The sequence below is a fragment of the Juglans microcarpa x Juglans regia genome, chromosome 6D (genome assembly GCF_004785595.1).
Source record: "Juglans microcarpa x Juglans regia isolate MS1-56 chromosome 6D, Jm3101_v1.0, whole genome shotgun sequence".
NCBI lineage: Eukaryota > Viridiplantae > Streptophyta > Magnoliopsida > Fagales > Juglandaceae > Juglans > Juglans microcarpa x Juglans regia.
Window position 1 is genome coordinate 23,051,702 of NC_054604.1, and position 52,554 is coordinate 23,104,255.

The following is a 52,554-nucleotide window of genomic DNA, read 5'->3' on the forward strand; positions in this document are numbered from 1 at the left end:
CTTATTAGCTAAAAAGGCTTGGAGATTCCTCACAACCCCAAATTCCCTACCTAGCAGAATTTTTAAGGCTAAGTATTTTCCCTCATCTTCAGTGTTCCAAGCAAACTTAGGGTCAAGATCTTCTTATATGTGGAGAAGCATCTGGCAAGCTATAAGGCTTCTTAAGGATGGCCTCATTTGGAGGGTGGGGAATGGTAGACAGATTCACATCTGGTAGGACAGATGGATTCCAGGGAAAAATTCATGTATAATTCAATCTCCAATTTAGACTTTGGGGCCTAATGCTTTGGTTGAGGAATTAATTGATAGACAAATTACTTGGTGGAATGTTCATTTGGTCCAGTCTGTTTTTAATGAAGCTAAGGCTACTGCAATTTTACAGATTCATGTTAGTGTGTTGGGCAATCCAAATAGACTGATATGGAAAGGGACTCATAATGGATTATTTTTTGTTAGAACTGCTTATCATATATATATGGAGACAACTTGGAGTCTTAATGGCGAGACATCTACACGAGTTGAGTCTGATTCTTGTTGGAAAGAATTGTAGGCTCTACCTGTTGCTAACTCTATCGAGAATTTCATGTGGAGAACTGTTTCAGATTCACTCCCAACCAAATTAAATCTTTACAAAAGAAAGGTGACTGATAATAATTTAAGTCTTATGTAACACCCCGCTCCCAATAAAGACATTTTAGAATTTTCGGAGAGCCAGTGTGCTACTACACTTGAATTTAAAAACTTTTCTTTTTAACAACGCACTAGATGCGAAAGATTCCATAAATAAAATGAAATTTAATAAATACTTAAAATCCAAAATAAAGTTTGCGGAAGCACTTATTAAAAAATTCAAAAGTCTCATGTGCTTATCAGAATAATTCATTTAATCCTTAAGCCATAAAACTAATCACAGCATAATCTGTCTAGGCCTCTGCCTCGCCTCCTGGGATTAAGTCCTATCCTGTAGTCTTATCCTCATAAATGTCATCACCTGTGGTGATTTAAAAACAGAAAAATGTACAAAAGAATGAGTCGAATACTCAATAAGTAACACATTATACAGTAAATATAATAAATATGAGGTTTCTTGAAAAATGTGCATAGTCATAAATACATACGTAAATAACATGAATATGAACATGAACTTATCTTTCACTTATCATAGACTATTACCCATTGTTGACCCCCGTGAGTTAGGATTAGCGAATCTAAGTAGATTCTGATTTCGTCCATGGCCACAGGTTATGGAATCCATATATAAGGAAGACATACTAGGTACACTACCAGCATGCACGACCTGACAATGCAATATGCCCATAACATAGGTACTGTCTTCATATCATAAGATAGGCAGTTACATATTTTATAATTCATATTTCATCATAATCATACTTGCATACTCGTCATATCATACATTTCAAAACAAATCGCATACATACTTGTCATATCATATTATAGATTTATAATAAAATCACATTCCTTCATATCTGTCGTGATACATATTTTCTCACATAAAATCATGATTTTTCATAAATATTTTGATCCAAAAATTTTCACATAAAATCATGCATGGCTTTTTGCAAATTATTTTCATGCATAACTCTCATATAAAATCATGACTTTTCATAAATCTTTTAATGCATAACTTCTTTAATAAAATCATGAATTTAATGCATAAATCTTCACATAAATCATAGATTTTCATAAATATATCATGATTGTGGTACGTAAAAAAGGACTTCCAATGAAGGGCATACATGTAAAATACTTTTATAAAAGACATACTGTTTACCGTATATACGTGTAAGGATATGATCATGCTACTTACCTTGCAATGCTAATCCACTATTTTCAGCACGTAATCGGTCGCCTATAAAATAAACACGTAATTTGCATAAATTTCTAAATAAACATGTGATTTTATTTAAAATCTAAACTACTAAAATAATCTATATTTCCTAAAACTAAAACCCTCAAAAACTCTAAAATATCGCCACTCTCCAATTATTTTACCATTCGCATAATTTCACAATTTATCAGATGATTAACTTTAAAATACTATCAAGCCCAAGTATCTTATTTATCCCGATGTATGCCATCGACATGTCACTTAGAAATAATACTCAAAAACTTCTTGTCGTCCAACATTTATTTTCTCTTGGTTTTTACTATAGGAACCCATCACACTAATAAATAGACCCTTCTATCAACACTAATTGAGCAGGGGTACTCGAGAGGTAGAGACAGTGGGCAGTGGCTTACCGTGATAAACAACTAGCGGCAGCTCGTGGCTGGGCACGGTGGCAACTCCGGCGAGTGGGCAACTAGGCAACTGAAAGAGAGAGAGAGAGTTATGAGAGAGACAGAGACAGAGAGTGAGAGTGAGAGTGAGAGATTACGGGAGAAACTACATGCCGTGAGTGATAGAGGGAGAACAGAGAGTAAGAGTCATGGCGTGACGGCGATGGACTTACATGTGGTGGTCCGGGGCGTAGAGTAAACGAGCTGCAATCGTGTGGTGTGGACGTTTCTGGTGATATGTGGTGGCTGACAAGGGAGAACGCACACTTTGTTTTTGGTGAGGAAAAACAGAGGCTTTTGGTGTTGGTGCAAGGAGGTTTGCAGTGTTGGTGTTGGGCGCTACTAGGGCAGCACAGGGGTGGTTCCATCTTCCTTGAGGTGGCATTGGCGTGTTCTGGGCAGTGGTGTCACCGTGGGTGATGGTTGGTGCCGTGTGGGTGCATGAGTTTGGTTTATGTGGTAGTTCACGGTAGAGGAAGGAGTGGCTTGGAGGAAGAGTCTCACGGTGGAGGGAGGCTGTGTGCTCGTGGCTTACAGGGTGTGGTGGTTCCGTCGAGGTAAGTGGTCTGGTGGATGGGCTGAGCGTTCAGTGAGTTTTTGAAAGGGTGCTTTGGGTGCGTGAGTTTATTTTGACGTTGGGCGGCAGTTTATGGAGGTGTAGGCCAGGTTCATTGGGAAGGAAGCTGGGTTGTTTTCCAGTGGATGCAACGCTGGTCTAGCTTGGAGAAGCTTGGCAGTGGTGTGAAGCTTAGCAGCACAAGAGGGTCAACGGCAACCCTAGATTGATGAGGAGAAATTCTGCTTGCATAGGACGTGCGCATGAGGGAGTTGAGGTGGAAAGAGACGACAACCTATTCTTGAGTTTTCTTCACGCACAAAGGATTATATATATAGGCGAATGAGGAACAAAAACAAACCCTAGAGTGATGAGGGTGACGTGTATGTGCATGTGAGTGGATAAATACATTAGAGACATGCATGGTTGCAATTCATATAAGGAAATCTGGTAATTAGGAGTTTTATTATGAAAAGGAAAAAAAAATGGTAATAGTGTTTGGACTCTAACTCACGAGCTTGAAGTTTTTTCTTAAAAAAAAAAAATAATGTAAGCTTAACTCTAGGTTAAAATAAATATAACTTATCCGATAAACTCTTTTATGGACTTTAACCTATTTATTGAACATAATAAAATTATCCATATCTATCCATAAAAATATAGGATTGGGTCATTACATCCTATCTATTTACTTGAACTTGAATCTACTGGGCATATTCTATGGTCATGTCTTGTTGTTATGGATGTTTGGATGATGGGGGATAAGACTGTGCAAAAAATGGCAATAACTGATATTGATTTTGCTTAGATTTTTAAACAGATGGTTGACAAATTGCAAGGGAGGGATTTAGCTTGTTTTGCTTATGTGGCTCGTTCCTTATGGCACAAGAGGAATTCCTTAATTCATGAATAATAGTTTACTCATCCCTCTTATCTGTTTCAGCATGCTATATTAATGAATATGATTTATATCAGCAAGCTAAGGAGGCCACTTCTTGTCAGCAAGTTTTAGATTCAGATGTTGTTGTTGGATGGGAGAGACCACCAAAGGGAACTATAAAGATCAATTGGGATATTGTTGTTCAATAACAAGCAAATAGGATTGGAATTGGCATTGTGCTTCGAGACTGGGAAGGGGCTGTGTTATTGAGTTTGATGAAAACCATGTTCTTTTGCTCAAATGTTGATAGGCTGAAGCAAGGGGATTGTTCGAAGCTGTTAAGTTGTGCAAAGATCTTGGCCTGATTAATTGCTTGTTTGAAGGAGACTCTTCAAATGTTGTGTCTACCTTACATAATAAGAGGGAATTTGATTATAGTAACAATCCTATCATTGCAGACATCAACTAGATGATGAATGGAACTGATTGGAAGGTGAGACATGTCAAGAGGAATGCCAACCGAGTTGTTCATGAACTTGCAAGGGTAGTAGTGCTATTAGATGAAGAAAGAATTGACATTGCTTCTATTTGTTCTTGTATTACAGATCTTGTAATGGCTAATTGCCAACATTATCCTTAATAGATCATGAGTATCTCTATTTTAAAAAAAAAAAAAAAAATCCAGACTTCATTCCTGTGGACAAGTGTAGCGCTATATGATCTAATGGTTAAGATATGCTTATAATGCTATCTTTCAGACATCCAGCTATTGAATGGTCGACAGATGGTTTGTGTTGAACAAGTAAAGAAATGAAGAGAAGGCTGAAGAGGAGGAAGATGAGTCAAACATGTGTCTCAAGCTTCATCAAGTTATCATCCAAGTGATGCTAGATGGAACTTTCAAAGTCGATGAGGTGGCAAGTCCTCATGCCATGTGTCACCCTGACCTAATAATCACTACAAGAAATCTAATCTTTAGAGATAAAATTTTTGGGAACGAGTTAAATTTCCTTCCTAAAAGTACTTATTTGCAATGAAAATTAAATTTCGTATAAAAAAATGGAAGCTGTTTTTTATGTATTTGAACAGACAAATATCTGTACGAACTAGACTTTTTGGGATGAAATATAGCGTCTAAAAAAAACCGTTTGAACGTTCACAAGCACATTCAAATAGTATTCTAATTCACGTTTGAATGTTTACATGACTGATTGAATAATAGTCGTGGCGAGAAAGTATAGACGATTGTGCTGGAGGAAAGGTAGAAACTGTTCGAACGCGATATTTAATCATTTGAATGAAATTTTTGGTGGGAAGTTATAAATAAATCTAGTGAGGATGGTTCCTATATTGTTTGAATAGTATTGTAAGTATTGTAATTAATGTTCGAATGTTGACATAATTGTTCGAATAATAATTGTGGCAGGAACGTATACACAATTGTGTCCAACAAAAGTTGGAAATCGTTCAAACGCTATATTTAATCATTCAAACTAATTTTTTGGTAGGAAGTAATAGATAAATTTGGCGGAGATGGTTGTTATAGCGTTCGAATAGTACTTTTATGTGCAAATGGAGTTATATACCATTCGAATTCTCGTAAGAGTCGTTCGAACATTGGCATAGATAATCGAAATAAGTTTTAAGTATAGAAATTTATTGAAAGTCATTCAAATATTTTAAAAATAAATATTATTTGAGTATATTAATTATTATTTTCAAAAAATGAAAAATCTACCTATACATATTTATAATTATTTATGGCATATTAAAATATATCAAATATGTCATCCTAGGAATTTTATATAATTAATTTAAAAATTAATTAATGACTTTTGTTATGGAAAATAAGAACTTAAAATTAAAAAACAAATTACCTTCTAAGGAATGTCATTTTTTATATTATTATGAACTGGTAAGTAAAATAAGGAAAATGATTTTTGATAAAAAAACAAGCTAGCTACTATATGTAACAAATAAAAACGATATAATAATTAAAATGACAATGTTCGATACAAAACAAAAAGTCAGATCCAAAACTCAAAATTGTTGTGTAAGACAATCCAGGTCCTCTTGGATTAGAGTAACGTGTCCCTTAATCTCTTGCAATTGAACCTTGATGGGTGCAGTGATCCTCTCCACGATCCTCTCCATGTCTTGGATCAAAAGTGTGCGATACTCCTTAAGCAAAGATTGCATTTCCGTGGTAGTAGCCCCTACAGCCTGTCTATCAACACTGACATTAATAGAAGCTGGATTACGCTCCATGCTACTATCTTGTGCCGCTGGAACATTAATGGGAGCCTTCTGTAAATGGCACTCGCTCTTGCTAAAAGTGACCTTGTTAAGGGGATAGATCTGTGATTGCCTCTGCTCTATCATTAGCACATCAACCTCCAATTGGACTAGGAGGTTAGAGATCATCAACGCATACTGTAGACTACCTTCACTCAAATACTGTGACTCAAATCAGATGCGGATGAGGAAGTATAAAGGCAGATTAATCGGCTCTCCTCGTGCTATCCGTAACATAAATTGAGCCCATATGATGCCAAAGTCAGTCTTGTTTTTCCTTGAATCAATATTATGGGAGACAATTAAATTCAGCATTTGAAAAAATGCAATACAGTCAACCTGTTTGATCACCTTGCTACCATCATATAGAGGAGCTGAATTGTCATGCATCAACTGATGAATCTCATCGTGCATGCGTCATCTATTGAAGCCTCATCCTCGATGGCATCTTCACCATCTATTCCTGCAGCCGGTTGTTGTGCAGGGTATGCACCTAGCTCATGGGGGATCCCACGATACTCAGTGATAATGTATGTTGAGATAATAATACCCATTCTCCGAATAATGAACGAGAAGGACTTCTCATTAGCATCCATCTGACCCATGGCCTGATAAAACTCATTAACCATGTTAGGATGGGCCACCCCCTCTACTGGCAAATTGGACTCCATCCTTTATCGTTGATAATAGAAACTAGGCTCCGTCCATCCCAGAAAAAATCGCAGAAGTCTTCTATAATGATCTCTCGCTCTACCAATATTGGCCTCCTCGTTTCACTAGCTTCACCGTTAGGTTGGCCCTTTCTCCCACGTTTTCTTCCAATGTATACTATGAGTTCACTGTTCATAAAATAAATACACAACGAATATAAATAAAATGGAAAGTTCTAATTATATAATATTGATGTTTGAATAGAAACTACTACGTTTGAACATCAACTATTTTGTTCGAACTACCAGGTATTGAATTTGAATGCTAAATAATATCGTTCGAACAATATCAATCCATGTTCAAATGGTTTATACCCATTCAAACAAAATCAGGACATGTTCGAATGGTTAATACAGATTCGAACGAATAAATATGCAATTCAAATAGTATAAATCCTACGGTCGTTGAACAACATAAATGTTCCGTTCGAAAGAAAAGCAAAAACAATTCGAACAGTTTGTCAGCTCAATTTTAACGTTCGAATGTGTTGTTTCACGTTCGAAGAAAAAAATGTCTATTTGGCAAATGCTCATTCGAACATCTTTGAAGCCGTTTGAACGAGATCATCCATGAAGATCCATGGCTGAGTTGACTTAGAACCAAACTTGGAAACCAACGATTCATCAAGCATTTTTGGTTTTAAGCAAAAAAACTAACATTCTCTCCATCATTTTTAAGGCCAAATGTCGTGTGTGGTGGCTAGAAATGTGATACCCCAGATTTATGTATATTTTTCATTAACTAATTATTATATTTCTTATGATTATGGACTATCTTGTTTTAAATTTTAGATTATCTACATGGTATTATTTTATGACTTTTAACTGTGAAATTTAAATTCAATGTGTTTTATTGTTATTAATTATTGTTTATTATATAAAATGATCTTTATTTTAGATTAATTTATTGTTGAATTTTATTATTATTTTATTTATGCTATTCACTGCGTTTAAATTATTTTATTTAACTTACTGTTTTGCAATCTTTTTCGTTTGATCATTTTTTTGAACCAAGATGTAAGGATTGGATCTTATTTCTTTCCCTCACTTTTTCTTTTTCCCTTTTTCTTTTTCTCCTCTTTTTCTTTTTCTTCTTATTTCTCTTTCTTCCTTCTTTTTTTCCCTACTTCTCTTCCAGCCTGTGTGACCTCCCTCCCTCTCCTTTCTCTCCGTGCATCTCTTTCCCCCAGCCCACCGTGGTGCGCCACCCTCCAGCGACACCGCCTAGCCCACGGCCTTCCCCACCCTCCGATGTCCACACCGACCCCAGCCACCACCCCCCCTCCCTGCCCCACTCTCCCTCTTTCTCTCTCTTGGCCGTGTAGAACCCATTCGGGTTGTGTAATTTCTGCGCCACCCACCGGTGCCACCACCACCACCACAGCTTCCTCTCCCATTGACCATCATCCTCACCAAACTCGGCCCCTAACTCGCCGCCGTTTGCTCCCACGAAGCTCACCAAGCCCCACGGTTTTCTCTTGTTTTTGCCGCCCTCGCCTGACCACGACACCACCACCATTAGCTTCCCCTCTCCTCGACGAGTCTCCCCTAGCCTCCCCACCCCCAACGGAGGCTCCACCTTCCCTCACTCTCCCACGGCCTATTTTACTCAAGTTGGCCGATCTCCACCGTGCGCCGCCACCCACGGCCAATGACCACCACCACTAGTTTTACCGACACCTCTAAGCCATTCCTTAGTAATCTCAAGTCTTCGTTTGTCTTCGTTCAAAAGTGAGTTTTTGAGAACCACGACCTAGTACATTTTGCATTGTTCTGTTGCTATGCCGCCACTTCTAGCACCTTCGTGATCTTTTAAAAGTTATATTATAGCACCGTAAATATTTTCTCAAAAAACTTTCGTGATTTAAATGTATTTTTTTGCACTAACTCATTTTTATGTGAACTGGTTTGGTTGTACCGAACTGAGTCTGAAGAGTAAAGGGGTCGATTGGATTGGTTGATGGAGTTGTTTGTGTGATTGGTTTATGCTGGGATTTGTTGGCTATTTTGGGTTTAAATATTAGTGTTTTAGAATTTGACGTCAGTTATGGTAGATATTGATGAATTTAGAAAGGGATGATATTTAGAGTTGAGAGAATTTTAAGTTTTTTTTAGGAATTAAAATAGGTGCTTCAGGTGTAATATGAGATTTATCTGTTCACTAGAGATTTATTTAAGCTATATGAATTTTTTTTATAGGTGACGATTGACAATTGTTCAGTATTGTTGTGGAGAATCTTCTGAATAAGCTAAGAGACCCAGGTAAGTGGAGTTCCTATGCTAGATTTGCATAAAAAAAAAAAAAAAAATGAACTGAGATTAGTTTGTAAAATTGTGCATGTTATTTTAAAAAGAAAAAGTAAAAAACAACCTTAGTAGATGTTTTGCATTCACTCATGAAATATGTATGAAAGATTAAAGAAATGTTTTTGACATGAAAAATGTAGACATGAGCAATATTTGACATGTTTCTGAAATGTACAAAAGAACAAATATGAAATTTGAGATTTTTATACATGTGATATGAAATATTTTGGAACTGTTATTGATCATTTGAAAATGATATGAATGTGTTCAGTACGTGGTTTGATATGATATGGATATGAAAAACTTTGGCATACTTATCTGTTTTGATTCTGATTCTGAATATGGTTCTGATATGATATTGGTTCTCGTCATATGGTTGTACCAACATGACATGATATGATATAAGTGCACCCATTTTGGAAACAAAGTGGTCTTTTATGTGTTCTTTCCTGTGTGCACACTCGGGGCTCCGAGATTGAAAAAGGGGAAGTTTCACAATATGATACTACCTGGTTTGGCCACCAGAGATAGCACAACCTTACCACAGAGGTTAAACATGGTATATGATATGACATGATACGATACGATATGATATAATAAGATAAAGATGTTCAGTTATGTTATGCCAAAGCATTTTTTAATATGAAAAACGTTTTTGAATATGAAAATAGTTTTTGAATATGAAAATGGTTTTTGAATATAAAAAGGGTCTTTGATTATGAAACGAATCTTTGAATATGAATAGTTGGTTTCTTTTAATATGAAAATGGTCTTTGAATATGAAAAGTGTCTTTAAATTTGAGCAATTGATTTTTGAGTATGAAAAGTGGCCCAAATCTTCTGATAACACGTTTTTGAGATCTGCATATAAAAAAAAAACATTTTGTTTCCGCATACTGAACTTTCTGAAAATGCTCCTATTTACATGCTAGTGTATGTTTTGTGCTTATTGAGTTGTTGATAACTCACTCCTTATCTCCACAATTATTTTTTTTTTCAGATGAGTTGAAAGTTCCTGTTGAGGATCAAGAATATGGAGCATGGGTGAGAGGAGTTCAGAATGATGGTTTAAGCATAGAAGATTTATATGAGTATTGATGATTTTTATTTAGTAAGTTTGTTGTGCTTTGATGATGTGATTTGTTGGGAGGTTGATGTTTATATTGAGACTTTGTATTGTCTTAGAATAATTATACTGGAGTATTTGATTTGAATTAATGAGTATTTTGTATGATAGAGAAAAATTAGAGTATGTACTATGTGGATGGAAAATGGTTTTTAGATGACATGAGTTAACTTTCCGGACCCTCAGGGACGGGGCGTTACAAGAAAACAAAAAAAGGGGTTAGATTGGACTCGAAATCTGACCTCTATTTCAACTCATTTTATCCAAACTTCAAGCACATAGAGACATTGTAAGATGGACCATACCTTTTAGACGGCAGTAAACGGTCGATATACAGCAGAGTTGGTAGCGTGTGGTGGTGTACGATGAATAAGGGGATTTGGATGGCTGTTTGTATGAATGTGAACCGTTCAACATTGAAACTGAGTATTTTGTATCGAGCAGTCACGTTTGAACTCGTGTTTTCCATTTCGAACGAGATATCTATTTTAATTTACTTGTTTGGACGTTTGAATAGAGGCTTTAGTTGTTTGAACTATGTACGATCTTGTTCGAACACGTGGATTCGTGAAACTTCCAGAATAAAATATGATGATTCATTTGTGTCGATGATCCCGGTCCATTCGAACAAGCCTGTACTCGGTTCAAATGACTATATAAGTATACTATATAATATAATACTTAACTATATACTACACTACTAGAAACTACTAAATACTATACTATATATTATTCTACCATTAAACATATATATATATATTAGTATACTATATATGTAGTATAATATTTAACTATATATTATACTACTATATACTACTATATATATGTAGTATAATATTCAACTATAAGATGTCAACTTATATGTTACTAGTGCTTATACTAGTGTTATCATACTATAGTAAATAAAATACTAGTTATATTTTAGTACTATAGTACCAGTTATAATATTATATTATAATTAGTACGAGTCATTTTATACTAGCTATAGTATAGTTATATTATACTAGTTATATTGTACTTGTGTTATCAGACTAAAACACTAGTACTAGTTACATGTTACCAGTTAATTATATGATACTAATATTGATTATACTATAATATAATAATACTAGTTAGAATATTATACTAGCTATAGTATAGTATAGTACTAGTTATATACTAACACATAATATTTTATAACACTTACACAAACTAATTATATGATACTAACGTCCATTATAATATAATATAATAGTACTACTTATAATAATTTATTTCAAAATTATTATTAGTCATATTATACTACTACTACTATTATACTATACTGTTAGTAGTATTCTAGTCAAAATAATAATATCGTATATAGTGCATATAGGTGCACAAGTTATTTATTGCAAGGAAAAATATTCAATTCGAATAGAATATTATCAAACGGTCTGGAATTGTGTTCGAATAGAGACCGTATTGCATGATAAGTGCATTCAAACGAAAAGAATTTGGGGCCCTTTTTGCAGGAAAGTTACCGCCAAATCCATCGAATCGATTCCCATTCGAATGCAATTTTACGGCATTCGAACGACATTCGAATGGAATTGGATAGGCGATGTCACATACGCAAACCAAAGTTTGAGGGAATATGCTGACTATATTCTTCTCACTCTGTTCGAACAGAGTATAACTCATTCGAACGATTCTCTGTTGAAATTAAGCTCGCGGAATATACGGCGTCATTCTTAAAATCTCACGTTCATACGCATAAATAATGTTCGAACGAGAACATTAAACTTAAATCGCCTAGACTTCCTTTGACTTCAGAATTAGACATAGGGGTTTTTGGGGGCGCCGAACAAAGTTTTGGGGGGGGGGGGGAGATTTTTGCCTCTTAGTGTGTGTTTCAATCTTAGTGAGAGTGAGAGGTAGAGAGAGAGAGAGATTTGATTCTAGAGAGGGAGTTTGATACAGAGTTTGATTGAGCCCAATTGTATGTATCGAATAACTACGGAGAGATTAACAACTCTTAAGGTTAGTGATATGTGTGTATAAAATAAATTAAAAGTTCTGGAATATAATATAACTGATATAAATTAATTGTTAACTTGAACATGTGCAAGAAGAGTTCAGCTCGTGGTTTGAACAGACGGTATTAGTAAATAATGTCCTACTATCTACGAATTTCATACCACCAAAATAGATTTTTTTTTTCTATCTAATACTGATATAATTGGAATAAAATTTATCGTTGTAAGTTGTATCAAAACATGGTGATAATTCAAAAGAAATTGTATGTTTTGGCATTTGGTCTGTCTAGGTGGGTCATTCAATACTCAGCATGTTTGGTGTCCGGATATAGATTTTACACGGCTGATAGAGAACAATATAGAAAATCTCAAAATTAAAGGATCATAGTCGAAAGAAGCCACGGGGAGGAGAACATTTACTTCTATAGAGTTGTCGAATATATCGTTGGGTTAAAAGTACATGGGGGACATATGGTCTGGTTGTTTAAATGTAATTGGTGGAATGTCCCAAATCCTAGATTGTGAGTGTATAATGATGAATATTTTGTGAATGTCAATATTTCTCGCACATGGTATAAGGAGGATCATTTCGTTCTCGCTTACCAAGCAAAGCGAGTTTTTTATTTAGATGATCCAGAGTACGAAGGGGAGTAGTACAAAAGTTCTCACCAAGAAATATATATGATTACATTCTAGAGGCAGATGGACAACATAAAGAATTTGATGGCTCAACAAATGAAGAAGCGTATCAGGAAAACGAATCAGGCATCAATTTATTTGTTGATCTCAACCAATATGACATGGTTCCATTGCGTAGAGAAGATGTTGAATCAGAAGTAATTGAGGGCAGCGTGTCAGAAGAACATGAGTCAACTGAAGTGACTGGTGTGGATGAGGGCGTCTGGTCCAGCAAAACTGATAGTGAATGATAGTTGTTTCTATAAAAATATCGTTGTTTTAAAAATAGTAACATTTTTCTGAATAATAATTTACTACGGTTTAAAACAGATATGCCTCCCAAACGCAAAACAAATCGTGTGCCATCTCCATCCATTATCGACTCCCTAATTGGTTTGTCTGCCACCAATTGTGGGCAAACATCACTAGACCCAGAAAAATGTATGTTACATAGAAACTTGATTTTATATGATGATTTAAGTAATAGTATTTTAAAAATAAAATTATTTTTTTTATGTTCTGTACTTTAATTACTGTATAGTTGTTGTAAGCCATCGTCAAGGTCAATGTGCTACTAGAGGTGTATGCATTGAGAAAGTAAGGAAAACGAGAAAAATTAAAATTGATATTCTTGATGATCACAGTGTTGGCTCTGGAGATTTTCCTTTTCAGGAACAAGACTAGAGATTTTCCATTTCAGGAACAAGATAGTCTAGTTACTGACTATAATCTGACCTAATTGTATGCTAAATCACTTACAAATCTTGATGGTGTTTGGACCAGTTGCAAAGTAGAAGCAAATTATGTAAGTTTAGTTTTTTTTCATTTGTACTGTCCAATAATATTTTTGTTATTTATACTATCTCTAATATTTTTTATAGGACAAGATGGTATCACTTCGGGAAAATGCTACGGCTCCATTTCATGAATCATCTATGAACGATGTTCAGATCTTTTCTCAAGTTTTTGGATCACGTTTTGGATATTTGAGGCGCATAGGATGTTGCTTGAATCCTTTCGAAACATCATCCTCTTCTCAAGTCAGATCGAATAATAACTCTCAAGAATTAGAAGAAGCAAGGCTTGAGATTGAACATTTGAGGTCCAAGGAACAAAAGTTGCAAACTCAATTAGATCATGTAGCAAATATAGAGGCAAAATTAGAACAAAACATGTTGAAGAAGCTGGAGATTCAATCCTAGAAAATGTTAGAACACTGGCAATTAATGATGTCCTATATTATTAACGACTAATCAAAAACAGTTTCAATGAACTGAGAACCGTCAATCCTGTTCGAATATATTAATTGTCTATTTGAACAAACTGCATGTTTAAACATTCGAACAAATAATAATTTGTCCGAATAGATTTGTCATCTTTCGAATGTACCATACAATGTTCAAACAAAAATATCAAAGCGTTTGAACAAATTTTTTTAATTCGAACGTTTAACAATGGTGTTCGATCAAATTCTGTTTGTTCAAACATAAATATATCTGTTCAAACATAACTAAACTATTCAAACACTCGCTCCATTCTAACATGATCAAATAAATTTTCGTCGTTCGAATCAAATTTCGATAATGTCCGAACAAATTCTCTACCTTCAGAGCAATACTTGTGCCATTCGAATGATTTTTGGGATAAAACTTTTCATCCCCAAAAAAATTCTCGTTCGACATCGTTCCATCCATTGTTTCAGTCAGATTTCACCCCAAAAAGTATTTTTGGAGATGAAAAATAAATTTTATCTCCAAAAACCTTTTGAGACAAAATGGAGATGAAATTTTTTTATCTCTAAAAGTGCATTCTCTTCTAGTGAATTGATCATTAGGCACCGCATCGTCACAACAATCTTTATTACTCTATAAATCTCTAAAACTTCCAACTAAATCAATAGTATCAATTAAAATTTTGTCTAATTATGATCAAAATAGCTCAATTAAATCCAAAGAGTTTCGGTTCTTCTAAGGATCATAAGATGACATGCATAACTAGCTTAATCCATAAAGTACCAATATCTTCTTACTAGATCGCTATGCCAAGATTTTCAAGTGATTCCTTGACTTATATATTGTTGTGGTGCATCACAAAATTACACTTGCCCAGAAAATAATGTTCACGAAAACAAAACTAGAGTAATTAATGATGATCAGGTCGTATAGCTTGAATGCCTTAGTCCAGGTAACCATTCTAGCTAGCTAGCTGGTTAAATGTCACCAATTAAGAACTTTTAATTTGGTCTCCTTGAATCAGGATTTATCAAATGCAAAGCAAGAATATAGGAAAAGTAAGGGAAAAGATCACCAAGGCCAAAAGATTTATTTTTTTATTTAAAAAGTAAAACTAACTGAAAAGGTTGCTGAAGCAAAGAAGAATATTGCATTACTTGGCCTTGCCTCTCATCAATTTGCATTTATCCCAGTTTTGTAATTGACGTTAGAATCTTAAATTTCTTAATGGTCATGTACGTGAGTAAACCTAGGAGATTTACGATGGAATATTGTACGTAGCATATATATATATAGAGAGAGAGAGAGAGAGAGAGAGAGAGAGAGAGTAGAGCAACAAGAACGACAGGGTTCACCTCTTTCGATCGCAAAGGAACACCCAAAAGCAGATTTTCAGATTAACGTTAAAAGCTCCTCATCAACATGGCGGCCAACATCTACCGGCCTGGTATGCCCTCTCTCTCACAAAAGAAGATCACCCAAGCAGATTTATGATGGCCGGGGTTTTTTTTTTAAGTTCTATTTTGTAATTTTTGAGTATCTTTTGCCGTAGGTACGTGCAGGGTTGTGCATGCATATATGTCGAGTATATTTTTTATTAAGTATAGCTGAAGGCCGGAAGCTGAAAGAATATAATTATCAACATGCTTAAAGACTTGTAAGATATTAATATGCGGTTCGTGATTATCAAATAAGATTATTATTTCCAATAATTACTTTCCTTCTCTAATCAAAGTTCACAAGTTCTTTTGAAATTGTGGGTGTGAAATAAAAACTCGGATCGGAGATCAGTAAAGAGGAGCTAGCTAAAGGGATTCAAATTAAAGATCATGATATGCTAATATTTTCTTTAGCATTTTGAAACTTGTTGGGCTAAACTGATATTCTAAGGCGTTTGCACCATGCACATATTACTTATATGACATAATTTGATTTAGAAGATAAATTTTAAAATATGAATCTTACAAATCAAATTTTATTATTTAAGTCATGCTGTGAATGGATGGTGTGCTCTATACACTGGCTTATTGTAAAACATGTTAAATGCACTATGATGATATTATCTAAATATTTCTACCATCAACAGAAGTCATGAAAAGATTAATTACGAGAGATATGCCACCAGCTCACTACACATTTAAGATTGAATCATTCTCAAAAATCATAAAGATATTTCCAGCGGACAAAGAGCCAAAGTATGACTCAGAGGTTTTCGAAAGTGGTGGCTATAAATGGTATGCATATATGAATCCCTTAATTTGTTCTTGCGAACATATAGTACCATTGATATTGCGTTCCTTTCTGGTTTTAATGGCCTTTTGGTTCTGATCTAAATCGTTAATTAGGAAATTATCTTTCTACCCAAGTGGAAGGAAAGAATGCGACGGCGATGGATATATTTCACTCTACTTGGTGATTGAAGATACAGATTCTTTACCTCTTGGTTGGGAGGTTAATGCAATATTCAAATTGTTTGTGTTGGATCAGATTCGGGGCGAGTACTTTACCCTCCAAGGTAGCTCATGTTTGTCTGATATGAGAAATATTATTTTTCATTTTATCATTTCCAATCATGATATTAATGTATGAATAAACTATGTGCAATTTAAGAATTCTCTTGCCCTTTGTGTTTTTTTCTTGTTCTTTCAATTAATTTGTTTTAATATAATTAAACTTTTTTCCTCATATAGACGATAATGAGAAAATAAGGCGTTTTCATGCAATGAAAACTGAATGGGGATTTGCTCAATTTCTCCGCCTTAATATGTTTGACTATGCCCGAAATGGATTCCTTCTTGATGACTCCTGCGTATTTGGTGCTGAGGTTTTTGTCATAAAATGTACTGGTAAGGGAGAGCGTATGTCCATTTTGAGTTCTCCAATCACAGGTTACTGCCGTTGGGACATTGGAAGGTTTTCAGCATTAAATGTGGAATATTTGACAAAAGAGTTCAGAGTTGGGGAACGTAAATGGTATGTGTACTTATTCTAGCTGATATATATTTGCATGTATTAACTGTTCCCTAATTTTTCTACCTCTATTTCCATTGATGAACACAGGGAGTTGAAGCTATATCCGAAAGCAGTTTCAACTGACGATGGTGAGAGCTATATCAAGTTGTTTTTATCATTGTCTGATTGGGAAACTCCTCCCCCAAAAGGAAAATTGTATGCTGAATATACTCTACGTGTAAGGGACCGAAGGGTGGATGGAGAACATGTTGACGTAACAGGTGAGCTCCCATTTTGGTATCTTGTTATATAAATATCAAAAGGTACTCTTGGTACAATTAGTAGATAGATTGTGATTAGCAAAACTCTAGATGATCTTCTAATGGTTGAAAGTAGTACTTCCATTGAGGAAAAATGATGTATGTTTTGGTTATTCATTGAATGCTCTTTTGCAGATTGTAATTGGTTTTCTACCACAACAAGGGGATATGATTACCCAAAGTTCCTGTCGCTACGTATGCTCAAGGATTCATCGAGGAGCCTTCTTGCAAATGACCTCTTGGTGGTTGAAGCACATATTGATATAATATCTGTGGTCAAGAAATTTTAATAAAAAGAATGAAGTAGGCTACAGCTTTAATGGTTGAACTTGTAATAATACATGGAAAAACTACTCTACACTTGTATATCAGGGGCTTTAGTCACATTCAAGTCGTAACTTCTAGCCTCGGGCTTGCATTTCACATTCAAGTCACATTCAAGTCGCAACTCTGCAAAAGTGTTGGTGCCCAAACTAAAATAACAGAAAAAACCAGCAATAAAAGAATTGGAAAATACCTTCACAACTAGCTGACTCGAGATTACCTTTGGAAGCACATCAAAATTTAACTTTAGCATACCAATGGGAGGAGGAAGCTACTTGACTAGAAATTACCTGATATCCTGTATTTTAGTGTAATTATTTTAATTGAAGGATTATTTTAATTATTTTAAATGTTGGTCCTCTTGTTTTAAATTTATCAGACTCCTCGTTGGTTTTATTTTATGATTTTTAAGTTGTGAAATTTTTTATGATGTGCATTTAAATTGCTCTTTACTTTAAATTAGTTCAATATTGGACTTTAAAATTATTGTATTGTTGAATTTTTATTATTATTTTATTTAACTAGTCTCTGCATTTAAATTATTGTATTCAACTTACTGTTTTGAAATTCTTTTCGTTGGATCATTTTTGTGACCCAAGTTGTGAGGATTGGACCTCATTTCTTTCTGTCACTTTTTCTTTTCCTTTTTTTTCTTTTTTCCTCTTTTTCTTTTCCTTCTTCTCTTTCTTTTTCTCCTCATTTTTCCTCTACTTCTTTCCTCCAGCGTGCGACCCCCCCCTCCCCTCTCCCCTATCTATTTCTTCATCCGCCCAGTGCACCGCCCATTGCCGTCACCGCCCCTCTCATTCTCCTCCCCACCTGCCGACGACCACCCCCCTCTATTTTCAGCCCCTCACGTGCCGCCAATCTCCCCCACGCATGGCTTCAAGCCGCGGCTTCATTTTGCTCCCGCGCCGCCATGCCTTCATCGTTCACCGTCAGCTCTTCACCACACCACCGTCGACCCATCAACTACCTAAACCACCTTTTCTCAGCTCCGATCAGCCACCCTCGAAGCCTCTTCATCCCCATTTCTGATTTGGGTGTTTTAGCCTCCAATCGTCACCCTCATCGCCACCCACGCCCAACAACCACCACCCGTAGCTTCACCAACACTCCTAAGCCCTTCCCAAGCCATCCCAAGTCTTCGTTTGTCCCTGTTCAAAAGTTAAGTTTTTTATACCCACGACCCTTGTCCATTTTTGCATTGCTGTGACGCCACTTCTAGTACCTCCTTGATCCTCCGAAAATTATGTTTTGTCACTGTAAGTAATTTTTCAAAGAATTTCTTGAGATTTAAATATATTTGTGGCGCCCCCAATCCCCCTTATAAAAATACACAGGGATCGAGACGCCAGGATGGTGACAACACGGTCACACATCCCAACGAAGTGCCAGTGTGTGTAAATGCAACAGTGTTCAAATAAAATAACGCAGCGGATAGTCAACTAAGTACCAGAATTTAATTACAATCAAACATCAGTAAAGATTTAAATAGCAGTTATACAGTCATCCCTGAAAATATTTTACAATAGTTCTAAATGTACAAACGAGTGATCCTAGATCACTCCTCAGGTGGAGCCGTCTCCTCCGGCTCGCCCTCCTCCTCCTCAGCATCAAAATCTGCGACACCACAAAATGGTCTCGCAGGTAAGTATAACCCAAACAACAATATAATACAAAATGCATTAAATGCAACTAACATGCATGCACATGAAAACATGCATTTTTCCACAAAACATCATTTTCCCCGAAAATGATAAATTTCCAACACACACCAAAATCCCATTTGGTCCAAATTATTCGTAAAACATTTTCCCAGAAAATGATTTACCCAAAAAATCAACTCGCACTATTTTCCCAGAAAATAGTGCATTAATCCCAAATGCACCATGCATTATTTCCATATGCACCATGGTCTCCCCTATGGACCATCCGCACGTCCTGGCTTCGCAGCGGTGCTCAGTTCCGCGCCCAGCACGTACGTGGCCAAGCACTCACACTACGCAACGAGCGATGCCCAGTTCCGCGCCCAGCGCGTACGTGGCCAGACATCCTCTAGTCCCCGCCAGCAGAAGGACCACGGAGTCGGCACGAGACCATCTCGTCCGATCCCATTGTCGCCCGGCGACAACCCAGGGGACGTTACTCAGTATATTCCGCTCCCGAGTAACCAGAGGAGCTCCACCGAGTTAATGCCCCATCTCGGCTTGGGGTCGTGATACACACGCACCAAAAATATCATCACATAAAATCATAGCTTTTCAAAGCACATGAACATGAATGCAATACACGAAACCCAGTTTTCTTTTACAAACATGATCATGCATGAAATGATGAAATGCACATGTACCAACACAATATCCAAACAACCCATCAACAACAAATATCAAATCAACCAAATCAACCAAACAACTCTAATCACAAATCCATCCGACCCCCGAACTCCTCGGACTCAGTCCGGCATGCCAAAAACACAGTGAAATGGGTTAGTGCAAAAATACATTTAAATTACGAAAGTTCTTTGGAGAAATACTTACAGTGCAATATAATAATTTTCCGAGGATCGCGAAGTTGAAAAAGGCGACGTTTGAGCAACACCACAGTGTAAAATACACTGTGGCCGTGGGTCACAAATACCAACTTTTCAACGAGGACAAACGAAGACCCAAGATTGATAGGGTAGGGCCTAGGGAGGTCGGTGAAGCTAGTGGTGATGGTGGTTTGCCGTGGGTGGCGGCGCAAGGGGTGGTTTTAGGCCAAAAAAGTACAAATCGGAGATGGACTTGGTGGGGCTTCACCGGTGACGGATCGGAGCTGGGGTTGGGTCCAATGGGTTGCCAAGAGGCCGGGGATGAAGTGGTAGGAAGATGGTGGCCGGAGGTGGCGCGACGGCGGCGCAGTGGTGCATGGAACGCCGCGGCTTCAATGGGTTCGTGGTGGTTAACGGCGACGATGGAGGAGCTGGAAATGGAGGGAGGTGATCGCCGGCGGCAGGGGAGCGGTGGAGCCGGGCGGTGTCGACCACCGCCGGCGCACGGTGGCGGGCTGGGGAGGAAGCCACGCACGGCGAGAGAGAGAGAGAGAGAGAGAACTCGCGCACCCCGAGGAGGAAACCGGGAGAAGAAAAAGAAAAAGAAAAAGAAAAAAAGAAAAGAAGAAAAGAAAAAGAAAAGGAAAAGAAAAATAGAGGGAAAAGAAATGAGGTTCAATCCTCATAACTTGGGTGACGAAAATGATCCAACGGAAACGATTTTAAAACCACAAGTTAAATGAAATAATTTAAACGTAATGGTAAAGTCAAATTGAAATAATTAAATTCCACGGTAATTAATTAAATATGAAAAACAATTTAAATGCACAACAATAAATAAATATTAAGAAAGCACATAAAAATTAATTTCCACCAATTAAAATCATAGAAATAAACTCACTAAAAATCCAACCAATTTAAAATAAGAGAAATTATTTTAATTACATAAAAATAATTCCTTCAGTAAAAATACACTAAAATACGGGGTGTTACAATATTTTTGTACTAACAAATCATCTGTAGTCTGGTTGGCTGTTACGGGTTTAAATATTGATGTTTTGAGTTTGACGCTAGTTATGGTAGATATTGATGATTTTAGAAAGTGATGACATATTTTGAAATTATGAGGATTTTAGGTTTTGAGGAATTAAAATAAGTTATTTTAAAAGTTTAAGCTTAAATATCGAAATACGTGATTGATTGAAAATTTATGAAAATTACATGATTTTTTTTTTATAGGTGACGGTTTATAGTTTACTCAACATTTTTGAGAAAAATTCTGAAAAGCTAAGAAGTTCAGGTAAGCGGGATTCATATACTAGTTTTGCACAAAAGAAATGAAACGAGGTTGACTTTGAAATTATGCATGTTTATCTTTGAAAAGAAATTTGAAAAATGACATCAGATGTTTGTTCTGCATATGCATAAATCATATATAAGAGAAAGTATTTTTTTTCATGACTGGTGTAGACGTGAGCAGATTTTAGCATTCGATTGAAATGTGAAACAGAGCGAATATAAGATCCCAAAAGTTTTGCTTTGATTAACTGAAAAAGTTGTGTCTATTATTCTTGGATATGTGAAATGTTCTAAAAGTATTTAGTATTCAATTTTGATATGATGTGTCAACTGAAAATCTTGGTATGAATTTTTGCTTTTGTATTCTGATTAATTCTGATTCTGATGTTCTGCTCGATTTTTGTTACAGCTCAACCAAGGGTTATAATAGTGGATACAGCCCCACCACGGGTTATAATAGTGGATATGACCCAACCACGGGTAATAATAGTGGATACGGCCCAACCACGGGTTATAATAGTGGATACGGCCCAGCCACGGGTATAATGATGGTTTATAAGCTTACCACGAGGGTTAAACATGGTATATGCCCCGATGTGATGCTCCAATATGATGAAGACGAGATCTCAGATTTTGACATGCCAAAAGATTTTGAATAAGAAATTTATTTGAAAGCTTCGCTATGAAATTTTTGGTAACATGCTTTGATTATGCATTCTGAAAGTAAATATTTTGTACTATATTCTAAATTCTGAAAATGCTCATGTTTACATACCAGTATGTATTCTCTGCTTACTGAGTTATTGATAACTTATCCCCTTATCTCCAATATTTTTAGATGATTTTGGATATTTCAACTGAGGATCAAGGCTATGAAGTATTAAGTGAGATGACTTAAGAATAGTAGATTAAGAATAGAAAGTCTTGATGAGTATTGGCGATTTTTGTTAAGAAATTTCATTGTGTTCTGATGACGTGGCATTTGAAGAATTGATTATATTGAGGAAATTAGTTTGAATCAAAATTTCTTTATGATATTGGAAATTTAGAGCCTATAATTATATTGTTGAAATGTGAGTTAAGTGACTTGTAGAGAAGTTGATTTTTTTTTTTTTGGTTACTGTATCAAGGATTTGATAAATGAGTTTGTGTGATTATTTAAATTGGAAGTGTTTACGTTTGATTTGGAGAGCTTCAAGAACAGGAATATTAGCATTTCAATCTAAAGCCTTGGGCTTTAGAATGGAATTAATTCTCATAATTATTTCTTAATCTTCCAAATGATAGTCATGTTAGTGACAGACGTATCTTCTAATCGAGTTTTGTCCTTGTCAGTCAAATCTTCTAGAGAGAGAGAGAGAGAGAGAGAGAGAGAGAGAGAAAGAGATTATGGTAAGGGAGCAAACATGTGAAATTGGTATGAGCCCCTAAAAAAGGACTACAATTGAATGTCGTAAAAAATTGATGAAAACTAATCTCAAAAATTATACTTGGAAGCCAAATTAGGTATCCCACCTTGTTGACTTTTATCATCTAATTAGGAGATTCTATTCACGTACTAAAACTTAAAAACAAAGTCTGAAGTTTTGAGAGGGATCAGGACCTGGTTTCAAGTAAAAGAAACAGAAGGAAGAGAAGGGGAATGATTTGGCCTAAATACATTCCAAGTTGACGCGGATGAAAAGTTGCCATCCCAAGTCAGGTATTCCCATGCTCTAGCATCGGGAGTCGAGACTTGGTTTTAGAGCCATAACGAATCTATTTCTTGAAGAATAGAGTTATCACCAGCAGCCATGAGCAAAGGAATGTTCCAGCATGTGGAAGAGCAAATGTCTTTGATTCTCAAGTGATGGCTGCAGACAATGAAACTATTTTGGGCTAAGAAATCGTTTCCACTTCAATTGTCGTACCAAAAATTTAAGGCATCTTCATAAATTTTCCATTGACTTTCAGTGTTGATGATTGAAAGAAAAATGAAAATGACTTTCTAAGAATTAGAATGAAAAACCTTAGACATGATAAGATTCAATGAGGGAAATTTGCTTATATCTTTTTTATGCAAGAAATGCCCAAGGAAAGCTAGAAGTAAGAAATCTCCAAGCTAACTTACTGTGAAGAGCCCAAATATAATCATATTGTGCAAGTTTTTAATAACCAACCTTCTTCAATAGACCTCCTTGAGAGGTGGGTCAACAAATATGAATTCAAGAAATTAATCTACTTTTTCTTATAATGATCGCGCACCTGTCTCCCTTGAGAAAAATTATAGCTAAAGCTTTATGAGTGGAATTAATGATACTTTTTTTAAAATTAAGAACCAAGAGAATATGAGCAGGGAGGAACGGGGATGGAAGTAAGAAGACTCGGAACAAATTGAATAAAGATAAGCTTACTCCAATAGATAAAAGGCGGTCTTTTCATCCAAAAAATTTCTTCCTAATGGTTAGAACGGTATCAAAAGCACAGAATTAGGGAGTTTGCCATATGTAAGAGGAATATGAGTCTGTCACTTCTTTGCAATTTTCTTCCTATATAATAAGTTCCCCATTACGCTAAGGAAAATGATAGGTCCACAGAAATATTTTACCGAAACCCTCCACCAAATGACTTGGCTGCTGCTAGGTGGATTTAAAAATAAAACAAGAAAATAAAAACCCTACATCATCTGCGTCATCTCCAAACTCCACCTATGAGCCCCCATCCCCCTCATCTCCCTCATCGAAAGCTACGAGCCCCCATCTCTCTCATCTCCCTCATCTCCACCTACAAAGCCTGTCTCTCTGAAAATCTCGAGCACATCTCCTTGAACCACATGATCCCTCATCTCCCTCATCTCCTTGAACCACACAAACCCATCTCCCTGAATTACGAACCCTTGCTTGTGGCCTCCATCTGCCCGAGTCATCTCATCTCCCTCACGACATCCTCTCAACATCTCATCCCCTGAACCACAAACCCTGGCGTGTCCTGAGCTAGAACCCTTTGCTTCCAAAGCCCGTCGTCCCTCACCTGGAACGAACCCCCACCCAAAACCCACGCTTGCCTCAATCCCTCTCCCCCCTCTAATTTTAAACCCCCCGAACCCTCTATCTCCCTAAGCCCGAACCCTCCATCTCCCTGAACTCGTCGCTTGCCTCCATCCTAATTGGCAGAGCTCAAACCCTCCATCTCCTTGAGCCAGTCGCCTGCCTCCAACTAGATTGGCAGAGCTCCATTTACAACAACAGAGTCTCTGTTGTTACTCAGTATGCTTCGCTGCTTGTCTCTAATTTTCACTTCTCTATTTTATGTTTTCTGGCATTATTTATGTTCAACCCCTCTAACTTTTTTCCATTATTGATGGGTTATAAATTGTAATTATTAATTGTTTGAATTACCATTGTTGTAAATGTTTTCTGTAGTGATTTATGGTTATTGATTTAGCATTATTGTAACAATTAATATGCTTAATTGGAAAAAAAAAATTAAAGGAGAGTTGCAGCTTGGGTTGCATACATGGTTTGAAACTCAGAAAGAAAATAGGAATTTAATTTAATTTGCAAAGTTGAGATTAGTGGGAATTTCGTATCGAAATGTGATTGTTGCATAACGGGTGAATATGAGGACTTGAATCATGTCCTTGCATCTGGGATGTTCGCAAGGGAGTTGTGGAATAAAGCAGCGGGACAGGTGGGGCTGGGAAGTATAACTACCTCATCGTGGAGGAACCTTGTTGAGATATGGTTTCAGAAAGCTACGAAGGGAACGCAGATGGGCAGCTACTGGGTTTATTTCCTGCTATCATCACATGGGCTCTTTGGGTAAGACGTTGTCGTGCTCAAGTAGAAGGGAAGAAAGAGTCCATTAATCAGGTTTGGATGTAACTAAAATATTGGATTGGAAAAATTGGTGAAAAGCTAAAAACATTTAAAAAGCAGCTGGTGAGAGATATTCAAATTCTTCAGGAGCTTCAGGTTCCAGTGAGTGTCTTGAAGGAGCGAAGGCCTCGTATTGTTTGTTGGGCTCGACCAACTACTAGACGCTTGAAGTTGAATATTGACGGAGCATCATGCAGAAACCCAGGGCCAATGGGAGCATGGGGAGTATTGAGGGATGAGGAGGACAATATTAAGATGGCGTTTTCTGTGTGTTTGGGGCATGGAACCAACAATTTTGCAGAACTATTGGGTCTGTTGCATGGTATTCGGATAGTGAAGGAGCAAGGAGTAGTGGACTTTGATGTTGAACTTGATTCTTGGTTGGTGGTTCATTGGGTTAAAGAAAAGAGATGTAATACCTGGTACCTTGAAGACTTTTGGGAGGAGGTAATGGAGGAATTGCAAGGTCTAAATGTTCAGATATACCATATTTTTCGAGAAGGGAATAAAGCCGCAGCTTTTCTAGCTCGAATGGGGGTGGAAGGAGGAGTGGGAAGTGGTGGTCGGTTCATGATCTTCCTCCACTGCTTAGAGGTATTTTACGTCTTGAAAAAAGTGGGTTTCCTTATATACGGCTGTAGTAGGCTGGGCAGTGGGTTTATGTGTTTCTTGGGTGTTTTTTTAGTTTTTGTTGATATTGGTGTTTGGGTGGGATTTTTTGTACTTTTGTCCTCAAGTATTTGCTCGGTTTTACTCCACCATAAGTGAAGGATAATAAAAGTGGGAGGGGATCACTCATGGACATGTGATTCCTTCTCTTTTTTTCTTTTTTAAAAAAAAATCTGCTCAAGCTAGGTGAGTTGACGTACAGATTACATAATATATAGTAAGAGATAAACGGACGAGGTCGTGGATTCAAGATTGGAACTCTTAGAAGTACAAACTTTTAAATTGAACCTTTGATATTCATATATATATAAATATATATATATATATAAATAGATGGGTAGAAAAAAAATCATCAAGCTTAACACAGAGTAATTCTATTTAAATGGCAGAAAAAAGGACCCCAATTAATTGAGCTCCTTTTTACATGCAGCAATATCAGATATTTTGATTTAGGCAATGAAGTTCTTTGCAAAAAAGGGCACCTAAATTATAGACTTTGATTACCTTTTCTTATGGGTTATGCTTTACCTTCCTCTGCTAATTGAAGGACATGAATACAACAGACTGTTCACAAACTTGAAGCTGTACATTTCATTGATGATAACAATTATTGAAGTTGTGCCAAATGTATAGATGATAACAAGCAGTTCAAAGAAGAGCAGAAACCAATTATAGAAAAGCCCAAAGGTCCTGTTATAACCTGCATCCCTTTAAAAGTAGTCTTCAGTAGAATAAATGAAGTAGTGAATGGATTGGCACGGCCAATGCATCGTGTGTTAACATCATTTGTTCCATGAATTTGGTGCTGGAGGAGGAGTTGCAGTTGCTGGGTTCTACCCAACTTTGGTTTGGTATTTTTGGGGTTTGGGCAGTTCTGAGATGTACTTTAATATTGACATGTAATGGATAGGCATTTTTATGTTTTGGGCATTTCGTGTTGTAAATTTGTAAGTATTTTTGCTTTTGAGAATAAATGGACAGTTTCATATTTGTGTATATCTCCGCATGGAAATTTTAGCTTCAGTTTTTACAGGATATCTTGTAAACTTATTATGGTTGTGAATTTGTAAATATTTTGCTTTTAAGAATGAATGGATAGTTTCATATTTTTGTATATCTTCACATGACAATTTCAACTCAACTTTAGTTTTTACAGGATACCTTATAAACTCATTCTGGTTTTGAATTTGTAAATATTTTGCTTTTGAGAATGAATGGACAGCTTCAAATTTCTGTATATCTTCGCATGACAATTTCAACTTCATTTTTTACAGGATACCTTGTAATCGCATTTCATCACAAAATCGTGCATTACAGGATATTGCACTAATTCCATTAATACAAAAATGCATTACAGGAAATCGCACTAAGCCTATTACAGGAAGTACGTTTGAATATTACATTACAACAACTTAATAGATCAAAACACCACCACATAATCCAATAATTTCCACCAAAATCGCACCACCTAATTTAATCTTAAATTAGGATATATCAAAGCCTTGCATATAGGTGCTTTCATATTTTTTTAATATTAGATTATTGCATAACGTAAGATTTATTCTTGCTTCCATGCCCAATTCCATACTTCCATTGTGTTGAAACTTTCACCTTTTCAGATGACATTATTTAATTTCTTCAATCTTGCTTGAAGGAAAATCTATATGTTTAATTATTTTAAGAATTGATCATGACACAAAAATTCAATGTACTTCTTAATATATGGCTATTAAACCCCTTCTTCTCAAACTGACTGGAAGCATAGATGTCAAAGTTTAGTTGCAGTTGAAAATGCATGACATGAAATTCATTTTACTTTTAGTTATTAGTGCTTACAAGTCCATATTCTCATTGATTAAAGCTATCTTTTTTTTAACCTAGTCAACCAAGCTTGATGACTTTTGAAGCAAGTCAACTCATGCAACTGTACTAGAGGAAACGACGTCATGATTATTGTTCACTGATTAATCATCTAGAAATGTAGGAGTAAACTGCTTGCCAGATGTCATTGTGCAATTGCAATCAAAATCATGTTTTGTTGTTTTGAATGCCAGTACAATATTTAAATTATGTTTGTATCAAAGTGAGAATCAATAAGACAGAAGGAAGAAAGGTAAAAGATGTGTCAGTAACATGATAATAAATGCTGCACATAACTTACTGTGCTAGCTTCATATTGGGAGAATGATTTATAGATATATTTTCATTGTTTTAATATGATAATTGATGTCTTGCAGGCTGGGCAAGAAACAGACTTTGTCCTAGCTTCATGCACAAGATGAGGAATAGAACCTACCAGAAGGGAGCAAGTTTTTAAAGCTAAGAGGGTTAGTTCATTCTTTTCTTTTATTTCTTTTGCTACTTTAACATAATCTTTTAATATTTATCTTTGTTTACATGATTTCCCCAGGCTGGAGAAGAGTCATTGGTTTTTAGATTATTTGTAAGTCTGGTTTTGTACTTCTCACTTGTACAATTATTTTTTTGAGCAAGAACATATAATTTGGATGTGTATTATATCTTTTCTGTATTTTGTTTTCTGCATTTTTTTTTTATTTTCTAAAACACCTTTTCCGTTGAGCAAACTTTGCCAGAAATAAGTTTTTTCGTAGAATAAACATATTTGCCACAATCTAATATTGCCGTAAAAAGTTTTTATCAGCGAAACTTACATGCTAGAAATAAGTAATGGTTATCTGGAAAAAATATTGATCTATTCGCGGCCTTTTTTTAACATTTTGCGACGAACTATATCCCAACAATTTACTTTTCTCAGAGATTTTAATGGTAAACGGAAATACCATTTCTGTCGATTTTTTAGACATTTGCGACAGAAAAAAGTCACTGGAAATAGTATTTTTTGCGATAATTTTTTCTAATCACTAAAATTTCTCAGAAATGGCATTTTAATTTAATAAAAAATGCAATGAATTAAAAATCCCCGCTAATGATCAAATGCAGCGATTATTGGAGGTATTTGCGATGATTTTGAGCATTAGAAAAGGCTTGATTTCTTGTCGTCGTAAATGTCCACATTTGCATTATGTAATCCTTGTGGAGTTTATTATCCTGCTAATGTTAATTCTCAAACTTTGGCATATTATCCTCATGTCACTTTGTGTATAATGTATGCTTTTTCACAAATTATATAATATTTGGCATCAATTATATATAGAAGCTATATATATATATATATATATGCATACTAGGAAACAGCCCCGTGTGCGTTAGCCCTGAGATGCACTTGACATAATAATTTAAAAAAAAAAGTGAAAAAGTCAGTAACTTATTTGCTTAGGAAAAGAAAATACAAGATTAAAGAAAGACAAAAAATTCAGATTAAAAAAAAATTCTAAACTTTAGCAAAGTATGAGTATTGGTCTGCATCCATATTGTATGAATACATTGTCGGAACAAAAAAGACATGAAAAAGAAACGTCAATTCATGTGCGCCGTGGGACTATTAAGAATTTTTTTATAAAACATGATCCTTCATTAAATTCTACAAGGGAGCTACATATCAAATGGTCAAGGGTTTTAAAGACGTTTTGATAAAACAGGATCCTTCATTAAATTCTATAAGGGAGCTACAAGTCAAATGATCAAGAATTTTAAGGGCCTTTTTCTAAAGCAGAACTTAACGGACTTAATGAAAAAATATGAAAAGTTAACAAAAAAGATTACTATTCACAGTTAAATAACCATTTATTATAATAGAGTATATATATATGAAGCGAAAGATTTTTTTTTTTAAAAGAATAACCTATATGTTATATTCATGAATCAACAGAATTACAAAATTTATCAATTTCCACAAGTTTCTTAATCTCTTGAGGATAGTCCTCCATCCACACTATCTCTTCATTTACATGTAAAGCACTTTTAGCAAGATTATGTGCAACACTATTACATATCCTATTCACATACCCAACCCTCCAATGTCTTCTATTAGTCAAAACCACATTCAATTCTTCTATCAGTTGACCATGCCACACCCACGAGGCTTCAGCCTTGTTGACTGCTTGAATCACAGTTAAGGCATCCCCTTCCAACTGCACCATTTCAAAATTTAATTCATTACACAACTTCATAGCCCTCCAAAGGGCATAGATTTCTGCCATAACAAGATCTACAACATTTAGCTTCAGACAGCACAAAGTAACTAATACTTCTCCACACTTATCCCTAATAATCACCCCAATCCCACCTTTGTTCTCATCAATCTTCAGAGCTGCATCCCAATTGATCTTGATTGTCTCCCCAACAGATGGTTTCCAACAGGTAATCCTACTGCCTTAAGTCCTAAACCTCTGGCCACTTCCTTGCTTACTCTGAGCTTGTTGGAAATCACTCAACATCTCTGCTGCTAGATTAAAAACTTCATTTGGACCCTCAAACTTGTTCTCAAAAACCACTCCATTCCTTCTTAGCCACACCCTTCTCAGAACCACAGCTATCACCTCCAATTGATCATGAGAAAGCTTTGAGGTTCATTCTGTCCATAGGTCAAACATATCCTTCTCACAACTAGACCACTTCTGCACTGGACTCCTCTCACAAGCCCACACATCACTAGCCCCACTGCAACTCCACAAGGCATGACAAACTGATTCCTCAGCCAGCTTGCACACTAGGCATAAGGCTTCTCTTAGAACCTTCCTCCTCATCAGATTTCTTTTTGTTGGAAGGCAATTGATAATGGTCTTCCAAACAAAAACTTTTGCAACCCCTGGAATATTTAGCCTCCATAATTTCCTCCAAGCCTTCTCTACCTCTTCTGATGCCTCCCTTTAACCCCTTCTTCTTTTGCTCATTTCAGCATGATAGGCAGATTTAACATTAAACAAACCATCCTTTGAATAAGCCCATATTTGCTTATTTGGGAGCCCAGCAATACTAACAGGTAATCTGCAAATTATATTTGCTTCATCAACATTAAAAACTTGCCTCACTAAATCTTCATTCCACCCTTTCTTCTCAATAATCAGATCCTCCACTCTTGCCTTAGCATTTAGGATGTTCACAGGAGATTGAACTTTAAAAGTTACTGCCTTAGGAATCCACCTATCTTCCCAAATTTTGATATTCTTCCCATTCCCTACTCTCCAAACCAAACCATCCTTCAGTAATTCCATAGCACCCCATAAGCTTCTCCAAATAGCAGAAGGCTTAGACCCCAAAGAAGCTTGCAAGATCATAGAATTTCGAAAGTACTTATCCTTTAGAACTACTACAGCCATAGATTAAGGGTTTGACACCACCCTCCAGCACTGCTTAGCAAGTAGAGCCTTATTAAAAGCATCTAATTCCCTAAACCCCAAACCTCCAACAGCTTTTGACATTCCCATTTTTGCCCAACTCCTCCACTGGATTCTATTTTCCCTTTGCTTAAATCCCCACCACAACTTAGCCATTTGCGATGCTATCTCTTGACATAGCTTCAAAGGCAACTTAAAAACACTCATGTAATACGTGGGAATAGCTTGGATGATTGCCTTGAGAAGAACTTCTTTTCCAGAGGGTGACAAAAACTTATTTTTCCAGTTACTCAACTTTTTTCATACTCTATCTTTTATGTTACTAAAAGATTGATATTTAGATCTACCAACCATAATTGGCAACCCTAAATATTTCTCACAATTGCTTTGCACTTTTGCCCCACAATCCTTCACAATATCTGCTCTCACCTCAGAAGCAGCAGTATGACTAAAAAGGATAGTTGTCTTATGCTTATTCAAGCTTTACATACATCATCCCCTACTATATGCCACAAAGATTTAAAGAAACATGCCCCATAACCATCAGGTCCTGGGGCCTTCAAAGCACCCATCATTTTCAAAGCCTCCTCTACCTCTTCCCTTTGAAATTCTTTCTCTAGAAACTCATTCATAGACATTGTTACCCTTGGCTCCACAGCCTCAATACACTCCTAAATGGCTTGACAAGAAGGATTGGCACTAATGTAAATCCTAGAAAAATGATCTCTGAAAGCAGCAGCAACATCTTCCCCATTTTCCTTTAGTACTCCCTGCCCATCCCTAATAGACACAATCTTATTCATTTTCTTCCTCTGATTTGCACACTCATGAAAATATCTAGTATTTTTATCCCCAGAGTTATACCAGTTTCTCTTTGCACGTTGCTTCCACATCACATCTTCTTGCTCCAATAACACCCCAACCTTGTCTTGCAAAGTCTTCAACTCTCCATATTTTCCTAACATAGATTTTCTTAAATTTTTTTTATTCTGCATGTTATCTGCTCAATCTCTCTCCCTCTCCCCTTATCCCTACCTTTAAAAAATGAAGACAAAAAACCACTGCAAATCTTGAGTTTGGACTGAACACTTTGAAAAGGTTCTGCAATAGGCTGCCTCTTCCCCCATCCTCTTCTAATGACATCTTCACAATCCTCCTGTTTAATCCAACAAGCTTCAATCTAAAAGGAAAATGTTTTTTCAACCTGCTTTGCTCACCTTCATCCATAGATAACAGTATGGTCAAATGGTCTGAACACCTTCCACTCAAAGCCTCTACTCTCATTCTTTGAAAAGAGACCTACATTTGTCATTAACCACAAACCTATCCAACCTCTCTTTTGTAAAAGACTAGTCAGAATGCTTATTAGACCAAGTAAAACCATTGCCAGAACATCCAAGGTCCTCAAGGCCACAATCCTCCAACACCTCTCTAAACAATTTATTTGACTCTCAGCCCTTGTCTTACCCCCCATCTTTTCCTCCTGCCACAATATTTCGTTAAAATCCCCCCCTACACACTAAGTAGCATCATTTAAGGGCTTTAACTTCCTTAATAAATCCCAAGAAAGATATCTCCTACTTGTCTCAGGATTACCATAAAAATCAGTAAAAGTCCAATCTCTTTCCCTTTTATCCCCTTTAACAAGAACACTAATATGCCAATTCGAGTAATTAATCACCTCCACTCCACCCCCTCTTTCCAGAGCATCACAAGACCTCATTTCCTCCCAACAGAATCCACAACCAGACAACCCTTCATACCTAGTCTTCTCTGCAATCTTGCAATTTTATGAACTCTAGCCTTTATTTCACAAACAAAAACCAGAGCAGGCCTCTTCTCCTTAACCATATGCCTAAGGTCTTGAACTCTCCGAGGGTTGCCAAGCCCTCAGCAGTTCCAACATAAAGTTTTCATAATGCCAGGTGGTGCTGCTCAGCAATCACCACCCCTAGCCTATCCTCATCACAGACCAAAAATTCATTACCTCTTATCCTCTTCCCATCCATCATCATTTCACATTCATCTTCCTCATGTTCATAGTTTCTTTTCAAAGCAAAAAGAGAACTAGAAAGCTTACCTATCTCAGGCTTAGCTCAAGCCCTTCTCTTCCATCTCGAGGATCTCTTGCTTTCTTGAACTTCTTCCTCTACATTAGGACTTTTTCTTTCCAGCTGCACCTTGCTTTCAGAACCAACCTTCTAACCATAATTTTCACAGTCAAATACATCTGGCCTTTCTTTGCTCACCATGTGCAGTGTAACTGCAGATTGTTACTCCAAACCACTACTCAATTCCTCCCCTTCCTTTACAACTTCATTTTCCATTCCTCCCCTTTTAAGCACTTCTCCCTTATCCTCATAATCACCATTAGTCCCTGACTTTTCCTTCTTCTCTTCATTAAACTCACTCTCTCTCTTATTAATGCCTTTTGCATTGCCTATCCAAGTTTGAGGAATAGCTCTCAACCAAGCACCATATAGAAATCCCTTCCCCTTCCTTACAACCATCCTTCTCATGCATAATTCTTACACAATTAAAGCAAATTCTAGGCAGTTTCTCATACTGGAATGGCACCGAGCTAGATCTTCCCTCCACGATAATGGTTCTTCCACGAGCTAAAGGCCTTCTTAAATCACACTCCACCTTCACCCTCAAACACCTCCCCCAAGCCACACCATCCTCTTGTACATCTACCTCCCTAACCTCCCCCAAAGATCTTTCAATAGCCTCCCCCATTTTCTTATTCATATAGTTCAGAGGTAAATTCAACATTTGCACCCATAAACAAGCGTGATCAAAATCAAGCTAACTAGGCTGCGTTTCACTATCAAAATCCTTAAGAACAAACAGAAGATTATCAAACAGCCATGGAAAACTATTGAGAACTCTCACCTTATCTCTTCGATTGGCAAAAGAAATAACAAAGCAATTATTCTCAATATCATGAAATTCTAATGGTTTACCAACCTTCCACACCTTCTCAATCATCGATCTGACAATATCCCTTCCAATCCTACGATCCGAAATCACTTTCCCAACCAAACTTCTTTCGCCCTTCGATTTCGTCACCCCTAGCACATCCTGTTGAATTTCAATCGGACACTCCTCCTCATCGTTCAACTTCAACCTCCTCCACACATCCTCCATTTCTTCCATCGCACTCCTCTTCTTACCATGCAAGCAAAGAGATCATCTCTTCCTCAGTTGAGGAAGATGACTAACGACTTCACCTCTATTGCTTTCCAGAAACAAAAAGCGGTTGAGAGAATACTCTCTAGAAAGCTCTGATTTAGCGAAAGAATATTTAAAAAGTAAGTAAACTTGAACTTTTCTTATTCTGCTCTTTCGTCGATTAAACTTCATTGATAATAAGTACTAGATAGCTATATTCTGCATCGGTACAATTTAGAACTACTATTTTGGCGATTTGACTAATTATATTAACATGTAGGCTAGGATGGCACTTAATTGGTCGAACTGCATGGCAAGATGCCAATTAAGAATCCTACCTACCTCATGTCACGGGAGAAAGATCAATGGTCAGCAATTAATGACACTTAATTATGCAAATTGGGAATAATGCCAATTTTGGACAAACGGCATTAACTTAGTTAACAGAAAAACAATAAAAACCGTTAAAACAAGATTTTCTGTTAGGTAGCTACTTTATATATATAAAGATATATATAGGCCAGCCAACGTTGTGTTAGTACCACTGAAAACCATTCTTTGAATTTATTAAGCATTATTTTTCAGCTTATAATTTATGGCTGGCCAACATTTAATATTGTATGATCAATGCATTTTTCCCAGGCATTTTCTTGGGGAAAATGGACTAGCCATTTATTTCATTTCTATCCATATGAACCAATTTGCTACATTGCCACTTTAAGCAATGGCCTTGATCTGTGTTTTTCTTTGTGCTCTATTAATTGGCACGCTTAAGATGAAAAAAATCATGTCCTCTATTTACTTAAAATATTACATGTAAAATCTCAACTTGAAGAACGACAATGCATGAAAGTACTTTCGGACCTTAGAAACATTAAAACTAAATAAATGGAAGTCTGGGAGAACTTTAAGCAAATTAGTTGCTTGTCAAATGAATACCTACTATGCTGTAGGCACCAGACAACTCAATGCCTTAAAAAACTAGGCCCTAAATTTCACTGCATTAGCCTATTGCAGATGTGTTAATTAACCATCTGATCAAACTAAGCATAGGATTAGATCGATTTTATAGCGTATATGCATGTGTCTCAGTTTTTTCACTTGTATTTTCCTTTTTTTCTCTACATGATTATAGTATGCACTAAGCTATATATGCATCGTTACAATATTGATCATGCCTATATATATACACTCTTTACACAAGAGCAACCTCTTTAGTATTCTTCAGAGTCTTCTCTTTGATGAATCCAACGTAAAGGTTTGTCCCGCTGGTGTCAGAATCAGAAAGTTTCGTGTTTCGACCACCTTCAGACATGCTTTTCACAAAGTGCACTAGATGCCGCCAATTCTCCTCTTCAAACAACCTCTTATTCATTCTTAAGTATGTGAATGCACACAATCCATTCCCAGAATCTGACCTACTTGTCTCCAAAACTTGTCCATATGCACTTGCATCATACCTCTCCAGAGCATTTTCCCCTGCAAGTTCTATCCTTGCCCTCCTAGTTGCCATCTTTACTTGCCGAACTAACCCTTGAGGTGAACTGCTTGCATTCCCGGGCTGTTCTCCATCTTTCATTTCCATGCAGGTGAAGTTCAATACAACTCCATGTTTTCCTAGCATTCGTGCAATTGGAAGGTAGCCATCGCGATGTCTAGTATTATAGTATCCAGCGGTTAATTCAGCAGCATGTGACCTTGTTCTATAATGCCAGTGGATTCCAGCTACTTTCGCAGAAAGTTTTGCTCCAGTTCCTTGAAATATTCCTTCTGCAGAAGCAAGGATTCTATCACCGTGCTCTAGTAGTTTTCCAGAGTACCACTCGAGAAAGAAGTGTGCATACTCGCTGTTCCATGTTCCGTCCCTACGGAAAAATCCAGTATCCTCTGGAAATTGATTGTACTGGCCACAGTCATGGGGTCCACTTGTTCCCCAGTCTTTCTTCCCCATCGCTTCTGATGCTGCTTGCAGGGAAGCTCTCATATACTGCATCAGCAGCTTGTATAAGAATATTATATAAACATGGCTTCATTCTCTGATCTATTACGTATATGATATTAATGGTTGGTCATTACCTATGCATGGTTCTTTCTTATGTTGTCAATAAGGTTTAGCACAAATAGTGTAATTTACGAGCCATATATTTGGGACCAACGTATATGATCGATCGATTTTTCCTCTTTCCAGCTCCTAATTAACTATATGATCGATTTTTCCTTTTTCCAGCGTGGTTCTTTCTTTTGTATTCAATATACCTTGTCATAGCATTGAAACTCTCCAATTCCAGGAAACCTCCAAGTTCCATTGCTCTCTGGATAAGATGGATATCTGAGCTCCCCGCAAGGACCCATTCCCACTTGAATTTCCTGCAAAAAAATAATAATAATAATAAAATAAAATGATGATTTTGAGTTCCTAAAGCTGAAAGAAATTATCTCATTTCTTGGTACTGTTTGAAAATGATATCATTACAAAGTGAGATCCTACAGCTTGCTGCTGTCAATTAAATAAAGGACTAAGCTAATTATAGGTGGATGAATTCAACGTAAAGATCATCATTAGTTGTCCCAAAACAGGATTATTATTTTTTATACCTTTCTAAATAATTCTATGTAAAGTTCATCACATCGTAGCCATCATTTTGTTTTTTTATTAAGTTTCAAAGCTTGATTTACCTTTATTAAGTTTCATGCGTTTAATTTACTAGTGAATAATTCTTTATGATCTTGCCTAATATGCTAATTAGTCAAAGAGGTGAATAGGTTTGGATAGTGAGATGATAAATTTTGGTTTTAGATGAAAGTTTAAAATATTATTTTTTAATATTATTATTGTTTTGAAATTTAAAAAAGTTGAATTGATATTTAAAAAATTTAAATTATTTATTATATTTTGTGTGAAAATTTGAAAAACTTATAATGATGATATGGGAATTTTGTATCTCATCTTACTTGCCAAACATATCCGGCTGGGCCACCCCGTAGTGGCCCAAACTTGGCTTTCACGAATGGTTAGATCTAGACATATGGGGGCTTGGGCCACCCTATGGCAGTGGTTTTTCTAATGCATGAATATTATAATATTTTTAAAATTTTAAATATAAAGATTATGTTTTTGATAATTTTTGGATAATATTTTTTAAGTCCTGGTGAAACTAATTAATATACAGTTAGTACCAATTGTTCTTAGTATATAAAGATAGATAGATGTTTGTAGATGCTTATAAATTAATTACCGTAATAACATCGCCCAAGAAATCTCTGAACCTGTCACGGAAGCTCCTCATGTAGTCACTGTAGACCTGGATGGGTGTTCTTCCTCTGAGAACAGGTAGTGAATCACAACCCAAGCTTATGTACTCAGGATTCCTCCTTCCTGATCTGTCTGTGTACACTAGTTCTGGGTTCTTGCTTATTTCTTCCAGCACCCATGGAGGTAGAGGAATGCTGCAATATTATATATAATTCAAAGATAAAATAATTAATTAAATTGGTTATCATGAGGAGTTAAAAATATTTATTACTCTATCTCAGAAAAGAAAATATTAATTAAATTAGAAGAGGAATGAGACCTACACAACCTTTTTTACAATTTTTTTTTTAAATGGAATAATATTGTATTTATATAAAAATTAGAATTTAAATAAGCTGATAAACTGGTTGGTAGTTTTTAAGAAATAACACTATCATGTTGAATAAGGGCCCAATTGGATATAGAGGTGTTCATCCCACCTCATCTCATCTAAATTCAACTAATAATCTCATTATTATTTACAAACAATCTTAACTCATCCCATCATCTCATCTTATTATCCAAACGGCCCTAATTGTAAAATTGGTGGTAAAATAGTTGTATTTATATAAAACTAGTAATTGCTCAACACAATTTATTGGTATTGAAATTCTCAAATAAAACCACATCCACAAATATTCTTAGATATCAGTTAACATAAGACCAAATTTAAACGAAAAATAAATCAAATGGTAAAATATCTGTCCAAAGAGAACAAGTAAATATATATATATATATATATATATGTATATATTTAAATCTCATCCTTTGAGAACAAGCAGAAAGAATATATGAACTGCAAATTAATTAATATACCTGCAAGAGTCTCCAACATTTCCTCCACACTGATGAAAAGACATGACAACTTGGAGCTTCAAGCCATGCTTTTGAACCATTTGCACAAGCTCAGCATAACCTTCCCAGTTGTACCTGCGTGGTCCATCTTTCTCCACCAACCCCCACCATGCATCCACCATAACTCCTTCCACTCCTGCACTCTTCAACGCCATCAAGCTCGCATTCATTGCTCGCGGCTTGTTCAAGTTCCCTCCGTGCGTTATTGTGTCAAGTGGCAGCATCACAAACACAGGAACCCTTGAATCGTTTCCATCCTGATTATGCCCCCCTGCAGAGAGTGCATGAAGCTTTTCTCGCTTTTCATGATCATGATGATCATTCCCCCAGTACCCTTCGGCGCCATTCACGGTCGTCTTCTCGAGCGAGAGCTGCGCTTCTAATTTCATCGAGCTCTTCATGACCCGGATGCGGCACGACGGCTTAGTTTGCGCAAAGCAAATTGTGCCGGTGAATTGATCATGATCGGGAGTTTTCAGGCTCTTGGTATCTTTGAGATTGATAGATGAAGTTGAGGAACGTAGTGTTAAAGTCATTTTTTTTCTTTCGAACGTGGTGTTTTTGAGAAAAAAAGAAGAGAGAGATGTGGGAATGGATGAAGGAGGCTGTGGTGTATATTTATAAAAGAGAACCTCGATCGAGAGTGCTTTTAGGGTCTTTGAAACAGCCAACGTTGGTGGGCTCTTGTTAATTTAGAAAGGAAAAAGTGCACAAAAATCAAAGCAATATATAGTCAGCTCGATTTTTCAAGCTGGGTCATTTTCGCTATACGCGGTTACACATTGTCATTCCCATCTGTATTAATTTACCTAAAATTTACGAACCTCATGATCATTAATATGTAATTAATTGCCTATGATTATGGATGCATTAATATACATTGTATAGTACATGAGAATGTTCGATAGGGAATTTGAATGCGGTAGCTAGCTAGATTTATTCCTTTCTAAACACGTGTACAAGCTAAAAGATCTCTGCTTGCAACGTAAATGAAGCTTTAATATCTAACCAGATCGAGAATTTTAAATATCTAAAAGAGGTGTGCATGCAAACCCTTGATATTTTGACTTAACAGCTGCCGCTAGCTGTACCTGTCCTAGTCAACGAGTTGGGTGTTTATCCTAGATGATCATGAGTCAGGGTAATCTCATGATCATATATGGTAGGAGGTTCGATTAATGGAAAAAAAATAGCAGATTATAAGAACAACTATAAATTTCGTAACCTTTTTTTACTTTTATTATTGTTTGATTTTACGTAATATTAATTTTTCTAGTTTATATTTCTTGATGAACCTTGGAAAAAAAAGTTTGGATAGATCGATGTTGATGATTTATACCTCGTGAGCAGTTGTGAGATCGGTCAGTATGTACCATAATTGAATATATTGTTAAGACATAAAATAAATAATACAATCTACCTTCTCATTAGCTTAAACTTTTGAGATAAGTGGTGATTTGACATGATATCAGAGCAGATCAGATCCTGAGTTCGAACCTTGACTCTGCACTCTATCTCATTTAATTAAATATTCTACGTGTTGGGTTACCCATTAAGGAAGAGTCTGACCCACATGTGAGCAGGAATGTTAAGATATAAAATAAATAATAAAATCTACATATTCCCATCAGTTTAACCTTTTGGGACAAATGATGCTTTCACATAATATCAGAACCTATCACATGACGAATTAGGACCCACACTACTTACCCGTGATAAGGAGTAAAAAAAATACTGGCCTGCATATGAGGGAGGGTGTTGAGGAATAATCTCATATTATCTATAGACAAGGTCTTAGGCATATTTATAAAGAATGAACAACACTCTCTTATAAAACCGATTTTATGAGATGAGTTAAACTCAATAATTTCTTCACGTACATACCTGCATGATTAAAGAGGACACATATATAAGTAAATTTTCTCGAAATTAAATAGTAAAAGACTAAAAGTTTTAACGGCATGAGAAACATGCATGGAAAACAACAAAGTAAGTTTATGCATGAGTAGTACTGACGTTTTTAGTCACTCATCAATGTGAAAAGATATGAACGTATATATAACGTACGTACTAGATATGAGTCTGTAATTTTCTGGACCATTATCTCTTGGGTCTGATAACCAACGGGTGGTTTTGTTTTGCCACAATGTAAGGAAATTAAAGTAGAAAAAAGAAAGGCTAGGTTCTCGGTTGTCAACGTATGTGCTCTGTCCTTCATAATGCTTTTATGTGGATGAAAAAAAAGCAAAGAAATTTTGATAAATTTTCTTCGTTTTGGTTTGGTTAGGATAAGAAGGACCAGAAGGCTCTCTCAAAGGACGGACAATACTCGCGCGCCGGGCTGCATGTGGCTGTGGCCAAGTCTTTTGCTTTCGTTTTCTTGAATCCTTGTTTGGAAGTTTGTAACAATCCAAATGGCCATTAACCTCCCTATACACTTTTTCTTTTTAAAACAACAGTCGGAGCGTTGATGGGCTCCATTTAATCTTGCGGCCGATGGGAACAAAAGTCGCATCTGTCATGCGAATTCCTACCACTGATTTTGAAGCGCCATATAATTAATTAATTAATTAATTAATCATCTCTTATAAATACAAGAATGAAGGAATTAAGATGCCTCAAGGCCAAGCTTTATTTTAAAATAAAAAAGTAAAAAATTGCGCGACGGATTCTATATATATATATATATATATATATATATATATATATATAATATAAGCCTTTTTACATGCTTTAGGCATGCTTTCATATTATGGGTAATCTATATTTAAATTTTATGCACAAGGTTGACTCTAAATAAATCATGTATATGGAGTTTCAGTGCGAATTCTCTTGTGCCATAGCCTAGTTACATTAAGGCGAGAATGGTCAGGGCCACATGTCAAACGTGTTGGCCGGTTCGTGTCCAGTCATTCAGGTTTGGGTCATTTTCGATTCAACCCGAACCCAATGCAATTATTTCACGAATTGACCCATTTGTTTATCCAAGTCTGATCCTTTTGATCCGTTTAAAAAAAAAAAAAAGAGAAATATTCACAAATATTTTATCATTATTCCTATTATTATATTATAACTAGACAAAGGCTATATATACAAGAAGAATTTAAGAAAACATCTAAAACAAGAGTTATATTTTTCAACGTAAAATTCAATATCTAATTAAAATATTAATATGTTGTGGACAGGTCAATCGGGTCACAGGTTGACCCAACTAATCTGTGGCCCATGAACTCATGGGTTGACCCGACATAACTCGAAAATTAATCGGATCAAATTCGAGTCGACCCGAACCCGATTTTATCCAACCCTAGCCCTATTATTATGTGTTGCGTTCGTGGGTCTATAAAAAATTGACAGCCATAATGATAATATATATTTGGAAGGTCTGCCCCATGGATATGAATGTTGAACAAGTAGTACTACTAGTTCATCATGTAGTAGTCAAGACTCAGCCACAATAGTTTTAAAGTACATGGGAATTCCTTACTCGATAAAATGTAAGTGCTCATGACCTGGCAAGGACACTTGTGCAAGCGCTCCCATTGTCTATGAGAAAGTAAGGCATTTCATATTAAAGTTTCATGACTTATATATATATATATTAGTATGGGATATACTAATGCGCGCTTAGCCAAAAAAAAAAGGCCACTCATACGTAGTTTGAGCTATAATTCCTTAAGGCCGGGACTACCATATAGTACTATAGGACCCGTAGCATATATACCATCTTAGAATGTTAAGACCGTAATAGAGTAAGGTGTTCATGAGTTTTAAGTGAGCTTTAGCAGTTGAAGGAGGTCTCTTTTTCTACAACATTAATGGGGTACGTGGACTCCAATTATACTACAAAAAAATTGTTTATTCGTAATCAGTTATTTTCTGCAAAAATGACTTTTTTCTGTTAAAATGAGTCTGTTTACGTCGTAGATAGTCATTATCGTTATAAATAATCCATCACAAATGCTCGTTTTTCTTATAGTGTTATAATGTAGTAATCAGGTGTGAAGTAGTGTGCGTGCGTGGGTGATATTGATCAATTCATAGTTGAGTGATCGAATAGAAGCAAGATTGAGCACGAGGACTCTAACGTATATAAAAGGATAAATCCGAATCTTTTTGCATGCCCCGGCCCCTTGACATCGATATATATATAGTTTGGTCTTTATGCAAGAGGTATATATGGTTTTTGAGCTTAGCTGCATGTGGCCACGTACTTCTTAGCTAGGCCTAACGTTATAATTTTTTTTGTGGAGGGTGTGAAACCTTATCTCTTCAATATTTCTCCGTCTCTAATTTGTTTCTCTCCATTGGTGAAAAGCATTGGGAGTGAGAAAAAATATATATTTGAAAGATAACGAAGAAAGAGAAAGTAGTGAAAGTGAAAGAAAAGGGAGAAAATTAGGACGAGTTGAAATGGTAAAAAAAAAAAAAAAATTGAATAAGAGGATAATGTGTAAAACATGACCAACTCAGAAAACATTGCATGCATTGCTTTGATTAATGTTTGTAACGAATTGCATGCATGATTACTAAATTTCAAGCCAATGTCGACCAAACCAAAACAAATATAACATAAAATAAAATAAAATGGTGTCATGACTAAGGACAACTCTAGCTGAAAGCATTACATGCACGCAACATCATGTATGAAGGCTTTCCCCAGAGAGCGAAGTGGTGGGTTCAACGTATATATACTCGTAAAAAAATGAGTAGCTAGCTTCTCTTCATCTATGATCATATATCTATTGTTAAGCCACGCATAAAAAACTAGATGTTATCATTCAAGAAAAAAAAGATGAAAAGAAAAATAGATCACGCTATCGACTATAAGAAAATTATTTATTTGTAGTCAGTTATTTTCTGTGAAAATGATTATTTCCTGTTAAAATAAGTTTGTTTTCGTTATAAATAGTTATTCTCGTTGCAAATAATACATCACAAATACTCGTTTTTCTTGTAGTAAACACTTGTATCTCTAATCTCTCGGTATATATATGAAATCAAAAAGTGAAATATGGGATCAAATTTCTCTTGGTATATGCTCATTGTACGTTCAATGTCACAGACAAAATTAGACGAGATCTGATGCTTCCGAATGGAAGGTAGTGAATGGTGGAGGTTGAACTTGGGACAAATTAGGGATGACTCCATTTGCCCACTGCTTTCACAATTGCAACGTACACTGCAGGCTAGCTTTCGTTGTCCTCTAGCTAGCAAATATTGCTGAGGCCTATTCTGCAGGCTTTTATCCCTTGGAAGCCACATACATTAATTAGCATTACCTGATTAAAATTCTAATTAATAATAAAACCGGAGAAACATTATCTATATATATGCCGATTATTCCTTTCTTTCAAAGGGATAGAAGATCAACAGCACACTGATAATGGGAAATTGAGCCTGCAATGTCATATATATAGTTAATTCCCATACTAGCTAGCTAGCCTATTTGGCAAATTATAATGTGTCTGGATCCCCCAAAGGCAGGAGCCTTCGTCGATATTACTTGAGATCTAGCTAGGAAATTTCACGTGAACTGACGTAAAATGGAGACATATCTTGATATGAAAATATCTCACAACTTAACAAAGATATTTCTATAAGTCATACTCTTGGAAGTTTCTCAAGTGTTGATATTTTGAGATTAGAGGAATCTCGAATCTCGTAAGGCTTAGGCATCTATTCCTTTCATAATTTGTCTATTTCCCCCTACTTGTACGATTTTGTCTAAACCAATTGATTGACTACAATTGACCTACTGGAAAATTTCAGAAAGATAAAATGACATGGAGAAGAAAATCATCTGTATGAAGTGAAAAAACCAAATTAAACTTACAAGCAACGTGACGTACAATTCTGTAGAAAGGGAAAACTGCCCTGGGACTCTTTTATTTGATTCAGGTTCATTTAAATGAGTAAAAAGGAAAAAGATAAGAAAAAGAATCCAAGTTAGATGCATTTGTGTACACCTGAAGGGTCCCAGAAACCAAATTCCCTAGATGTTAAGTACCAAATATAGGGCAAGAAAATAGAATGACAAATCAGCATGAATCCATGCCAAGAGCCAAGACATGCCAATTTGTAGTGCTGAGAATAAAAAATAATGGTTGATATTAGAAAGTAGAGAATGCAGTATCATCCTTTGTCAATAAGCCCAACACAGTAAATGATATATCAATGGCGTGTGTAGTTCTTTAAGGTTTCATCATATCAAAAACTTTTCAGAAGTGGGGAAAAAGAAAAAGCTTTCATCAGATCAACTATGTAAATCCCAGAAAATAATGATTCTTTGCATAGATTATTTATCTTCTTTCTATAAACAATAAATCTTTATTAAAAAGAACAAAACACGCAACTTAAGTACACTAGATGTATATAAGATAGATAACTATCTAGAAGGGAAAAAAATATAGAAGGTGCGCGCAGAACTTTTATGACCATCATTGCAAGTTTTTATCACACACTACCAAACTTTTAATTGATTTATATATTCTCACACATATAACTCATGGCTATGCAGAGAAGTAACTGGATACTTCAACCTGATATTCAACACTCTGCAATAGGAAATGCAGACCCAATTCTGTCTCCAAGATGATAGCACTTGATATTAACGAGATACGGACCCAACTGAATGGGATTGTCCTCTCCACCCATATAGAAACATAGGGTATATAATGCAATTTCAAATTCTGGGCTCACTCCAATTAAAGTGCTTGAGACAGATTTGAGAACCCCATTCCATTCAAACTGAATTGTGAGCAACTGGGTTTCGGAGTCCGGCTGCAAGTTGGAATAGGTGACAGGAAAAAAAAAATAAAAAACTTTAAGCAACTTCTGTCAGCATAATTTTCAATTTATTTAATCTTAGTAAGATCTGCTTTCAATCAAGGATATAAATGCGAGCTACATCTACTGCCTAATTTTTCTTAGATAACTTACTGGTCACCATGTATGAAAAGCAACACATCCACAATAATCAAAAGCTTCTATTTATGCCTAAAATATCAAAATCACCAAAAGCTCAGCTATAAAAGGAAGCACTATGTTGAAAATTATATTGGTTCTATAATCAACAGCTGCTATATCGAACTATGTTCCTTATTGTTAGGTTTTAAGTGTTCGCCAATTTCGGTATTCAAAACAATAGATAAGATTATCTCTAAGTTGTTGGGATTTATAACTTTTAGACAGTGAACAATCTTATTGATAATTTGTTAATTTTTCAATTGGGTTTGGCATTTAAATGGTCAGTAAGGTAATCTGTAATTTGCTATTTTTTTAGGGAATTCTGAGTTTTGGGTATTTGATAATGTTATCAGAAGATTTGAATGAGAAAACAGCGGCCAGTCAACAACTCATCACGACATGAGTCCAATGGCAGATTTTCAGAAGTGTGGTTTTGAAACTCAGAATGAGTTCTTCCAAACCAAGGACTGTTTAAGGAGCACGAAATTCACTTCTAGACACCCAATCAGAGATTGATCAATCACGTGTGCTAAAAGGGAAAACACGAAAAAGGAGCCTGTCTCCTATGTTCTCCTCTTATGTTCTCAAAAGATCCAATCTATTGGATTTCTATTAAACTACTATAAAGATCACAACGAAGATTAAAAGGTTTTGAAGAGTGATCAGCCACTGGAGTTCCAGTGGAAGAAATTAACCTAATTTGGAGATCATTAGAGTTCAACTGCTACTGCACTAGGGGAAAAAGGGGTCGTTTTGTGATGTCAACTAAGATTCATATTACAAAGGTTTTGTAACAGAACTTATTTGTATTAATCTTCAGATAGTGGATTGGTTTCTTCTGGGTAGGCCGCCCCCAGAGTATTTTATCTTTAAATAATTCTTTAAAAGGTTTCACTTTGTCACAAAAAAATCTTGTCTTGTGATTGATATTTATTTTGCATTATAATATTTGTTTTATTTGGTGACTGAAATCATTTATGGATTGAGTCATGAATCAATCGTACATGCACATTTGTTTGCTAAACAATCAAAATTGAATTTTAATATTGTGACCTACATTATTCACCCCCCCCCCCCCCACCCCCCACCCCCAATCTAAGTGTGTTAAAGGGTCAAAACGGTAATTTCACTCATCCACTTAAAGTGATTAATGTGATGCGTCATCACTAAGGAAGGTGGTTGTTTGAAGGAATACAGAATCTTCAGTATATCGACATCAGTAATGCAACACCCACTTGAAGTAATGCATCATCACAGAATTGGATAACCATTTGTAAGAAGGAAGTTTTATAAAAAGCTGACATCTAGTGAACATAAAAGAAATCTCCTTAAGTTACAGAGAAGGTGAGTACATTTCTAAAATGAAATCTATTTTCTCATCCCTCAGAGAAAAAGTAAAACAAACTTTGGGGTACCATCTCCTACTTCAATTTCTTAAAGTTACAGAGAATACTGATCTTCAAAAGCCACATAAAAGTCTGTGATAATTACTTTGTATTGAAGAAAGGTAAATTAATAAATAGTAGGAAAAATGCATATTCGTTCAGCCTGCATGCAATTGGATAATGTTTTTCTATGAGCAGGCTATAAAACTGGAATCCTCTTCCATCATGTAGGCTTTTTTCAATAAGGGGTTCGGTTGGAATGAAAAACAAACGTAAGTGGCACTATTCTTCACATGGGCAGCTACAGAAGCTTAATAAATTCCATTCTATTTTTTGTAATTGTGAAGCAGAATGCATTAGCATCCTCGTGGTATTTTTCTGTGGAAACTGGACATAAGGACCTTTTATAAAAAGGGGAAAAGCTCAAGGATCAATTTGGTCTTTTTAAACCTAGAGACAATCTTTGCATTTTCCCTAGGGTATTTTCCAACTCACAAGGGATATAAGTGTTGTCATCCCCCCTCAAAAAAATTTATTGTGACTATGGATGTAACTTTTTTTGAAACATACCATATTTTTCCCTTCATTAAAATATTGCCTATAAGGGCAGGGTTTGAGAGCTTTTCCCAAACTCAGCTGAGATGTCATTATAAGCAGTTAAAATATCACCTATGCACAGTGCCGAACAAGTGCCCTCCCCAAAAGGATGTGGAGAAAAAGTTTTGGCTGATCATGGATTTTAAGAAGGGAAAAACCTGCACTTTTTTTCAGCCCTCTGAATACGCTCTCTCTCATCTCATGTTAACTAAGAAAAAGGTCTAAACTATAACTCAAGAATTACACCTAATCTCTAAAGGGAAACAAAAGTCAAAAAGAGAAAAAAAAAACTAACAAAACTAAATAAAGTCACAATTGAATTAGAAAGTAAAAAAGAAAGAAAAAAAGCAACCACTAACCCATTTGCTTGCTGGTATTATCTTTTGTTTTAATATCATTCCTCATCTTTCAATATTTCTAACATAAATTCAAATCTTTTTTTCTTATTTTATTCTTTTTATTTCCTCTATTTTTTTGGAAATAATATTCTCCTTAAACGAGTGCACCTAATAATGGTAAAGTTAATAAATACATTTTATGATTGGTGGGTCCTCTCTTTCTCACAGCCTAGTTTCTCCTTTAGTCTTTTTTTTCTTCTCTTTCCTTATTCTTCAACTAAACTGAAATTCTCTTTTTTCCAAAGTTTTCTCAGTGTAGAACTGGAAGAAAAGCATACAAGTCACTTACAATTTGCCCACGCCTTCGAGGAAAAATATAACCTTGATAGTCAACCCTGCCTTTAGCTTCTTCAAGGTAAAACTGGGAAGAAATGAGAACAAATGACAAATTGATTATGATTCACCCTTCATTCAGAAGAATTAAAAATTTTAATAATTTGAGGTTGCCAGGTGTCAACGTGAGAGAAAATTAAAAGCTACTTGATAATTAACGTACTTGATTAAATCTGTGACTAATTGACAAGAAAGCAAAACTAATAGCGCTAGACCATATTTCTAACAGCTTGTGGGCATTTTTTAAAGAATTTAATCATTTAGCATGACAATAATCATTCCAAGCTTGCAACTTAGAAATCAGTTATTGTTATCCACAGAAATCCCTACTCATTGGCTAACCAAATGCTTTTTTTTTTTTTTTTTTTTTTTTGTTCAAAGTGTGTTAGCTTGAGAAATGTCTGGATACTGCTCTAACTTACTGCCTCATTTGACTCTCAACAGAAAATCAACAAACTATTCCCGACATAAGCATGAACAAGTCCAGATATTGGGAAGTGTGAGTAATGAGACACATACCTGAAGCCAATTATGGAAGCCAGAAACTTCTTGTTCACCACGTTGCTTGATTTCTCCAACAAATACATGTTCAAAAGCAGAAGAGGAACCAGATGTACCACCTCGGCCATAGAGGTCAAACCAGAGACTAGTCATCATTGTTTTAAAATCTTGATGGTTCTCAGATATAATGCCCTTGGATGAGAGATACTTGTGAAGATACTTGATTGGTGCAGTCCTACTAATTTCTTCTATGAATGCAGCTTGCTCTTGCCTCTCCCCAGATGAGACAACTTCTTTGCACCCTTCATCTGGGTTGTAATTGTCTAGAAGAGAACAGAAACGAGAAAAACTAGGCTTCCTAAATATGTCTTCATTCACCCAGTTAAATAGGCTTCCTTGTGCCATATCTTCCCTTTGGAAAACTTTCTTTCCCTCACCGCAGTCAATTTCATAGTCCTTACCAGGTACCAAACGGTTTAAATCAAGTTCCCAAAGCTTGTTGCAAGCTTGTGACAGGTCAGCAAGCTCCTCTTCTGCAGGTTCCAAGTAAGAACCATTTTCAACCTCATCAGAGTATTCTTGCTCAGTTGGAGCACGTTTGTATCCATGCCACTGATCCATCTGAATCTGTTAACATATTGATCACAGTGAATCACTTAGACATTGATGATGATAATAAAAAAAAAAGAAGCGTCAGATTTATAATGCAGCATCTTATAATATTGCAGTCAATTGTGACAAGGAAACCCGAGTTTCTCCATCGCAATGTCGTAAAGTAAAGGATGAGCTAGGGTCCATTGTTTTTGTACACTAAACCCACAAAAAGTTGGCATTGGCACTATAAGGCAACAAGTCCAATTTTCTAGCTGAACACTAACATTAAACCTCAGAACACTTTTGCTCCTAGGTACTGGATCTTCATTATCTGACAAAAACCACCAAAATAGAATAAATGAAACATTTGGGGTTGGTCAGTACGTACCCACCCCTCTCTCAAACAAACAAACACAGATACTTGAAAAAAAAAAGTTCACATTCTGCACAAAGCATTTGTAGTTCTAAGCATTGAAATTAACATGAAATATTGTTGCCAAGAATCCAAGACAGAAATCAATGATGCGACCCCAATAATTTAATTCCAGGACCAAGATTCAGTTTAATGTGCGTTTCTTTAAGAGTGATGAGTTGGGTAGGAAAAAAACCTTGTGGGGTTTCCTTCGAGGCTTTTCGCCAACAGTCTTCCATTCATCCTTCTTCTCCACTTCATTCTCCTGTATGAAGAGTTCAATCCCACCAAGCATAATTAAAACTCATAAAAAAAAATTCCAGCATCTTTACTATAATCGGAGGAGTAGAAAAGTAACCTCTCTATTCCAACGATTTTGTTCATAACCATGTTGCTCAATATCTCCAACCTTTATGTACCCCTCATGCGAAGCCTGCAGTCAAATATTGTCAAGAATAAGCATAGCGATCTTTATATAAAATGCATAATATTGCTCATCCAAAAGTCGATAGAAAGAATATCATACCATGGTGATCTTTATATTAATTGCATAATATTGTGAACAATATATTAACACCTATTTTTGCTTGTAAGTTTGAATGTGTTTGATAATTAAACACCTGAAAAAAATTCCAAGTGAGGCCTTCGTATGACATATTGGTTTCCTTAAGCCTGCCTTTAGGCTTACTTATAGCATATCAACCACTTACTATTGTAACTATTTATCTCATGACTATTATCCATTGCGGAATTGACGACTACACTGAAACCTATATACTCTTCCAAAATGCTTGTTCAGAAGCCAAAATAAAATCCTCTATAAATTTTAAAGCAATTTAATAACACGGTCCACCCATTAAACCTATGGATAAAACCAATATAATGGAACAGTTTCTGACAACATATGGTCTAGCTCATTGATAACAGAAACTAAGGTCCACAATACGGAAGCAATAGAAACTTGAGAAAAATAATAAAAAATCACCTTTCCAGGCTGCTTCGAAGGTCTCGAGCCCGCGACCTCCCAATCTTGACTCCCCAATTCATTCTTTCCCTGTAAAACCGCATTTTGATTTGCATTTCCACTCAAATTCCACACTACAAATTTTGGAAATCGAAATCCATACCTGTCTATTCCATTGGTTCTGAGTATAACCATGAGTTCTATCAGAGCCCTCTTCACCCTCATCTGGCTCTCCGGAGACAACCTGTGCATTTCAGCGCCGATCAATGATCTCAGTTCGAAATGTAATAAAGAAATAAAGAGCAAACAAAAAAGGAATTCTCCTTTCAGAGTGGATGGGTTGCTAACCTGGGCCCAACTGGATCTAGAGCGCTCGTCCCGGGCCTGCGGGCTGGATTCTTCGTCGTCCTTGTTGTCGTGGCCGAGGGCGACGTCGATCAAGCCCTTAATCAGACCCTCCATTGTTTGCTCAGCGAGAGAGAAAAAGAGATAAGAGTGCGTTACTGTTGTGTGTCTGATCTGAATGTAGTTGACCATTAATGAAATTGAAGGGATGGCGGGTAATGGATGGCAAATACTGTAAATAAAGACCGGAAGTTTTGTGGTTAATGCTTTTGCTTTAGCGGTTTTTTTTTTTTACTCAATGCCACAGCTCAAACGGTCATTTATTACTTCCAAGATAAATGCTTTAGTTGAAAAAAAAAACTGTAAAAATAAACTGTAGTTTGATATGGTATATTGTAATTTAAAAAATTATTTTTATTATAAAATATATCTAATATATTATATGAAGTTATATCAATTTATGAATTTGTTCTTGTGAAATCTCTTTATGGTTTACACTTCTCCACTTCCAAATGATTTGGCACGTATCAAACTTTAAATTCGAATTCGAGTATAGTTTCTAACCTCTCCCTTTTTTATACAAGTCCAAATCCAGAGGAAGAACTTTTACAAATAAGAATTGTTATTCACGTAGAATGTTCATGAGGTTGGATGAATTCGAGTGACCTAAAGGAAATGTATAAAGGGGTGTAGCATTCAAAATGTTCCTAATGCATCCCTACTCATGAAAGCCAACAAGAAAATGAACTACAAAGTTGCAACAGTTCATTGCCAATAACTAGCAGGTTGACCCAATAACTATTTATAATCCAATAGCAAACTCAAATATCTGCTACAACTACATTGCTTGACCCAATAACCAGTAGTTCATTGCCAAAATAATAAGCTCCATTTCAGGTAGGCAAACAAGTTCCCCGTCACAATAAAATATGAAATTATCCAAATATCCCTGTATCGTAATGAAAATATCTATCAATTTACTCAATAAATTGGTTAGTCGTCAAACATGCAATTAATTTATTAATTAAGCAATAACATAGAATAAATAAAGTACATAATACCAATTTTAGTTACGAAACAAAACCCTTTGAAGAATTCTTCGAAGGTAAAACCCTGCTGGGCAGCCAAACTTAAGAAAATCAATCTTATTATTTGAAAATCAATTACAAGTAAAACTCAATTATAAAACTTTTGCCAATTGACACTCTTACTTGACCAGACAAATGACCCATTTGTCTTCTACCACAGTAGCAGACAGAACCTCTATCGATTTTCAAAAATTAACTTCCCTCTTAGAACTTCAGTGGCTGAACTCGATCACTTCAACTCCGACACGGAGTAAGCACGCACTCAAAGATAGAAAGAGAAAAACACTACAAGAATTTTCTCACACTCAAGCTCTTGGATTTCTCTTAGATCTCTAAGCTCTCTCAAAATTAAC

General features: G+C 35.9%; 3 protein-coding genes across 5 annotated transcripts; 1 reads left to right on the top strand and 2 right to left on the bottom strand.

Moving 5' to 3' along the window:
* The first annotated feature begins 15,385 nt into the window (after positions 1-15,385).
* On the top strand, positions 15,386-17,764 carry LOC121234449 (TNF receptor-associated factor homolog 1b-like). Its single transcript, XM_041130389.1, has 6 exons — positions 15,386-15,529; positions 16,169-16,316; positions 16,428-16,597; positions 16,773-17,055; positions 17,143-17,315; positions 17,490-17,764. The coding sequence occupies exons 1-6, from the start codon at positions 15,505-15,507 to the stop codon at positions 17,642-17,644; spliced, it is 954 nt and encodes a 317-aa protein (XP_040986323.1). The 5' UTR covers positions 15,386-15,504; the 3' UTR covers positions 17,645-17,764.
* Positions 17,765-35,342: 17,578 nt separating this feature from the next.
* Positions 35,343-39,246, bottom strand: LOC121236095 (beta-amylase 3, chloroplastic-like). Its single transcript, XM_041132590.1, has 4 exons — positions 38,577-39,246; positions 37,705-37,915; positions 36,725-36,835; positions 35,343-36,455 (listed from the first exon to the last, which is right to left on the bottom strand). Exons 1-4 carry the CDS (start codon positions 39,149-39,151, stop codon positions 35,664-35,666), a joined length of 1,689 nt encoding a protein of 562 aa, XP_040988524.1. The 5' UTR covers positions 39,152-39,246; the 3' UTR covers positions 35,343-35,663.
* Positions 39,247-45,044: 5,798 nt separating this feature from the next.
* LOC121234959 (poly(U)-specific endoribonuclease-B-like) lies at positions 45,045-51,326 on the bottom strand. 3 transcript variants are annotated; one of them, XM_041131118.1, is made up of 8 exons: positions 51,117-51,326; positions 50,932-51,012; positions 50,790-50,858; positions 50,163-50,213; positions 50,001-50,069; positions 48,817-49,425; positions 48,254-48,325; positions 45,045-45,398 (listed from the first exon to the last, which is right to left on the bottom strand). In XM_041131118.1, the coding sequence occupies exons 1-8, from the start codon at positions 51,303-51,305 to the stop codon at positions 45,165-45,167; spliced, it is 1,374 nt and encodes a 457-aa protein (XP_040987052.1). In that variant the 5' UTR covers positions 51,306-51,326; the 3' UTR covers positions 45,045-45,164. The 3 variants fall into 3 exon arrangements, with proteins under 3 accessions (XP_040987052.1, XP_040987051.1, XP_040987053.1); XM_041131117.1 differs by having other exon boundaries at positions 50,163-50,237; positions 51,117-51,319; XM_041131119.1 differs by lacking the exon at positions 50,163-50,213 and having other exon boundaries at positions 51,117-51,319.
* Between the last annotated feature and the right edge of the window lie 1,228 nt (positions 51,327-52,554).

What these genes read in the sequence shown, in the direction of transcription:
- LOC121234959 (XM_041131117.1), bottom strand. Translation starts at nt 51,305, where the DNA reads ATGGTCAACTACATTCAGATCAGACACACAACAGTAACGCACTCTTAT. An exon ending in AAAATCGTTGGAATAGAGAG is followed by an intron (nt 50,070 to 50,162) that starts GTTACTTTTCTA and finishes CTCTTCATACAG; the next exon opens with GAGAATGAAGTGGAGAAGAA. An exon ending in GCTTCCATAATTGGCTTCAG is followed by an intron (nt 48,326 to 48,816) that starts GTATGTGTCTCA and finishes ATTTCTTCCCAG; the next exon opens with TTTTACCTTGAAGAAGCTAA.
- LOC121234449 (XM_041130389.1), top strand. Translation starts at nt 15,505, where the DNA reads ATGGCGGCCAACATCTACCGGCCTG. An exon ending in CGAGTACTTTACCCTCCAAG is followed by an intron (nt 16,598 to 16,772) that starts GTAGCTCATGTT and finishes TTCCTCATATAG; the next exon opens with ACGATAATGAGAAAATAAGG. An exon ending in AGAGTTGGGGAACGTAAATG is followed by an intron (nt 17,056 to 17,142) that starts GTATGTGTACTT and finishes TGATGAACACAG; the next exon opens with GGAGTTGAAGCTATATCCGA.
- LOC121236095 (XM_041132590.1), bottom strand. Translation starts at nt 39,151, where the DNA reads ATGACTTTAACACTACGTTCCTCAACTTCATCTATCAATCTCAAAGAT. An exon ending in TCTTGGGCGATGTTATTACG is followed by an intron (nt 36,836 to 37,704) that starts GTAATTAATTTA and finishes ATTTTTTTGCAG; the next exon opens with GAAATTCAAGTGGGAATGGG. An exon ending in AGTTTCAATGCTATGACAAG is followed by an intron (nt 36,456 to 36,724) that starts GTATATTGAATA and finishes CTGCTGATGCAG; the next exon opens with TATATGAGAGCTTCCCTGCA.